Source organism: Callospermophilus lateralis, chromosome 3, assembly GCF_048772815.1.
Source record: "Callospermophilus lateralis isolate mCalLat2 chromosome 3, mCalLat2.hap1, whole genome shotgun sequence".
Taxonomy (NCBI): Eukaryota; Metazoa; Chordata; class Mammalia; order Rodentia; family Sciuridae; genus Callospermophilus; species Callospermophilus lateralis.
The window spans coordinates 172,177,682-172,247,998 of record NC_135307.1 but is presented as its reverse complement, the minus strand read 5'-3'; the positions used below and the strand labels follow the sequence as shown (position 1 = coordinate 172,247,998).

Here is a 70,317-nt window from a genome sequence, read left to right as displayed (position 1 = left end):
GGGCCGACTCAAAAGGACATAAAATGTTAACACCCCCAGAGCCCTTCCGCTTGCCTGTGGTCACGACCACGGCCTCCAGGGAACTGTTCCTCCAGCAGGGTTGTTAAGGAGTGCCCCTGGGGGGCTCTCTTCCTGCCCATTTGGCCACTAAATGGGTGAAATGGGAGGAGGAGGAATGAGAAGAAAGGAAACCTAAAATCTATAAAGGGGCAGGACACCCTTACTCCCTTGGGCACCGGCTGTGGACCCCCTTCTCTCTGGAGGAGTTTCTCTCTCTCTCTCTCTCTCTCTCTCTCTCTCTCTCAATGTTTTGCTCTTGCCTTGGTGTTTCTCGGGTGTTCAGTCTTCAACATGGTATGTGGGTGGGCGGGACCTGATCCTCATCTTCAAGGCGGGTTTCAGTATCTGACCCTGGGTCGGTTTGAATTCGCCTGAGTCCTGGGCTGCACGTGGGTTGGATCTTGTCCTACTTTTCTCTTGCTCCATATGAGGCCCTTCTCCTCTTCTCTCTTCCTCCACCTCCACTTGTTCTTTCCTTCTCGCTCTGTCTTCGGCCATCCCTTCATGGGAGACAGGGGCTCGGGTTTGCTGGAGAACGTCTTCTTTGGGGTGGTATTCAACGTGTTCCTCTGTCCACTGCGTTCCTCATAAACTGGTGGCTAGAAGAGCTCCGCCAGATCTGGCGTGATGATCTTAGGAACACTGCATCTGGGGGTGGTGTCATTACTGTGTCAGCCTCAGGGACCGTAGGGTCTGGTTGTTGCTGCCAGCATCAACCTCCCTCCAAAAGTTTCTGGAATTTTTGGTTTGTTTTTTGTTTGTGTAAGGTCAGGCAGCGGCGACCAAAAGGAGGCAGATTTTAAAAGGCTGCTGAAGGAGGCTGAATCGAGATTTCACTCCCGGGCGGGACCCTCAGACCCTCAGACCAACGGAGTGGGTCTAAGGAGATGTGTGCAGGGGCTGGACTGGCCTGGAATTTTTATTGGGCTTAGGGCAGGAAGGGAGGGCTTGGGACAGGAAAAGGGGTTTTTTTAGAGTCCCTTGTCTTCCTGGGGTTGGTGGGTGGCGGAGCTGGCTAAGATCCAGAATTGGCCAGGAGAGCCCACCGATTGACAAGCAGCTCCATCAGGGCCTGATGGGTGGTTCTTTTGCATGCGCTTGGGTTGCTTGGTGCTTTGTTACTTAGCCACCTCCATCGACCTAACAGTTTGTTTATTTTAAAGGCACATGCCTGTCAGGCACAGTGGTGCATGCTTGTAATCCCAGTGGCTTGGGAGGCTGAGGCAGGCGGATCGAGAGTTCAAGGCCAGCCTCAACAGCACAGTGAGGTCCTAAGCAACTTAGACCCTATCTCAAAATAAAACCTAAAAAGGGCTGAGGATGTGGCTCAGTGTTCAATCCCTGGAACCAACAAATAAATAAACAAATAGGTATATCCTTGTCACCACCCCAGACTGAGACAGAATTTCTGGGGGCAAGACTCACATACTTGAGTTTTGTACACCTGTCCCAGGCAGTTTTAAGGCACAGCTGGGGATAAGAGCCACTAGAGGTAGAGATTTAGGTATGGCTCAGTTTAAACGCATTCCCGCACTCACAGCAGCATGGCTGGAGAAGGCACGCCTGATTGGTGGTCTGCCATCTGGAAATGGGTTGGTGATTGCACATACTGCACAGAGGTTTCAGGAATTTCATGTTTGTCGAATCCGTATGAACCGCACTCAATGGGCACAATCACCTCGCCCCCCGAAGCTCAATGTTAGGCAGCGAGCATCGTGGCTTACGTGGGGTGATTGCCGAAGGTCACACAGAGCAGAAGTTTTATCCAGCCCCTCTGGCCTGGCCCTGCTAGAGCAGCGGATGCAGGGGTGGCCTGCTAGCTAGGGGCTGGGCCTTTGCCCTCTCTTCTCTAACTGACTCCCACGTCGCTTTGGCCTTCACCTCAGCAACTGAGCCATCTGAACCCGGGTATTTCTGAACACTTTTTAGCCACATTGATATTTTCTTAAGGAAAACTTATGCAAAAAGCCAGAATATAGAATACAAACTGATGAATTGAATTCTTATACAGAATGGCAGAGTGGGCCATGGGCCTGCAGAGGCCCTAAGGAATGAGCTCTTAAAAGCCTGATCCAGAGAGAGTGACCTCCATCTGTAGCCCCAGTCACTGTCCAGGGCTACCAGGGGGCCAGCCAGGCTGTGGGTGGAGGCGGTGACAGAATGTATGCCCAAGGAACTTTTAAAAGTGTCCAATGTTTTCAAGTCATTGTAAATCAGACCTTTTGGCTTTGGCCCTAAAAATAAACAGTATGAAGAACATAGGAGCTGTGGTGTTAAAAGTAAGAAAGCCCAGGCCACCAGCAAAGTCTGTGTCCTCTTAGAACACCGGAGACTCCTGGGCCAGCCTGTGTGCCATTTCATGGAGCTATTTGGAGCACTCTGAGCTAGGAAATGAGAATAACTATCTTTGTTTTTAAAAGTAACAAGAATGATAACAGCTATTATTTCTCTAGAACTTACTGTATCTGGAACCAGGCTAGAAACTAGCCCTCATTTCAACCTGTTTTATATATGAGAAAAGTGAGGTTCAGAGAGGTTAAGTCATTTGCCCAGGATCACACAGAAAATCAGGGGTGGAGTCAGCATTCAAACCCGAATCTGTTGGGGTTTAGAAGCTGTCTCATAATGCTGCTGTCCTGGCTCTCTGGATTTTGGGCAAAGCTAAGCAACCTCAGGCAAGCTTTCACTGTCTCTGTGCCTATGTCTCTTGCATAAAAAGGGAGTGGGACAGGAGTTTAGGTGTCCCTTCCTCTGTTCCCTACTCAGAGTCCATCAGGATCTTTTCGCCAAGTCTTTCTCACTGTTTGTCACCTGGGGAAAGAGGAAGAGCAGACACTTCCAGGAGGCAGGAGGGATGAGGAGGGATGAGGGGCACCTGAAAGGACAAACCGCTACAGGCAGGGCCGCTGCTCGGCCACAGAAGCAGAAGCGGACGTTCCGATTCAGTCCCTGCCTGGGGGGTTCCTTGGCACCTCTCCCCAGCACCCAGTGCCCGGCCCCTGAGTCCAGTGTCGCTGGGCAGGGAAGGGCGTCTCTCAGCTGCGCTCAGTTCCCGGTCACCTTTCCTGGGACCTCGCCCTGTGCACCTGTGAATGGGGTCCGTGTCCTCTGGTGCTACAGTGGGGGTCCCGCCACTGCCCGCTGGCTGCCTTGGCAAAATGCTTGCCACCCGCGTCTGGGCCGACCCAGCATGCCTCAGGGTTTGGGGTTCTCCTGCAGAGCCACCACCAGGGTCCGCAGGGCATAAGTGCTTGGGGGGTGCGGCAGGTCCCACCATTCCAGTCACCGCTGCCTGCAAGCTGCCCAGCGAGGGAGGTGCCCTTGGCCCCTTTCCCTGACCTTTCACCTCACCAGTTCAGAGTCAGGAGGGGGTGTGGGACACACAGAGGCAGAAGTGACAGCTCAGGCCCGATGGGGGTTGGGGTTAGGGAGGTGTGTGGGGGGGGTGTCCTGGGGACCTGCTGTGCCCTCAGCTTTCCTCTCTGTCTTCAGTGACCGTCTGGTGGTCTCAGCAGGTTTTGGTGATCTCCCTGATTACGTTGACGAGGCAGCCAGTAGGGCCAGGGTACCCAGGTCAACAGTCAGTCCTGATCCCAAACCCTCTGAACTACTCCTGTGGCCTGGAAGGGACTAATTAAATGGTTCTCTCCCTCAGCCCTTCTGTCCCCAACTGTCATGAGTTCACGGTCACATCTATCCGAGAGAGCCACACCCCACCACCCATAAGGATCCATCAGCAAATCCGGACATTGCCAGACCCCCGTCTGAGCCCCTGGGTGTCTTCTCCAGGGACAAACACGCTCCTCCTGGGTTCCCTCCTCCACCCCACACCCATGGCCCCTGCAGCAGCAGCAGGGCCCGTGACCCTCCTGGCCCGCATCCCAAATCCTCCCCAGGCCCTCCTGCCCTGCGGTGCCGCTGCCCTCACCTCCCGTGAAGCCCCCGGGTCTTTCTCCCCAGCAGGGCTGGCCTCCTTGCTGGTCTGACAACAGACCAGCTCTTCTCCCAGGGCCTTTCCCTGGGTGGGGGTCTCCCCCTGCCTCCTCAGGAAGCCTGACCACCTGTGTAACATGGTACCCCCTCCCAGCCTTCCCTGTCTCCTGCTTTGTTTGCTTTGCCACTCAGGTCACCATCACGGACGGACTCTGCAGGCTGCGGGTGCCCCTCCCCAAGGCCTGGGAATTTGGCCTCTTACTCATTACTATGTACACACAGTGCTGGGCCAATAATAAATGCTTGGGAGATATTTGGTGAATGGATGAATAAATAAATAGTGCACCTGGCTGCATACAGCAGGTGCTTAACAATTCGGCGAACTGGGCAGGGAGGAGGTGAGAAAAGAGAGTTGAGTTCCTGCTTCCAGGCGGGGGGTGGGGAGAAAGGTAGTCAAGGAAATCCCTTCTGCCATCCCTGATAAGGGCCCCAGAGACTGCTGGGAGGAGCCAGGTGGGTGCACCAGGTGGAGGGGAGACAGGACCCTGTTTCTGATCTCAGCTCCCAGACCAGGCACCTGGGGCCAGCCAAGACCAGAGCTTGGAGCAGCCCATCAGGCAACACATGGGGAATGTTGAGGAAGTTCTGTGTCCAGCCAGATCCCCCAACAAACCCTCTTTTTGGTACCAGGGATTGAACCTGGGGGTGCTTTACCACTGAGTCACATCCCTATCCCTTTTTATATTTTGTTTAGAGACAGGGTCTTGCTGAGTTGCTCAGGGCCTCACTAAGTTGCTGAGGCTGTCTTTGAACTCATGATCCTCCTGCCTCAGCCTCCCAAGTGGCTAGGATAATGGGCATGCACATTGTACCTGGCTTCCCCTGACCAACTCTTAACCACTCTGGTCTCAAATCTCTCCTTCCTCTCTTGCGTGGATGGACATGTGACTTCCCGGAAGTGCCACCCTGGCTATGTGTGCTCTGCTTGTCTTCTCTGGCCTGGTCATGCAGGACTGGGAGCCGCTTCCCTATGTTCCCTACTACCACCAGGGCTTCCCTCTGTCCCCCAGCCTGGGATCCCCTGGTTTATGAGAGAGTTTAATCCAGTCTCTGACCCTCTAGACGCCAGCTTTGCTCAGGTGAGGAGGACCTGCCAGAGGCCCTGCAGAGGGACTGGACACTTGAATCCAGAGACCTGCCATCAAACTGCTTCTCTGGATTATCAACTTGAGACCAGACCCAAAATCTAGCCAAGGAGAAGCCATGCTTGCTTCTGGCCTTCACTTCTCCTTTCCTTTGTGGCAAAGGAACCCCGACTCCCTAAGAGAGACATCTTCTAGCTCCATGCAAACATTCTTCACTCACCTTCCTGACAATCCAGGGGGAAGGCCTCCCTGTCCCACTGTGCAGGGGAGGAGACCCAGGCTCCCACAGGCCAAAGGCTGTGGTAGGCCACCCCTGGACAGCACAGGTTGTGTCCGCAACCTGCACAGCTGTTAATTTAGAAACCTGGTGAGGGGAAATGGGGGATTAGAAAAGACAAACAGACACGCATAGAGAGAAGAAGCTGGAACCAGAGGGCATTACACTCTGATAGAGATACAATGACCAGAGCTAGCTCAGCACGTTTATTGTATAGGTTTTAACATCAAAAGGATTTTTTTTGGATGAGAAAGTTTTTTTCAAAGCACACAGGATGAAGGACAAACTTCTGGGCGGCCCAATTACAATGATCAGCTTGTGCTCATAATTCTTTTTTACCCCCCAGCAGCTGGTGCCCAAATTCAGGGTCCAGATGATAGTCCCATGGCAAGCATGGAACCTCCTTTGAATAGGGTGTCACCATAGCCATTGGGCAGTCTCAACCCGTGCCTTTGCACACGGAGTTCCTGCGCTCCTGTCGCTGGACAATCCGAGACTGTAATTCCAATCACTGCTCCCAAAAAGCATGGAAGCATTCAGGGAACTGACAGCCTAGGTGGGGCCATCAGGAAACAAAGGTGGTCATGTACTTCAGGGAGATTGTGAACCAGGAGGCTGTGAGGGGCCTGGCTCAGCCCTGGGCTTCCAGGAGGAGGATGTTGCCCTGGAGGAGGAGGAGAAACCGGGCAGAGGAAGAGTGTTCAGGCCACGGGAGTGAGGTGGGAGCCCAGTCAAGTGGGAAATCCATATTTGATGGGGTGAGGAGGGTTAGGGGAGGAGGAGAGAGATGACAGGGGCAGAGGAGGAAGCCAGGACCTTGGGAGTCACAGCTGGGAAGTGGAGCTGTCTCCAGGCTCTCCAACAGGTGGGGCAGGCTGGGGTGTGAGTTTGGGAAGTCACCTCATTGGCTGGAGAGTGGAGTGGCTGGGAGCCAGGAGTCGGGGAGCCACCATGGAGGCTTCTGCCAGTACGGGTGTTGGGGGCTGGGGACGCGTCTCAGTGGTAGAATGCCTGCCCGGAGTGTGCAAGGCCCTGGGTTCAATACCCAGCACTTTCCCCCAAATAGAGCCCAGGAGGGGTGTTGGGCCTGGATCAAGGTGGGGGTCGGGGTGGGGAAATTGGTGGTTTAAAGGGCATTCCAGGGGGCTCCCCACCCTCGACCACATTGCAGCACCCCAAGTGGGAAACTCTAGCTCTGGCTTTGGCCTCTGTGAAAATGCTGGTGCCCTGACATTGGGTCCCATGGACGCAGTTTAGGGACAGTCTGAAAGTTCACGAGCAGCTAACTGCAGATTCCCTGGGGGCTCATCTGGCTTTTATCCAACTATGACCCAAGTGGACGTCCAGTGTCCTCAACAGGCTACGCTGTTTTCCTGCCTCCAAACCCCTACCCAGCTGTTCCATCTGGATCATTGCATTGCGAGGCCAGGGGTGAACACCTCTATAGAAGTGGCCCAGACTCCTGGACCAGCCCCTCACCCCCAGGGGAAGGGGCTCCCTGCCACTGTGGGCTCCTCCTGGCGCCTGGGCCACATCATTCCAGGGCTCGGCACATTGTACTTCAGTTCCACAGGGTCTTTCTGGTGCCAGAGCAGTGCTGGCTGCTGACCCTCAGTTTAGGTGAAGGGTTGAGACACTTTGGGGACACTTATCGGCCTAAGCACGTCCAGGGCAGAGGGCAGGACAGAATCTGACCTGGAGGATCCTGGCGCTGTTCGGGCGTTGGCACCTCACACTGTCTGGAACAGTAGCCGTGAAATCCCGCTTTACAGATGGGGAGACTGAGGCACAAGCGGTTCAGCAGCACATCCCAACCCAAATGCCGGGGGCTGACTTCAGAGTCTGCGTTAACTGCTGCCCCTTGAGCTCCTGCCTCTTGGGAAGGGAGGGAAGCCCTAGCGGCCTGACTGTATCAGAGGGCTGTGGAGTCTCCTTGGGTCCGATCTAAATCCCAGCTCTGCCACCGGCTGGCTCCGTGACCCCGGGCAGGTCATGGCTGTTTGAGAGCCAGCTTCTTCATCTGTAAAAGGGGATTAACTCACTATTTCTCAGGGCCATTATCAGGACGAAATGAGGTGATGCATGTGACATGCAAGCCGGGCCTGGCGTGTATCCAGTGCTCAATAAATGGCAGCTGGCCCTGCTATTGTTAGCTGCGAACCATCCGCCCATCCCCAGACTTGCGTACTAACAGGTGCATACATTTGTTGAATGAACATACGAATGACTAATAGAGTTTAGCTAACAGTAACTAATTGTTGAGTACCTACTATGTGCTGGGCCCTGGGGCCCTCTTGGGGCGTCGACTATTGTCCATCATGGCTCCCAGGGCCTCCCTTGGCCTCTCTTCCTGCAGCCCTTTATCTACTCCCTTGCTGAGAGTTCAGCTGCTCCAGACAGAGCAAGAGCCCTGCACTCAGATTCTTCCCTCTGGGTCTTTGTTGCCAAGAGTGTCCCTCCGTGGTGATGGCTTCCTGGGCCTCCACCAATGACCCTCTCACAGCTTTGGCTAAACATTGAATTTCATGAGGCCATAGATGGGTCAACCAGAAACAGACCCAACGACACCAGGGCTTCAAGGCGCTCTCTGCGCAGGAGTCTGAGCTGCTGTAGGAACCGTGGTCTGCAAGGTGGTGCTGCGCTCACTCCATTCCTAGGCTGTGACCCTGTTTGGTGTACATAGCTTCCAGTAAATCTGCATTCCAGCCAGAGGGTGGGACAGAAATGGAGCACAACCCGCACATCTTGTTGGCCAGACTTTGTCACTTGACTATTCCTATCTGTACGGCAACGCTGGGAAATATATTCTTTATTTGGGTTAAAAACTGGAGTTTTGGCAGGGCATGTTGGTGCATTCCTGTAATTCCAGGAACTTGGGAGGCTGAGGCAGGAGGATTGCAAGCTGGAGGCCAGCCTCAGCAACTTAGAGAGCCCTAAGCAACTTAGCAAGACCCTATCTCAAAATGAAAAATAAAAGGGCTGGGGATGTGGCTCAGTGGTTAATCACCCCTGGGTTCAATTTCCAAAATCAGAAACAAAAACTGGAGTTTCTGCCACAGTGAGAGAGGAAGGAGAACGGCATGGGGCATAACTGGGAGTTTCTCCACTGAAGCAGCCACTTGCTGGGAAATCTGAAGGCTTAGTCTGTGGTCATGCTCAGGGCCCCTGTGACTGTGCTGAGGCCATTATAAAGTTAGAGAGGCGCGTGGGACACCTGTGTCTGTGTGTACAAGTGTCCCATTTCTCATGGGGTACTCAGCTGAAGGAGGGGCCTGGACAGTATCACATCTACATCTGAAACCAGAGACCCAGGCAGGCCGGCCCGGGATTGTTTTGGTATCACCAACCAAAGATCTCGGGGTCCCTGGACGCTTCCACCTGTCACCCCAGCATGTTGGAGAGGTCTCCCTTCAAGCTTTCAGGATGCTGCAGTAACTCCCAGCATCCTCTCCTCATACAGGAAACAAGGGGAGGAGCTTTTTTTTTTTGGTGCAGGGGATTGAACACAGGGGCACTCTATCTTTATTTATTTATTTATTTGAGACAGGGTCTCACTAAGTTGCTGTGGCTGGCCTGCAACTGGTAATCCTCCTCCTCAGCCTCCCAAGTTGCTGGAATTTCACGTGTGCACTACCGTACCTGGGGGGCCGGGCTTTTAATTCTCACGCCTCTCTCTTATCAGGACTGACAATCTTTCCCTGAAGTCCACAGTTGACTTTCCCAATTTTACTCCTAGACTGGGCATGCAGGCACTCAAGCAAGGGCAAGATTTGCTACTAAGGCCAGCTAAAGTGATCTGTAGAACCAGTTGCTCCCAGCGAAAAGTACCCTTCATAGGAAGCCAACTGTGCGACAGGTGAGCCTATTCACATTGTTAATTAACTCTCATGGCCATCTATGTAGTATGGAAAACCAAGGCCTTGAACTTGGGACTTAAGATCTCTGAAAGGGATGTAAAACCTATCTTGGCTGGATCTTGAAAAAGATGGGAACCAGGCAGGCCAGCGGGACCCATATCTGTTCAAGGGTGCCCTCCATGTGCCCTTGTGTGCTTGGCACACACTTCATTCTCACCTCAGCTCTGACAGGCAGGTCGGTGTCCATCCCAGGATGTCCTCATCCTCCCTGGACCTGGTTATGTTACTTTATGTGACAAAAGGTTGTTTGACAGTTGACCATAGAACAAGGAGAGGGCGTTGGATTACCCAGGTGGGTCTAGTGTAATCCCCAGACTCGTTAAAAGCGGAAGAGGTTCACAGAAGAGGAGGAGAAGGTCAGAGTGGCTCCAGGTGAGACGGACTCGACCTGATAGGGCTGCTTTGACGATGCAGGAGGGAGGCCATGGGCCAAGGAGCATATGAGTTGGTAGAAAGGACAAGGAAATGGATATAACCCCCCAAATACAAAGAGAAACATGGCTCTGTGGGTGCCTTGACAGTAGCCCAGGTAGGGTTAGGGTTAGGGTTAGCTGTGTTGTTTTAAGCCACTACATTTATAATGAACAGCCTCAGAAAGCCCATGAAGTGGCCGGGCCAGCCTGGCAGGTGCCAGGCCATTTGCCTATAGAATAGTGCTCTCAGTCCTGGCTCGGCCATTACAACCCCTGGGAGCTTTTAAAAATCATTTTTAACTTATTGAATGGATTTGTATCCTTGTGATAAATTATTGAATCGAGAGCTACTGCCTTAGCATTCCTTACTATGTGATAAAATGCATCACAGAAAGTATACAATACACATATGTATATTTATATGTATTATACTGCATTGATATAATACAAGTATATTAATTATAATTAATGTCATATTAATAATTAATATTATGATAATATTGAGTATTTATATGTATACATACATATAGTCCTTAAACATCACACTGAATCGTGGTTGAAACAATTCTGATACTGTGATAATTAAAAATGTGGTTGGTGCTCATCAGTATTATGCGGTGAGTTTATATCTCCTGTCGGCTTAAAGCAGCTTTCCTGCTTCATGCAGACAGTAGTTACCACGGGCTTTCCCTGCCAGGGCACACGCTTCATTTCCATCGGTACCACTGGTTGATTGGAAGTGGTTTGCTGGGGGCTCAGGATGGCTGTTCTTGAGGTAGTATCTGAACTGCTGGGGATTGTGATGATTCACCGTCTTTGGAAAATATGCTCTCTTTTATCCTCACTTCCTGAGAATCACTAATGTAGAAGGCAGAAATATAGCCGAGGAACAAACAGACTATTTTCTTGGTAAGACAGCTTGTTCACTTTAGACTATTTCCCAATAGTGTGAGGACATCTATTGCTGGTGCAGTGGAGAGCTTGCCGTGAAAATATGACACTTAATTTGTTTACATCAGGTATGGTGGTGCATGCCAGTAATCCCAGCTACCCAGGAGGCTGAGGCAGGAGGATGACAAGTTTGAGGCCAGCCTGGGCAATTTAGTGAGGCTCTAAGCAATTAAAAAGTCTCAAAATAAAAAGTAAGAAGGGCTGGGAATGAGGCTCAATGATTAAGCACCCCTGTGTCCAAACCCTAATAGCCCCACAAAAGTTGTTCACAAAAAGTATTAAGCTATAATATCTTCTTTCAGAAGAAGGGAACTGTTAAGTGCGAATGCTTTATCTGGGGAAAGAAGCCAGTGAAATAAATGATACACTGTACAACTATCCCACAGCCTATTGATTGCTTATATTTATCCCTTGATCCAAGATCTTCCTTTTGAAGAAGTATGGACACATCTCATTCTCATCTGAATATTTGTAGTTGTTTATTCCATATTCATGTTGAAACACCCTTACTTATTGTGTATTTGTTTAAGAAATATATGATTGACTTCTCAAAAAAAGGTACCTGGGGCTGTTGTAGCTCAGTGGTAGAACGCTTGTCTAGCACATGTGAGGCCCTGGGTCTGCACCACATATATAAATAAACAAACAAACAAACAAATAAATAAATAAAGATATTGTGTCCATCTACAACTATACACACACACACATACACACACACACACACACGTTTATATGTGTGTGTGTGTATTTTTTCCTATACTTATATATGGCCATGGTAACCAAGCTTATGCCTTATGGGGTCGGTCTGAGGATTAAATGAGATAATGCATGGGAAGAATACAGCTGGTAACGAGGTACAGAAAAGAACTCCATAAATGGCGTCCTTTATTCATAGAAGAGCAATCTGTCCCTCACTTACCTGGCTAACAAATCTTCACAGTGCACTCTGCTGGTGAATCTTGGGAAAGACAGGCTCAAGCCCAGGGCAGGAGGGAGTTGGTGAGCCCTTTGACCTGGCTATTCCACATTTCGGAATTTTCTTTCTCCACAGTTTTGCACACAGAAGCTGCCCTTTCACATAACCATCTGTAAGAGCAAAACACTGGGGACACCCACATGTCTATCCCAACAAACTATCTCCAAAATCTACTGTTAAATGGAAAAAAGATGTGGACAGGTAGGCAGGCTGCCATTTGCCAGGGAATCATTACAGTAGATGCCAGGGGTGACAAAATCAGCATTAACTTCTGGGCCACTATAAAGAAAGACCACTGCTGATCAAACTGGCACAATGCTTAGCTCTTTATATTTGAGAGCTTGTCTACTTATATAGACATGAAATTATATCATATGTCACTTTTAGGCATAGGTATTTTCTTTTTTTTTAATTTTTAATATTTATTTTTTAGTTATTGGCAGACACAACATCTTTGTTTGTATGTGGTGCTGAGGATCGAACCCGGGCCGCACGCATGCCAGGCGAGCACGCTACCGCTTGAGCCACATCCCCAGCCCCAGGCATAGGTGAAAAGGAAACATACAGGCAAAATAAATGTTATGGTTTTCAGTGATATCGGCCTGCCTGGTCACATGATGTGTCTGATTTTAGAGGTGTTAAAATGTGGAAATGCTTTAGACTAGACATAGAGTATTGATTTATATTTAGGAACTCTAGAAGGACACCCAGGAAATTCATTGTGGGGAGGGAGGGTAGGGGACTTCTCATGCAGGAGAAGAGGCAAAGGGAGAATTTTGTGAATATTATTACATTGTGAATTTGAATCTTGTGAATATATTACCTGTCTTAAAATAATTTTTAATAAAAGCCATTCCCATGCTAGAGTCAAGATTTTGAACTTCAATTAGAGGCACAGTTTCTCCTGATCCATGAGGGCCAGGGTGGCAGGAATAGGAAAAAATAAAGGCAGGGGTAGGGAAGGACCTGCTGGCTTCCCTGTGGCCAGGACGGATGCTCCAAGCCCGCCTCTGGGAGCATTTGTGGGCTCTTCAGTTCTTGGTCCACTGTGGGGGATCTCCCCTGTACTTCCCTGGAGGAGGCCAAGTGCACATCTCTGACTACTTGCTTGCTTCTGTCTCAGTCCTGGAGTAAGACATCCATCCTCTACCCAGGTCCTTCTGTCCCTGCAGGGAGAGACTCAAGGCAGTCCGTCCAGCTGGCTCTGCAGACCCCCCTCCAGCCCACTGGAGATGCTGTGTGTCCCTGGGCCCTGTAGACTCTCGGGGTCTAGGCTCCCCAGTTCTTTTTGTTCCAGCAGCCTCTTCCATTTGAGATGGCTGGGCATGAGGCAGCGGTCTGGTACCTTTGTAACCCCTAAGGGAAGTAAATACTGCTCCCCCTTTTCTGTGGACTCAGTGCCCTTCAGCAGCTTCCTTCAAAGAAAACTCTTCTCTGACCTACAACCCCACCCTTTGCATTTTGTGTGAGGCAGGAGCCAGAGTCACACAGTTGCTTTTCGATGTCTTTGTAAGCCCTGTGTGGGCGGCGTCTCACCTTGGACTGTAGGGATGCTGGGCCTCCTCTTTTCTCAGGGCCTCAGTCAAACTGAGAAGGAAATAGTTCTATCTTAGTAAACTGTCACATGGGTGGTCAGGTTAGGAACTTTCCAGGGTCCCATAATCAGTACCCAGCAGTCTGCTGAGCCTGACCTTTACCCGCTGCATCAGGTTTGCACAGAACCTGGTTTAAAATAAGCTCGTAGCTGGGAATGGTGGCACATATCTGTAGTTCCAGCTACTGGGGAAGTTGAGGCAGGAGGATCACTTGAGCCCAGGGGTTGAGACCAGCCCTGGCAACATAGTGAGACCCTGTCTTCAAAAATAAATAATAAAATAAGCTCCTGGGTCAGAGAGTATGAGGATGGAGTTAAACAGCTCTTAGATGGAATTTCAGTTCTGTCATTTATTAGTGGCATGTTGTTGACAAACTTTCTCCTCTCTGATTCTCAGTTCATTTATCTGATGTATAGGGTGATTGCTATCTATAAGACATTTGGTTTCCTCTGTGAAATGTCAATAAAAATGGTCATTTATGGAGATACACATTGTGATCTCAGTGTCTTGGGAGTCTAAGGCAGGAGGATTGTAAGTTTGAGGTCAGCCTTGGCAAGTTAGCAAAATACTCTGTTTCAAAAAAATAAGAAAAGGGCTGGGGATGTAGCTCAGTGCGGAGTGCCCCAGGATCTATTTCCAGTACTGAAAGAAAAAGAGGCGGGTGGATAAAAGCAATTGCCACACAAGAGGGTCAAGACTTAATAAGATCATGCTTGATAAAGTGTTCCCAGTGCCTGGCAAGAGCTCATTCAATGGCAAGTATTATTTACACTTATAAAATTCCTGTTGTCCTGGGCACAGTGGAGCATGCCTGTAAGAGGCTCGGAAGGCTGAGGCAGGAGGATCATGAGTTCAAAGCCAGTCTCAGCAACTTAGTGAAGCTCTAAGCAACTTAGTGAGATCCTGTCTCAAAATAAAACATAAAAAGGGCTGGGGATGTAGCTCTGTGCTTAAGTACTCCTGGATTCAATACCTGATACCAAAAGGAGGAAAAAAAGAAAAAAGAAAAAAAAAAAAAAAAAGCACAAATTCCTGCCTGGGTGGCTTAGTTTCCAGAGGTGAGCCACAGGAAACACACGAATGGAAAATGTGCACTGTACCAGATGGGGAGGCTAACCAGGGAAATAAAACAAGACACAGGGAAAGTGGGTGGGGGGCAGGGACTGGGTCCTTAGGCTCTTTGAGTCTTAGAAGTTTCCAGGGAAAACAGGAAGCTCCTAAGGGCTGTAGAGAAAGGGGTGGGCATGAGGACTATGGAGGGCAGGGGCAGAGGCAGGGCAGGGGAGAGATGAGGAGGATACAGCAGGGTAGGAGTGAGACATAGAGGGTGGTCCAGGGGAGGAACTGGCTGGGTTTGGTACGGATTTGAAGCTGCCCCTAGAGGACTTGCCGATGAGATGTGGTGAGAGGTTTGAGGCCACTGAAACAGAGTGGCAAGATCCATGGTCCGAGGGCAGATTTTTTTTTACTCTGCTTCTCTGGCCTGGCCTGAGAAGAGTTTGGCCAGGAAGAGGGGACTGGGAGGCCACAGCGGCATACCAGACACGGGAACCAAGCACATTGGAAAACAGGAAGATCTCCTATTATCTGGGCCTGGGAGGGTGTCTGGAGGCAGCAGTTCCCTGGAGGTTGGTTTAGAGGGAGCAGCAGGGAAGCCACATGTCTTCACCAGCTGAATTTCTTGAATGAGCACCAGGTTACCTTGAAGGCCCTGGCAGGGAAGGATATGCTTTGTGCTGTTGGTGGGCAAACAGGGCTGCTGGCCCTCTGGAAGGCACTCTGACGATGTCGTCCAAAGCATGAAAACATGCCCATGCTCGCCCCACAGGCCACTTCCTCCCAGGCTCTCTCCTGAGGAGGCAACCTGATCTGTTGTGAGGGATGTTGGCATGGTTAACAAGACCAAACAGCATCCGTCCCAGGGGACTAGTTTAGACTGCACTTGTTAGAGAATCGGCATTACAATACTTAACTTGCCCTTTCACTGGTGGATTTGGGGTGTCTTTCCACCGGGACACATCCCAGGTGTTACAATGCATGCTAGGCTGGGCCCATTAACACCAGGTGGTTCCCTTACTCACTAGCCATGTTGGGATGACCCTAAATGCTCCAGTGGAGAACAACACCCTGAATTAAGAAGCCCTGGGACTAGCGGCTGAGGATCCCGTGAATCCCCTCTGGGTGAATGGACCTTTTCATCTCAGCCACCAGAACAGAAAACCGGGGGCTGGAAACTTCCTTCCTCAGCCTAGAATCAGATCAATGCACTCTCTCTGGCCTTGGGCCAGATGCTGGCCTGTCTGGACCCCATCAGCTATAGATAGGGTGGGCTGCACTCACGTCCCAGGGCTGGGAGCAAGTCCCAGAGCCCTCTGCAAACTACTATAGGTGAGGCAGGGTGTAATTGGGTGTTTCAGGATCTCTTCTGATGGGTGCTAATTAATGAAGCAGAAACTCTTCTGGAGGGCCTGAATGTAGGTAGGCAGGGCAGGGAGTGAGTCCTGAATGCCTGCACACAGGGCTGGGGTTAGAGCATGGGTTTTAGAGGCCGATGGTGGTACCTTCCCACTCATACCTAATCTGTGGTTTGGGCTTTAGGTTTGGCACCATAAGTGGGACCCTTGTCATATACCAAAGCACTCAGGATGGCTGCTGCTAATTCCCTCCAAGCAACCTGTTAGAAAGTATGAACTCCAATGTCCTCATTCTGGATTTTAATGGTCAAGGTGACAATAATTTTCATGTTTCCAGATTTGCAGTTACCTTCACCACTGGAGAGAACACCATGGTAGATGCTGCAGCCTGGGGAGGCCACTGTGTTTGGGAGATTTGGGATGGGAAGCACCAAATCAAGTTCCTTTTTCAGGACAGCCTTGGTTGAAACCATGAGCCCTCTGCAGCTCTGAGAATCTGGGTCTTTCCAGAAGCTCCTCTGCCTCCCTTCCTGTGGTTAATGCTGGTTCCTGGCGCAGGGAAGGGGCCAAGCAGGAAAGTGCCAGTGACTGATATTGACTGCTGCGGAGGGGGAGGGAGGCACACTATGACAAGGCTGGCAGATTCAGTCAGTGGAAAAAGTCCCACCCAAGACCAGGTGTCCCTCCTCCCCACACTGGTGAGGAAGCAAAGTGACGGGGTGGAGGACCTTCACCAGGCCACAACCATTGCCCAAGTTGCTGCAAGTTGGAGGTCAGCAGGGCAGATGATCACTGTGGGTGAGACCTGCAGCCGAAAGTCACGTGCTGATGTTACACTTGTCCTCAAAATTTGCTCACTGAAGACTCTTGCAAACCAACATGGGGGCTAGGGACGTTTAACACTTGCCTAGCATGTGTAAGACCCTGGGCTCCATCCTCAGCCTGGTCATAAAACTAAAAAGAACACCAACATGGCAAAGGGCGCTTGTAGCCCAGGACAACCACCTTTCAACCCTCGATTGGTCACAGAGTTAGTGAAAAGCTCAGTGCCATTCTGACTCTGCTTCTTAGGCCAACATACCCAGACTGCACTGTTGGCATGAATTGTATCCAAAGGAAAAATACACCCCCCACCCCATACAGATGTGTGCACATGGAGCACATAAAGCACGACACAACTGAGAGTCACCAGGGAGCAACCTGGGTGGCAGGGGCAGGAGCAGAAGCTTAGCTGATCAGGGCTGAGAGAAGGGCAGAGTGCAAAATTCTTTCTCCTGAAGGAGGGAGTGTCCACAGCCCAGGCCTCATCCCTCAGGGGCCTTTTGTGTAGCAGTTGTGACAAATGATATACTCTTGTGGAAGCAAGCAGCTGCAAAGCCCCTTCCTTCCCTGTAGAGGGGGAAATCCTCTGGTCACCTCTTGGGTGGCGGGAGAGCTGTGGATGTGTTGTATGCCACAGCAATTTTCATGGAGGATGGAAGGAAAGTCCCCCCACCACCAGGCCAAGATAAGATTTTATAACAATCAAAGTCTACTTCAGTGTGAGTTTCCATACAACATGCTGGTGATATTTCTTCAATTTTTTTGGTTATTTTTATTTTTTTTTCTTTAAAGTTCATTGATCGTCACAAAAACCCAGGAAATGCAACTAAGAAGAAAACAAATGTCCAACTGAGATCTAAGGACCCAGAGCAACGGAGGAGACGTGGCACTGGACCGCTGGGTGTGCACAGGGACAGGAGGGCTGATCCCCACGGGGCAGGGCTGCAGCGTGGAGACACAGGAGGGTATGAGGCAGCGGCCAGATGGTTATGTTAACCGCTGCACGATGACGGCGTTGAGCAGGTTGGCTTCCTTTAGGGTCTGGTTCTCGTCAGCCAGCTCTTTGTTTGGGAAGGTAGTCATGAGGACAAAGCTGGTGGCAGCCATGGCTGGCCGGGCGTCCACGATGAAGAGTCGGATGTCGCTGATCCTGGAGGAGTGGGGATGGGCAGAGGCGGTGAGCAGGACCCTCCCTGGTGCCTACCACCCCGACTCTCAGAGGACGAGTCATCCAGAGCCCCTTTCCACGCAGCAGCCAAGCTGTCACTTGGAAGTATAAGGCCAGTCCCCCCTCCCCCGCTGCTTCCTTCAGATGAACCCCAACATCCCCAGTGCGCTGCCACAGCTGCCTACGCCTGCCCTCCCCCTCATCCTCTTCTCCCTCTTTTGTTATCAGGCCACACTCCCCTACCACATTCAGTCTCCCCAGAAGCTCTCTGCCTTCCTGCTGGGAACCCTGACCACACTGTGGGCCTCAGCGGGATGCCTCTCCCAGGGCAGCCTCGCCTGCTCCTGGTTTCTACCCCACTTCCTGTCATAGCAATGATCACGTTTGTAAATAAACACTCTGGGATGCGCTGGAATCACTGTCCCTTCCTGAGAGGCACTCGAAGCTCTTTCAGCAACTCCTCAGGGCCAGGAATTCCTTCTCTACCTGTTGCTTGTGTCCTGAACCTGGTATGACAATGATGTCCCCAGGAACGGCCTCCTCCCTAGAGTGCTTCCACGAAGTTCCCTTCTCCTCCAACCCCTAGATTCTATGCATCTACACCAGCTCAAGGCCTGGGGGTGCATGATGCAGCCCGAGGCCCGGGAAGACCAGTCCTCACCAGTGCCTGACACAGGCTTCCACCTGGGTGAAAGTATCCTTCTGGGGCTTCTGAGTGGACTGAAACTGAGGCAATAACTCAGGTCAACAAAATGGGCCACTCCTCCTCCACACCTGGGCAAGCCTCCCGAGGTTCCAGCTCACACCTGGGCTTGTTACATGCCAAACCCTGGCCCCACATATGGGTCCAGGCTTGGTTGGCCCATGACTGATGAAATTTAAAGACATCCCTGCTCTCAAAAGAGGGGCTGTCACATATCTTTATTGGTGATAGCCCTTCAGCACCTCCCTTGCTGGTCTCTTCAGCTCTGGTTGCCTTACTTTTTCCATCTAACACAGAGAAGAGTTTGGCCTGACCCACCCCAGACAGCCTGAGACAGTGAGCAGGTATTCCCAGAATTCCCAAAGACCAGATCCAGAAAAATCTTAATAGCCTAGTGGTTTTCAGAGGCCCTGGGAGAGAGAGGTGGAAGAAGCCAGGTGGGTGAGGTGCAGGCCCTGAACCCTCCTCCTCCACCAACTACAGCAGTTCTAATTTGATCTCTTCTGTACCCAGGCTTTGGTATGATACTTCCTGTGAAGAAAGAATCTGGTGACTTAAAAATCCCAAGGATGAGGAACAAGACCCACAGGAAGGAGTGAGCTGCCCATGGCACACTAATGGAAGAGGAGGACAAAGACTTCAGACTCGCAGTGCCCCCCCTCCCTGCCTAGGGAAAGCCTGTTCATGCTCAGAACGGCTCCCTGCTTATTGCTAGCAAAGCCAGGCCAGGCCAGGCCAGGCAACACGCGGTACCTGTGGCTGTGGTTGAACTTCTGCACCAGCCTTCCGCCATCAGCAAGCCTGATCTGGATGTTTGTGGTCGGCTCTGACTCGTCGATCAGGATGGAGGAGCTGGCTTTGGCTTCATTTTCTGCCTGCTGGGCTGGGGAGCTCGTGTTCAACAACTGGGGGGCCGTGCTGAGGGGAGAGAGGCACATCAGCACAGAAACAGGGAGGGACTCGTCTCAGCATGCTGGTGGACATCAGATGTGATCCTGGCCTGTGTTTGGTGCTGCTGATCTAGAGACCAGACAGGAGGAATCCCGGCCCTGAGGGACTCGCGGGCCCAGGAGAATCCACCCTAGCACCAAGTCACTGCTGCCTCCCTCTCTCCTGGGGAGGCTTGGGCCAGTTACTCGTCCTCACCTGCCCAAGGCCTTGAAGGGAGGAAGCCTGAGGCAGAAGAGACAGGCTCAAGACTGGAGGTGCCAACAGCAGCTGAGGGGAACACTCCATGTCTGTGGCAGAGGCAGCCTTGGCACAGTCTGGCAAGTGACCAGCTGGGATAAAATGTTCAGGCCCGCGCCCTCAGTGCAACCTCATTCATATGTGTATCTCACATACATGTGCCCCCAAAGGCCCCATCTCACCCCCATCATTGGCACGAGTGCCAGGTCTGTTGGGATTCATTATACAGTGAACAGGATATGGTGTCTGCCAGTGTTGAGATCAAATCTTAGAAGTGGGTGGACCAGGGTGTGAATTCATCCACTAGCTCAGTGACCTTGGGCAAGTTAATCAAGCTCCCCTAATTTCAACAAATGTAACAGGACTTTTTTTTGATGTGTGGTAGTGGAGATTGAACCCAGGCCTCACACTTGCTAGGCAAGCATTCTACCGTTAGCTACATCCCTAGCCTTTTAAAAATTTTAACTTGAGACAGGGTCTAAGTTGCTAAGGTTGGCCTCTAACTTGTGGTCCTTCTGCCTTCTCTCCTGGGAGCTGGGATTATAGCATGTAACACTACACCCAGCAGGTAGCAAGGACTGGTAACCAGGGTTGAGGCTGCCTGTCTTGCTTAGTTGTTGTGAAAATTAAAGGAGAATTGCATGAAGTAGTCTGGGTGATGGATGAATGCACATACAACTCACTCCCAGTTCTCCATGAGCCTTCTTGCCACTAAACCACCCACCTGCCTTGTTCTTAGCCTTCCTCCTAGCAGATGAGCTGGGCCAGAACTTTGCAAAGAAAGGCCATTAGGTAAGAGTTTGATGGCTTCTCCTAAAAAGCACCTAATCAGATAAGTTCCTATACCTAACTCTTCCAATTTTTATGACCTAAAAAAAGCATACTTGCGGAACCAGACATAGTGGTACCTGTAATTCCAGCAACCTGGGGGACTGAGGCAGGAGGATTATAAGATCAAGGCCAGTTTCAGCAACTTAGAGAGACCCTGTCTCAAAATAAAAATGGAAGAAAGGACTGGGGGTGTAAGCTCAGTGATAGAGGGGCCCTGGCTTCAATCCTCAATACCAAAATAAATCAATAAAAAAGGGTATTTGTAGCAAATCCAACTGAAGGTGCTTTTCAAAGTGTGCTCCACAGGACACTTGTCCCTTCAGATACCTGCAGGAAGGTTCAGGAAACATCACATACTATTCCAGTGGCATCACAGGGCAATAGCATGTTCAGTGCCTTGAGAAAGGAGCAGTGACGGCATCTCATTGACTACCAGGCCCTTTTCAGGTGTTACACTTACTAACCTCCTGCAGCAGAAGTCAGGGAAACCAGTGTGTGAAACACTGCCCGGGAACAAAAAATAACAAAAAGTCAACATTCTTTTCTGTGAAAGTGAAATATAGGCTTAGAGAAGACAAACTTGAGCTCAGAGGCAAATGCTTGCCACATTTGTGCATAAGGAACTGCTCTTGCTCATCAGCCTCAGAGCACATGGGATTCAAATGTGGGCAGAACCTACAGGTAAATCACACCGTCCCAGGCCCGGGAGATGCCTGGAAATAGTGCAAGTGCCTGTAAATGCCTCCTCTCTTCTAAAGCTGTTTTGTTCACTAGTTTTAGGGGCATTAGGCCAACTCTCCAACTAGACTACAGGCAGCAGACCCCTCAAGTTAAGAACAAGTCCAAGTACACATGACAGGTATTCATGTCATGGTACAGCATGATGAACACGAGAGCTGCTTATGAAGTACCTCTACCAAGCCAATTCCTACACTGAACACTTTATACATATGAACTCACTTAGGCCTCAGCCCACAAGATGGGGGCTCATCACCTCCACTTTTCAGATAAGAAATGGAGGTGTAGTGGGGTCAGGCAATTTGCCCAAGATAACAGTGTTGGTTTGAGGTAGAGCCAGGATACAAGCCAAGCTGTCTGGCTCTGGTCCTGTGCTCTTTTAACACTGTCACATTCTTGTGCCAGATCCGGGAGTCAGAGAGATTAAGGCCTGGATTTCAAGTAACTGACCCCAAGACTCAGTTTCCTCATTAGTAAGAGTTCAGCATACTCTCCAAGGTTGAGAAAATAGCTAAAAATATGCACTGTTCCAGGCATATACAAAAATGTCTATGTGGCTGTGAAGAACATCTAGGATACCTTCAGCAGGACAGGCAAGAGCAGAGACTGGAGGGAACCCTGTGTGGCACTGACCAGCAATGTGGCCCTGGGCAAGGCCTGACTTCTCCAAGCCTCAAAATCCTTATCTGTAGATTGGGGATCAAAACAGGATTAAAGGGGATGATGCATGGAAATGACTCACAGTGCTCAGCTGACAGAGAAAACCCCTCAAATAGCTGCTTACTATCTTTTTTCAAGATTCTGCCCCATCATGTTTGCCATCACTTGGCAATAGCACTGTCTACCCATGGGCAGTAAGTGGAAGTCACCTACAAGGTACTCCCAGCCAATGCTGCTCTCAGGGTGGATGAGGTGGAGGAGAAACTCCATCACTGGGCCTCAGAGTGAGATGCTCAAGAGCATTAGTTCACCATGTAGGACAGATGCGCGCTTCTGTCGCTTCTGTCCAAAGGACCAACCTGTATCTAGTTTCCTGAGAACTGCTCCCATGTGGGCTACTGCAAAAGTGAGGGCATTTCACCCAGAGGCTGGAGAGGCTGAAGCAGACTTTAGAAAACAAGGCATTTCTAGTATTTCCCTGCAAACACTGTAAACATTCAAAGTCACAAGGAAACTGAGTCTCTCAGAGAAAGACCCTCAGCCACCTAACTGTTCATTGCCTTCATAGTGGAAAAAACTGGCATTAAGATACTTTCTTGTCATAATTTCAAATCCTGAGACTCAGCCAGGCCCGGTGGTGGACGCCTGTAATCCCAGTGACTCAGGGCTGAAGCAGGATTCAGTTTGAGGCCAGTTTCAGCAATTTAGCAAGACCCTGTCTCAAAATAAAAAAATGAAAAGAACTGGGGATATCAGTGGTAAAGCACCCTGGGTTCAACCCCCAGTATAAAACAAACAAACAAGAATAGAACTCTAGCTGGGTGCTGTGGTAAACATTTGTAATCCTAGCATTTTGGGAGGCAGATTAAAAAAACCAAAATCCCAAACCCCCCAAATAAACAAAAACCTCCAGAAACATTTATTTCAAAAGTTACCATAAGTGGTATATTTGTTGATTGATTTAAGTTTTTTACAGGTGCCCCACATCTAGAATGATGGGACTTCATGGGTTAATAACAAATGAAAAAAAAAAAAAAAAATCGGGTGCTCTCCAAAGCTCATCACAGCTACCATGGAAGTTCACCTGAGACCGGCACCCTCCAAGTGGCAGATGGATGAGGCCAGCAGGCCAGCTAATGTAACTATTTTGGTTCTGGTAAATCACAAACCACTGGTCTCTAGTGTCTTGAGCTCTGATCCTTGCTCCTTGGCAAGGATAGTCAACAGGGAGATAGGGAAACCAGGGGAGCACCAGCCAGAAGCTGAAAAGGGCCTCGCTGCTGGCACACCAGGCTCTGAGTCCTTCAGATGGCTGTGAGGAGAAAGGCAGAGAGGGTGTCCTGCTGTGCAGGAGCATGGCAACGAATGCCAGTTAGAAGGCTTCAATCCCAATCCCGGCTCTGCCACACACCAATCATATGTCCAAGGGCAAGCTAAGAGCCAAAGAACAGAGGCTTTCTGCGTGTAAAACCAGGACAGTACTGGCAAGAGAGGGTCACTTTGCTGAGTGCCTGTCAAATGCAACAGTTCCTTCAGAAAAACACGGACAAAGTGAACCCATGGCCACGGTCAAAGCTGAGTGGGACCCTGAGAGAAGGCAGCCTGCCTATAAGGGTTATTAATCCCAAAGCCCACACTCTCCATATTCTTCCTCCCATAAAAATAAAATCTGAATGCCTCTGAAAATGGTAAAAAGCTATCCACAGTGAGGACATAAGGTCTGCTGGGCCTGGCCAGTGTTCTTCCTTACCTGCCTAGTTTCTGGCCCTCACCAGTGAAGGCTTTGAAGGCTCCCTTGGGCTTCACGAAGTCCTCGTCCCGATGGTCCTCCATATCCAAGTTCACCTGCCCACCATGCGCTAACCTCCGCAGCTCAGCTGGCACCTCCCTGAGAAGGAAAAGGCAATGCTGGGGCTTGCAGAGGGCAGGATGGAGGGTAAGGAGAGTACCATTGGTAGGGACCTGCTGCTCCAGCGGCTTCCTGTCTACCTCTATCTTCTCTTGTCTCCTTGGTCACAGTGGACAGCTATTTCTTATTTTGCCATTTGGCTTTGCTCCAGATCCAAAGGGGAAAAATGGACACAATGTTTTTGGAGCAGATCTGTTCATCTGTATTTCAACTGTTCTAAACCTGCTTCAAAAAATTTATTTCTCAAATCATAAATGTTTTGCCTCGTCCTTTCCTATCGCCATCTCATTCACTTATTTGGAACTCAAAGGAGGGCTTTTCTCTTACCCTCTGCGGATAGACTCCAGAAACTGGGCATTGGCTGGGTCTTGGTAGCTTCTGAGTTCACCATTGTCCAGGCTGAATCCACTTTTCCAGAGCTTCAGCACTACATGAACCTGGGATGACAGGAGGTAAGCAGTTTTATTATTTTTGGTACTGGTAACTGAACCTGCGGTACTTTACACTGAGCTACATCCCCAACCTCTATAATTTTTTATTTTGAGACGGATTTTGCTAAGTTGTTGAGGCTATCCTTGACCCTGTGATCCTTCTGCCTCAGTCTCCTGAGATGCTGGGATTTCAGACATGTGCTACCAGTCCAGCAGGTGGTAGGCAATTAAAACATTGACAGGAACCTGGAAAGCACACAGACAAGCAAACATACATATAGACATGTGTGTAAAGGGAAACCAATCAACAACCAAGCAAATAAGCATTAACCTAAAGTAAGGAGGTAACCTGTCACAGGCTGGAGCATAGGCATTGTATTAAGGAAGCCTGGGGTTGTGTCCTGACTTTGCCACTCACTGGTGAGTTGGCTCTGAGCAGATGACAGATGACTCGATTGAAGCTGTGGCCTGCTCCTCTGTAGGACTGCCAGTGTGGTTGGTATGTAGTTAGTGTTTTAATAAAATACCCTGGCAAATCTACTCCTGGACTATTTTGCAATCATTAAAAAAATGACGTCTACAATTTCTGTCAACAACAACTCCCTATATGCATTCTCAGAAGAGTTTAGAAGGCTAAAAACAAATGCCTTAGTAACTGCTGCCACAAGAGGACAGGATTTTTACTTTCAATTCTGACTGACTTTTTTATTTTGGAACAAAACCCAAAATGATTTAAACATATATTATACAAAGTTATATTCAGGCTGGAGTTGTGGCTCAGTGGTAGAGCACTTGCCTAGCATGTGTGAGGCACTGGATTCAATTCTCAGCATAAAAATAAAGAAAGGTATGGTGTCTATTTACAACTAAAAATATATTTTAAAAAAGGAACTATTCACAAGGCTACATGAAAGTGTTTGTGGCATGATATTAATGTTTTAAAAAGATTAAAATTTATTCATATGGTATAATTGCAAATTATAGGGAGAAGGTCCCTATGCATATGGAAAAAAGTTCTGGACCAGTAATAAGGCAAAATAGAGAATCCCAGATACAATGTCCATATGCCTGAGATCCATGGAATGCCCAGAAAACTTCATTTGGCCATCCCCTCCCCCCATCCTTTCTCCCAGCCCCCAGACCAGCCAGATGAGAGCCTCCCCAGTAAGCCCCTCTATTTAGACCACACAAGGACACCATTTCTACAGACCCCCCTAAGAGGCTGCTGGTTCACATACTACACACAACTGATCCCTTTCAGAAAAAAAGGGCAAAATAGCCCCCAAACTTCCCAGAGGAAGGCGGGCACACTCACGTCTTGGCTGGAGTGCCGCCTCCTTTCCCCTGCCACGTAGGCAGACTCTTCTTCCGGTGCTGCCCCAAGGCGGTAGCCACCACCTGCAAATGGCTATAAAGGACAAGTTCATAAACACCTGGTGATAGAGCTTAGATTCAATGATGCATCTTAAATGAGTGAAAGAAAAGAGGCAGGGATTCTGATCACGCTTATTCACCACTAGATGCGCTTTCTCTGAGTAACTCAGTGCCCACAGGGCCAGACACTATGGCAGATGAATTAAGTAACCAGGATTAGGGTAAAAACAGGAAAGGGGAGGGGGAGCACAGTTAGATGAAATAGCTATTAAACTCTAGTTAATTATAGCCATGTAGGAATCCAGGAGCAGATAATTCCAAAGTCTTTTTCATTTCCCCAAAGGCAGAAATTCAGATTTTATATCAAGCTGGTGGCAATTAAAGTCAATTAGAACAAAAAAAACCCTGAGTTGGTCAAATTGGACAGGCCAAGACAACACACCTGCAGGACTGAATCTAGATTGTAGGTCAAAGGATTGAAAATTTTTTCCCCAATTGTGGTTGCATGTTAAAGGATGGGAGAAACTATATTAGTTTTCTGCATAGGAGACCAAGTAAGCAAACGGGGAGAGAAAACAAACCAGTCAAGACTGACTGAATGAACAAAGTCTCCTTTTCCAGGGGAACCCTGGATCTTATGGGCACAGACAGGGACCCTCATGCTCACTCTAGGTTTACTGGTCTCTCCCGGGCTCTTGGTCACTCGTTCCACAGCTACAGCTCCATGCTCCTTGGCACCTTTAAAGAGATCATCCACCAGCTCGTTGGGACTTCTCTTCCGGGGAGGGCCAACAATCTGCTGTCCACTTCTCTCTGAGCCCCCAGCATAAAACCTGTGTAGAAAATAAGCTTCTAACACTAAATGCACTCAGAAAACAAAAAGAAAACAAACACAGCATGCGCCAGGTTCTGGGCCCAGTCCTGGGCCCACTGGAGCAAAGGGCACAATGCCCGTCTTAAAGGAACTTACTGGCTAGTTGGGGACACATACAACAGAGGCAGGCAGGCACAATGCAATGTGAGCAGCCATGACATCAGTAAGGGGACTCAGGCACAATGAGAGGGGAGGACAGCCACAGCTTCCTACAAAGGCATCTTCCAGGCTGAGTCTTGAGGATGAGTTATCAGGTGAAGGAGTCAGGGAAGGGCATTCCAGGCATGCACAGCACCGTGCCAGCACAGGAGCATGCCAGCTGGGAACCGTCCGTCCCCCGCGCCTCTTCAATAGACAGCAACTACAGTCCTAGCCAGGTGAGGCTATCTCTAGTAGCTCTGGGTTAATGGTGGCAGTGGCAGGGTTAGTACAAGCAGCTAGGCTCCAGCACTGGCTCTGCCACTGTGACCTGGGTAAGCCAGTGCTCTATTCTGGACCCTTTCCTTGTCTTTGAAATGGAAGGGAGGAACCGCATGCCCTACCTACCTGCTCCTTAAGTCAGGGCGGTGAGGTTCAAATCAGCAGATGTATGCAAAAGAACAAGCAGAGTAATGCACACACGTGAGGTGGTGTGACAGCACCAAGAGCTCCCCCAAGACTCACCTCACCATTGTGGTGACACACACTGGAGAACCAGAGGAGATAGTACTTGAGAAGGCCAGGGAAGCCCAGATCTTAAATACAAGCCCCCACACAACCACACGGGGTTTGGTAATGGGTTAAGGGTGGCTTGAGATTAAATTAGTAGTTTTTTTTTTTTTTTTTAACTTGAGCCTGAAAACCAGTTGTCATGTAGCTGCCTTCTTATCACTCTTAGTCACAGGCAAGTCACAAAACCTAGAAAAATTAGTTCCAATCCTCTAATTCCTAGAATTCACCTGGGAATGTGAAGCAAAGTTTAGGTCCTGACAGGGCAGTGTCATTTCAGGTCTGAAATGCTGAGGGACCAAGGGAGCTATGGATGTGAAATAATGGAGGGTTGGAAAGGAAATGGTGGAGGCCATTTAGGAGCCTAGCATTCACATACTTAATGACAACACATTTCACTCAAAGAATATAAAATTAACATATGTTACTGAACTTTGTATTTAAATGAAGGTTCTGGGGAACACAATATAGGTGAAATAGGAGAACACATATAATTTCTCAGCCCTCTTGCCAAAGACTAACCAATTTGAGGAAGCTGCATTTCCACGATTACATACAATGTTTCTTAGGAATATCTGGTGGATCAAGGCAGACCCATGGAGAACCAAAACCCATAAAATGAGGCTGAAGCCAGTTTATTCCCATTCAGTCCAGTTAAAGATCTGCTCAACAGACTGTAAGGTTTTTACTAAAGGATCTCCAAGCCTTGGCTTAAGAACTGGGAGCCTAGGATCAAGAGCCTTAGGAATATGCATGCCCTTGACCTGGTATTTCCACACCAGGAATTATTGTAAGAAAATAACCTGAAATTGGGTCAAAGATTAATACACAAAGATGCTCACTGCACTGATATATAGTAGTAAAGAAACTGGAAACAGCTGAGGATGCATGTCAGTGATAGAGTACTTGCCTAATATGCTCAAGGCTCTGAATTCAATCTCCAGTACTGACAAAAACAAACGAAACCCCAAATACCCCCAAATAACAAACAAACAAACAAAAACTGGAAACAACCTAGTGGTTAGTCCACATGACAGATTATTATTTAGCCACTGAAGTTGCCATGTGTGATGGCACATGCCTGTAATCCCAGAGACCAGGGCAGCTGCTGAGGCAGGAGGTCATCATGTTCAAGGTCACCCTACACAAATTAATAAGACCCTGTCTCAAAAAATTAAAAGGACTTGGGATGTAGGTCAGTGGCAAAAAGAGAAAGAACACGCTCAAGAAGAATTTTAAGACCTAGCATTAATCCAACAAGAGAAACCAAAATCTGATCTTCACCTTGCAAAATACAACACAGAACAAAGACCCATTGGGAATATACCAAAATATTAACTGTAGTTATCAAAGGGTAAGTGAACGTTATATTTTATATTAGTTCATATTTTCCACAATGGACACTGATTTTAACTTTTAGGAATGTTCTAATAAAATCAATCTGTGTGTGTGTATTGGGGGAGCACACATTTAGAAGCCTATTACTCAATTTATTATGTGATGTACTGCTTTATCTGTAAAAAGAAAAAAGCTGAAAAGAAATACATCAGAAGTACTGACACCTGGTTATGTCTGTACTGATGTGAATGACTTTTTCCTTTTGATTTGTTCCTGTCCCATAATATTCATCAATAAATACAGTTTTAAAAACAATTTAACAAGACAAACCCATACAACCACAAAAGGGTGAGAGAAAAGTTACAGGGGACAGGGATCACTTCTAAGCTACAGGGAGTACGGTTAGAATGTACCCTTAACCCCAGCAGTAAGACTAACAGTGACCCACATGTGTTCCATGTCCTGCTCTAGGTGATCTAAGCACCACTGTGGGATATGCCCCATCAAAAACTTACCTCTGTCCTTCCTCCTCCTCCTCCTCCTCATCTTGGTCATGAATGAGGTCTCTGAAAGATGTCACCCTATTATCACTGGAGACACAGAAAGGAGCAAAATGATTTTGGGGAGTTTAAAGAAGGTAATCCCATTATCAGCTTCGGAATTCAGAACAATGGAATTAGAGATATGTGTGTGTGTGTGTGTGTGTGTGTGTGTGTGTGTGTGTGTGTATATATATATATATATATATATATTTTTTTTTTTTTTTTGTGGGATGAGAAGCTGTATGTAGATGAGGGTTAACCTCCCCTAAGCTTACTTGTAAAATAATGTGGCATTTATTTCTTCAAAGCCACACAGGACTGAGAATAAATTAAAAAGTGATACTATGAGGTAATATCATAATATTATGGGGAATCTAACATAAGTTGTCCTGGGAGGGGGGGCAATGAGGTCTTTACTTCTTTAAAAGCATACTACTGTATAACTGTTTTCATAATTTGAATTTTAAATACCGAGGGATGTCTGCATGTCAGGCACTGAATAGATGCTGGGTCTGTACAGATCATTCCATAATAGAAGAGTCGGGCCAGGCAAACATCCATTAAATTTTGTGCCAGAGGGGCCCAGAGACAGCTCATAAGGCCTCATAAATATGGAGCCTCTTAAGAGGGAATGGGAAGAACATTAAAAAATATCATTCCAGCCCCCCCCCCCCCCAATCTAGGGACATTTTACTACCGAGCTATATCCCTAGCCAATTTAAAAAAAGAAAAAAAATATTGTTTTAGTTGTCAATGGGCATTTATTTTATTTATTTATATGTGGTGCTGAGAATCGAACCCAGTGCCTCACACATGCTAGGCAAGCGCTCTACACTGAGCTCCAACCCCAGTCCCTCCAGTCAACTTTACTTTTTTATTTTGAGACAGGGTCTTGTTGGCCTCAAACTTGTAATCCTCCTCCCAAGTTGCTAGAATTACAGGCATGTGATACCACACCCAGCTAAAGCACCACATGTGGACTAGTGCCAAAGAACTGGTAGGCAGGCAACCAGGTGCATGAATGGTGGTAAGGCTGGTGGGCAAGGGGACTGTACAGCATTACAGGGAAGCTGCATATGCAAATGTACAGTCACACACTGCAGGAAGGATGAGGAGCCAGAAAAGTAGAAATGAAATGAACATGAGGGTGGGCAGCCTCGGGAGAAGAGAGGCCCTGCTTGCTTCTGCTGCAGGTCAGTTAAGAAAAGGTGTTTATTAATACTTAGGAAAAAAGCAGTGTTGTGCAGGTGAGGAGAGCACACTAACAGAGGCCTGAGGAGGGTGAACTCTCTCCTCCAACGCTGTCTTACACTACTACTTTCTTCTAGTTTAGACCTGTTCTCAAGAACAGGCTTAGTTTTTCAAGGACAATAAGACACAAATTTTATAGATGAAATAGTTCTGTATTTCTCCCAGGAAAAAATAGCTTTCCTAGAATATGGGGAGTAGAGGCTAACATAGGTTTCATGAGGCCAGACAGGAGGAGTTGTTTACAAAGATTAAAGTTTCAGCTTCATCTTGAAGATTTTTAAGGAGATAATGAGAATAAGAGAGGCTCTGAGCTTGCCTCAACAAGAAGTGAGAGAATCCCTGCTTGAGCTAGCTGAACAGCCTACCGGACATACCTTCGGCTAAATACACCACAGTTCACAAGGATCTGAGTGCTGACATCTCTATGGTGCCCAGACAGGCTACTTCTACTTGCTCACCTGCCCTGGAGGGAGTTCAGAGAGGATCAGCCCAAAGTCTCCTCCAGTGATATGGTTAGGATAAGTATCCATGGGAAAACCCCTCCCCTTGTTGCTAAACTCTTTCATACAGACACACGTATGTCTGCTTGAGCAAGTCACTTGCTCTGGTTTGGGTTGGAGGTTTTCTCCTCCCCCACCCAAATCCACACATCTAGATTTTGAAGGTATCTGACAGATTCTGGTGTCAACGTATGTGAATCCAATCCCAATTCTGCCTCCTACTGTAGGATCTTGGGCATGCTATTTAAATTCTCTTAAGTCTTCATTTTCTCACGTGTAACAGTAATAACCCCAGCATTAGCTTCCTGGGTTTTCTGTGTATGGTTGAGGAACTGATAGAGAAAGAGTCCTTTGCATACTGTGGCACATTTAAGTACTTCTCTTGAACAGCAATTCTGAAAGCATGGTCCTTGATCAGGAACATCAATATCATCCATAAACCTATGCAATGCAAACCTCCTGAATAAAAAACTCTGGGAAGGGTACCTGGCAATCCAGTTTTAAGAAACCCTGCAGACAATTTTGATGCACCCTCAAGTCTGAGACCACTGTTTTGGAGTAATGCTCTGAGAGTCACCTTATAGCATGGACATCCCGGGCATATTACCAACGTTAGATTCCTCTATCCTACGGTCTTCACAAAATGTCTCAGAAATTTCCATTTTTTTTTTTTGACCATCACACTATATTCCCCAGAACACTGAAAAACAAAATTCTATTCCTCAGACTACCTGGAATCCCAAAGAAGCACAAAATCCTTTATTAGATCATATTTTCAGTTTTTAATCTGGTCATCTTAGTTCTGTGTGGCAGCATCTTCCTGTGAAGATGGAAATGTTGTATCTGTGTGGCTACTGAACATCTGAAATGTGGAAAGTGCAAAGAAATAACTGAATGTTTTATTCAGTATTTTAAACTTAAATAACCACATTAGGCTAGTAGCTAACTTACCGGACAATTTAGTTCTGGAGAATCTGACAATGGCAGTCCCTGAAATCCTAATAAATTATACATCTTGTTAGATAAGAGAGGAAAAATACTGGTAGAAACTGTTACCTCTTGCCTGATCAGCATATAGGGGACAGGGGTGGGAGGTGCTGGGCAGTGAGACAGCATATGGCAGTATAAGCAACTGTGGTTTTAGACAGACTTCGTTTGAATCTGTGAGTTACTCAACCTAAGACTGAGCACCATGACACATGAAAGGAGAGCACACTGTCTATTCCCAACGCTGATGACATATATAAGAATACAAGTGGGAATACCTGGACGAGCTAGACAGATGGCAAGTGTTCCTGGAGTGCCAGCCCTCCTGCTTCCAATTTGCTTAGGGAGAAAAAATTAAGTTAAATATCAAGAAGAGTTCAAGACAACACAGGAGATGTCACCCAGTAGTAAGTGGGTATGGTCAACTGGAGTTCTGAAGAACAGGACTGTGGAGTACTGCTCAATAGAGGTGGGGGTGAAGATGAACTTGGAGGATGCAGAGGGCAAGAGTGTGGGCACTCACTCAGATGAGAGGCTTGAGCAAGGGCAAAACCAAAAATAAGGCAGCGCTGGGACACCAAAGAACTTGGTTTGGTTGGAACAAAGGTGAGAAATGAGGAAAAGGGGAAAGCTTTAGGAAGGTAGTTCAGAAAGGTGCTGAGTGACCACAGGAGAAGCAGTATGCTGCTAGGGATGAGAGCCGAGATGCTGGAGGCAGAACAGCCCTGACCTGAAACCCTTGTTTTACTGACTGTGCGATCTTAGAAGCCTAGCTCTAGTGTCCTCATCTATAAGATGGAAACTATAACAGTACTCAACTCAGGGTTGTTGTAAAGACTAAAAAGGTGTGTATGAAAAGGCTTACCTCAGAACCTGGCACCTACTAAGTGCTCAATAAATGTCAGCTGTTATCACTGAGGATTTTACACCTCCTTCCATAGCAAGTGCTAATCTTTTTAGGTCTACTCCTTTAAGAATGTAATAAAAGCTATGGACGCTTTTACCAAAAAAGGTATCTGCCAAAAATACATACAAACCTGTGCCTATAATTCCAGTTAATGTGTAGAGCAACTCATATCCATTCCACAGACTCCTCTTAGGAGGAGTTCACAGGCTCCACATCAAACATCCCTGTCCTAGAGTGATGGAGGAGCTCACTGATTGTGGTTACAGGGCAGTCGTGGCACCAAGAATGGAAGGTGAGAAGATGACAGCAGCAGGTTAAGTACTCTGCAACAGCCAGGTCAGCGGGAAGCAGGCACTCCTCAGATCCCTTCGGGTGCTAGCACAAGTATGGCTTATGGTGAGAATACAGTTGACACTTTCCTACTAGACAAGGACAATGACAGAACAAACAGTGCCTTCCCTCTTCCTCTTCCTAGGCTTCACCAAAGTCCATTACCAAAACCAAGGACAAGGTCTCTGAGGCCTAAATGCGTGCCTAGTCTTTCATTCCTTTCAGGCTTACTGTTAAACTCTATTTCCTTGATTATTTTACTTTCATGCTTATTTTTAAACATATGTATTTGCTGTGGAATGGGACAGGGTACAAAGAACCAAGAAGTTGAGAACGGACGCCCAAAATGATAAAAATAAAATGAGAACAGAGATAACATATACTGTGCTCTAAGTGCTATGTAAGTACTGATTCATTTAATTGTGCAGCAGGCACTAATATCATTTCCATTTAACAGGTGGGGAAAACTGAGGGATTGAGATAAGTAATCTGTCCAAGGTCACAAAGCTCTGAAGTAGCAGAGCTGGAATTTAAACTTGGCAGTTAGGTTCCTGAGCCCCTACTTTAATGAACACTGTCTTGAGGGGACTTTAGGACTAATACAGAGGAGAGGAGTGTACCTGTGACTGGCATTAGAAACTAAGTTTCTAATCCTCTCCCTTGGTATTTTTGACATGTCAACATCCCAACAGTGATCCACGATAGATATCAAAGACTTATGTTCCAGGAAATCAGCCACCTCTACCAGCAGCTGAAAGAATGACCCTTATCCTAACAACCAATCCCAGGCAGTAAAATCCCAATATGCCATTATTAACACCTCACAGCTTAACACCTGCAAATAACTCAAAGATCACTTTCCTATTAGCTCTTTTCTCTGGAGATGGAAGGCTGAGAAAGATGTGAAGGGAGCAATGAGATTTGGACTTTACGTTCCTTATTCAAAGGGAGTACATGGCCTTAAACTTCAGATGCACTCAGAAGACAGACAATTTACCACATCATGGCAAAGAAATATCCTTTTTGCATTTGGGGTTGAATTAAAATTCAAATAACCCAGCACTGTCCCATTCTGTAGATCACAAGAGTGATCTGCCATGGGAGGCAAGGGGCCAAAAAAGTGATGCAAATAGGATCCCAGAGGTTAACACTGTGTCACCTCCCTAAATCAACTTTGGAAGGGGTAGGTTACACAGGTTAATTTTCTACAAGACTTGTTTTTATCTTTCTTTCTTTTTGTGGCTGTCCAGGGACTTGTGCATGCTATGCCAGCACCTATCCACTGCATCCCAGCCCCTCTTTTCATTTTGAGCAAGGATCTTGCTAAGCTGCCTAGCTTGGCCTTGAACTTGTGATTCTCCTGCCTTAGCCTCTGGAAGAGCTGGAATTAAGGTGTGTGCCACTAGATAATAACATTATCGGCCATCCCAAAATATCGAAGCAGCATCCCAAAAGGCATCTGACCTAATCTCTTTACATCTACAGTGACACTGAAAGGAAGTCGTCTGGCTTCTGCTTAACAATATCAAGAGATGGAGTAGTCACTCCCTGTGTTTCATAAATAAAAGGCCCTCAAAAATCTTAAAAAATAGATTCTGTAATTTTTCCCAGAATTAGATTATAACAACACTTGGGTAAGAGTTACACATGCTTCTGCACAGGAAATGATGAGGCTTTCAGGGAGTTACTAGTCAACACTTGGTCTAATTTTCTCACTGGAACCCAGTGGCCCACAAATCCAGGTCTGAATCCTCTGTTAAGTCAGAAACTAGCTCCTCATCACTGCTGGAAATGCTCATGTAGCAGGAAGTGAAGTTGGCCCTTACCTGGGGGCTGTGCCTCTGGACACTGAACTGGGGGTTGCCTGCGAAATGGTCACAATGTCTTCATCCCCTCCGTCCTCGTAAAAGCTCGCTAGCGCGATCTGAAACAGAGAGGTAGTACCTTGGGACCCTTAAAACAGTCCTTCACCTAATACATATCTCATCTGAGCACAAAGAAACAAAAATATAGACACAGCCTACATTTACAAGATGGCTTGTGTCTGGGGCCATAGAAAATTAGACCAAAAGGTAGTGGATGAACTGTTAGACTTCATGTCTCCTGAAATTCCACCCACTAAGGGGTAAAAAAGGCAAGAAAAAAGATACTCTTCATTCATATTTTACAAAGTAAAAGCAGCATGTATTTACTGAACATTTATTTATGTGCCAAATTGTTTTGAGCACTTGACATGTGTCAATTCATTTATTCCTCACAGAAACTCATGCGATTAGTACTATTACTGTCTCATTTTATATTGATACAGAAGCACTCTTAAGTTAAGAAAATTGCCCAAGGTTATGGTCACTAAGGAGTAGAGCCAGGTTTGATCCCAGGCAATATGCTCAGATCCTCATTCTTAAGTGGAGTCCCTCCAAATTGCCACTTTTCCATTCTTTCTGAAGCCCAATTTCTATCTTCCTTCCCCCCGTTAGGTACTGCGGATTGAACCTAAGGGCTTTACCACTAAGTCACATCTCCAGTCCTTTTTGCTTTTAATTTCGAGACATGTCTCCCTAAGTTGCGATTCTCTTGCCTCAGCCTCCTAAATTGCTGAGATTACAGGTGTTGACATTGTGCCTGGCTCCTAGTGTCTTACTCTGGGAAATGGGGACACCTGTCCCATCAACCCTGCACATTGGATGAGATAATTAAGATTTAAGCACAATCACATCTTAGCTCTATGCATACAGAAGGACTATATAAGAGTCCTTTGGCCATTTGTGACTATATGTCTCTCACCAGCTCAATGACACAGATTTACTAATCATATACTCTGCACAAAGAAATAAGAAAGAGCACTGAGGTCTACAGAGATGATGAAGACACCACTCCTAATCTCAAGGAGACACTGAATGTATAGTCAGTGTACAGGAGGCACCAAGCCAACATGGGACATATCAGCCTGTTGGGAGGTTGTGCATTATCTTGGAACTTGAACTGAATTGACATTCAGAGAGCCTGCATTCAAGTCCTGGCCCTGCTGGGTAAGTCACAGCACATACATGAGCCACTTTCTCCACCTGGAGCGACACAATGAGATAGATGACCTGTTGACCATTACACTATGTGCTTTCAGGAAGAAGATTTTCTATTTTGCACTTCTGCCCAGCACAGGGCCTTTGGGCTTTGCCTGTACAGGTATGTGATGTTTTAACTCTTACATTTGGGAAGCAATTTAAGTGGTGCTGTCAGCAGATCCAGTTCAAATCCCAACTCCACTACTTACTGGCTGGGTGACCTTGGGCACATTCCTTGTCCTTTGGGATGTTAATTCCTCATCCATAAAACCAGGCGAGTCTTTACTTGTTTGGTTAGAATCAGATAGAACTGAGTTCCGATCCTATCTCCCACTTGGAAGCCAGTAAGGCCTCCCTTGAGCAAAGCCACTTAATCTCAAACCTCAGCTGCAAAACGTGAAGGTTAAATGACATAAAACATGTAAAGCAGTTAGTACAGTGCCTGGCTTGTGGTAAGTACTCAATAAATATTAGTCATTCATCATCATCTACCTAAGACGTAGGCTGGCCTAGAACATTTATGCAACTCCTTCTATAATTAATTATTGAGGGCTTCTTACATGCCAGGCATTGTTCTAGGCAGTGGGGGCTCATCAGTGTGCAAAAATCCCTGTTTCATGAAGCTTGTCTTTTTCATCAACAAGTATTTAGTGAACACTTAATACGTGCCAGTGAATTAAATAGTAAATTCCAAGAAACTCCCATTTTACAGTTAACTATGGGGAAGAGGCTCCAAGGCTGCGCCGCCTCCCCAGGGGTAGTTTCTCCCAGCATTAGGTAAGAGGGGGCGTGGGCCAACTCCATGGCCAGGTTCTTCCCTCCGCCGCCGCCACGTTGCGGCTACCGAATTGAAGGATCGTGTCGTCGGGAGCGTGGTTCCACCCAGGAGCCAGCGGCTCCGACTCTCCGGGCCTGCAACTAGCGTCCAGAGCGGCAGCCACGCCCCCAGGCGACCCCTCTCCACGGCGGCGGCTGCTGCAGTGCGCGAAGTCTAGCCAACGCCGCGAGCGGGTGAGGCAGAGGGGAAACAGATCCGGCAGGGCAGGCCGGGGCTGGCCCGCGTTCCCCGACTCCCAAGCGGGGCCGGTGACGCGTGGCCAGCGGCCCTAGCACCATGAGGCCTGGGTCGGGCCCCGACCGGGCAGGGATGACTATGCGCTTCGGCCGCCTCGGGCTTAAAGCGCCAAGCGCCCGCGCCCGGCAGTCCCCGGCCCACCCGATGAGGCCCGCCTCGCGGCGCTACCTGCAGGTCCCAGCCGGCGGACTCGAGGAAGAAGCGGGCCCGGTCCTCTTCGGTGCCCGTCACCGCCACGAACTCCCTCAGCGCGTCCTGTCGCTCCGCCGCCATCTTCGCCCCGTGCGCGTCTCAAACCGCTCCGGCTTCCGCCGCACAGCCCCAAACCTGCTGCCGCGTTCCGCTCAGCGGTCGACACAGCCCAGTCGCTGGGCGCCCGCCCGCCGGCCCCGCCCCACGCGGTGCCTCACGCAAAACCCTCCGTGCGGAAATCCCCGCCGCTTCGCGCCCTCTGGAGGCCGCAGTGCGGACAGCAGCTTAACGGCGGGAGTGGGCGGGGCGGAGGATGAGAGGTGGAGCAGGTCTTCCACTCCCTGTGGGAGGAAGGTCCCTTAGAGAAATAAGACTCATCATCTCATTCCCTCATTTCATTAACGTATTCACTCGTCCATTCATTGACTTGTTCAAACATTTCCTGAGGCCTGGCTATGGCCTCATGCGCTCCCAGGGTTATAGATTTGGCAGGGAACGAAGTTGCTGCCCTCTTATTGCTTACAGTCTTGCAGGGGTGTGGGGCTTGGGGGAGGAGGGCGGTGCCCAGACCTTAAATCTGTCAATCCTCTACTCACAACCTTTCCATGGTTCTTTGTGTCACCCGGCACAAAAGACAGTCTCATGGCATGCAAGACTCTTGTGAGATGAGCCAGCTCCTCCATCTCATTTTCCCCAGTTCCCACTATGCTCCCGGCTCTAGGCACCCTGCTCCTCTTGCTGTTCCTGAAAGGTGCCAGGCATGTTTTGGCCTCAGGACCTTTGCACTTACTGCTTTCTTGCGTTGCTTAGAGCACCATTTCCATGGAGCTCAGCAAAGTACTCTCCCACTGCTCCAAGAGCACGTCTTCAGACATAAGTCTATCATTTAGGTACTCAGCTTCTTTTGCCTCCTGCCACCCTGTCTGAGACTCTCTTCCCTTTGTCACCTCCTGCTGCTTCTTCAGGCCTCTGTTTAGGTGTCCTCTTCTTGAGGATCCTTGAGACACACCTCAGCCTCTGTCCAAACCCTTCTTAATAAAGTTGTTTTCTTGGAAACTTTGAAATATAGCTGGGCTCAGTGGTGCACACCTGAAATCCTGCCTACTATAGAGGCTGAGGCAGGAGGTTGGCACATTCAAGGCCAGCTTCAGCAACTTAGTGAGCCCCGTCTCAAAATTAAAAAGGCTGGGGATGTAGCCTTCAGTGGTAGAGTGCTTGTTTAGTATGAGTGAGGTCCTGAGTTTAAACTTGAGTACAAAAAAAAAAAAAAAAAAGGAGAAAATAAAGAAAATTTGATGCACATTAAAACTGTGCAAAAAAAGAAACTTGACATTTATCTGTCAAGTGTGTTAGGGTCCTGAAATACCAGTTACTTTGGAGGATCACAATTTTGAGGCAAGCCTGAGCAACTTAGACTCTGTCTCAAAGTTAAAATTTAAAAAGGAACTGGGGGCACAGCTCAGTGGTAGGGTGCTTCCCCAGCACGCACAAGGCTCTGGGTTTAACTCCCCGTACTGTGAAGACAAAACAAAACAATAACAACAAAAAAGTATTAGGGTCTAGATTCTGGTTATTATGAGCAGGTTTTCAGCTTTACTGGGTCCTGGCAGGAGTCATAGGAGGAGGGGCTGTTTTTGAGGTACGAGACTCATTTCCATTTCAAGACCACCTAGCCTCACCCCTGCTCCTCAGCCCCTACTCCCTTCATTGCTTTGCCAACTCCACACGCCCCACAACCTCATGGAAAGTCCAAGAGGTGGAGGCTCGCTCTGGACCATGCTCATGCATGACTGGAGGCTAACAACAATGAACCCAGCTTAAAGATCGGTGGTATCTGGGCATGGTGGTACACACCTGTAATCCCAGGTACTCAGGAGGATTGCAAAATCGAGGTGGTATAGTGCTTTAAGACCTCAGCAACTTTGCGAGATCTAAACTTAGCAAGATTCTGTCCCAAAATAAAAAATGAAAAGGGCTGGGGGGATGTGGCTCAGTGGTTAAGTGCCTCTGGTTTCGATCCTTGCTGCAAAAAAAGAAAGAAAGTAATGTGTGGTGATTGGCTCAACTGGTATTAGAGCCTGGACCTGGTCATCACCTCTTCTTCAGTTTGTTCCACTGAGGGGAGCCCTTTCTTAGGCCAGGGGACCCCTCGTGTCTCTCCCAGAGGCCTTGGACATCTTTCCCCATAATAGTACCTGGCAGTTATGTTTACTGAGCACTTACTATGCTCTGGACACTCTTTTTTTCCTAATCTTTATTTTGTTTATTTATTTTTATGTGGTGCTGAGGATCAAACTCAGGTCCTCACATGCGCAAGGCAAACGCTCTGCCACTGAGCCCCAGCCCCAGCCCCGCCCTAGATACTCTTAAAAGAGCTTCAGATTTACAACTCATTCATTCTTGTGGCACCTATGGAGTGAGTTCTGCTACTATCATTTTATCAGACCTCCAAGTGGGCTTGAATCCAGGTATCTCGTGCCTCCAAGTCCGTGTTCCTAACCACTGCACCACTCTGCCTCTCCTTGCCCCATGGGTCCCTGACCACCATTCCTTTGTCTGATTTCTGCCGGAAGCTCCTGACAATCTGACTAGAGGAATTTAGGAATTTGATCAGAAGAGGATGTGAGGGCATGAACTTGAAACTACAATTACGTAACACTTAGATCTAAGTGTCCGGAACAAAACTGGGTGTGTGCATGCTTGTAAAATGAGGGAAATACACAAGCGCAGGAAAACACATGAGACTGTGCAGGCCCACCCTGGATCCACCTCCAGTCCAGCTCCTGACACAGCCTTCTGTAAATATTGGGCCCTCAGCCCAAGTCCCGGATGCTTCTCACTCTTGAGACAACCCGTCTGCTTCCTTGAAGGTGTATGCACTTTCCTAGATCAACCTCTGTCTATGCCTTTGTGTGGCTTGTGCTGACATTCTTTTCTGTCATGGCCAAGAATCCTCTGGGTCCTGAGTTCAGTTCCCCCTCTCTTCTGGGACTCCCCAGACCCTTCAACAGAGACATCTTTTTTCCCATGACAAGATGACGCTGGACCCTCCAGAGGCTTCTGCAAAGAATGTTAATAATAATAATAATAATAGTAATAATAATAATAACAACAACAACAACAAACAACGACAGTTATTACTTTTTGCAGTACTGGGAATTGAAACCCATGGTTCTCTATCACTGAGCTGTATCCAGCCCTTCTGATTTTATTTTTATTTTGAGACAGGGCCTCACTAAATTGCTCAGGCTGGCCTTGAACTTGTGATCTTCCTGCCTCTGGCTGTTGAGTGGCTGGATCTATCTTCCTGATTCCCTACTATCAACACTTGTCTCTGGAATATTAGTGCTTGGAGGAGGTTTGTTATCACTGGGGTGTCCAGGTCCCTGGTGTCCCAGAGAATTGAGCAAGATCCTCACAAGTGACAGGCAAAGTACAGATTTGCGGAAGGTGAAGGTGGAAGGCTCTGCCGAGTGGACTCAGCAAGAGGCCCCGGTGTCTGGAGATCAGTGTCCTGTATGCTGATGTGCTGAGCTGTGGGCTGTTCTCTTCCATGTGCGGACCTGATTGAAGACCTTCCCCGTTGCTCCCTTTGGTTACCTTATGATACCTGACTAGAATAGTGTCCAGTCCCCCCCCATTGGTTAATCAATTAATTATTTTTTGGTACCAGGGATTGCACCCAGGGGCACTTAACCACTGACCCCGTCCCCAGCCCTTGCTATATTTTATGTTGAGCCGGGGTCTTGCTAAGTTGCTTAGGGCCTCGCTAAATTGCTGAGGCTGATCTCAAATTTACAATCCTCTTGCCTCAGCTTCCTGTGTAAGCAAAAATAACCCCAAATGGGGGCCCACCTGGGATCAGCAAGCTGTCTTTCCCAGGAGCAGTGGAGTGGCACATTTTCAGGGGTGAAAACGGTGACTGGTGACAAGAGGGGTCTGTTTTTATAAGTCTCAGTGTGAATCATAGCAGAATGTTTAGTGTGACTTAATCATTAGAGACTTGGGAAGTGCCGGCTGGGCAGGCGGGAAACTAGTCGTGCAGGTTAGAAAAGTAACTCAGGAAAACAGCTGGAGAAGCTCAAAGCCACTGGGGAAGGATGAGCGACCAGAGCCCAGAGCCTAGTGTTTACCTCCTTCCTCTCGGGGCTCATCGTCCCTGGGAAGGGCTGAAAGCCCAGGGCCAGGGCCTGATGTCTACTTCTCTCCCCTGGACCCGCTGTTCTCCTCCTCCCTGGGGCCGTCACTCCCCTTTTCTTGGGGGATGTTATTTCCCACACCCTTCACCCCGAGTCACTGGGATCACAGGTGTTTGCACCAGGCCTGGCTCCCACTGGTTCATGCAGAGAACCTAATCACAGTACTGTCCACTGAACCCCTGTTGGTCATTTAGAGTACCCAAACTGTGGAGGGAGTCGTTGTGTGACAGGGTCCTCTGGGCAGGAGTTGTCATGGCAACGGGACTTGTGGTGCCTCATCTCTCTGGCCCCCTGCCTCCGCCATCTTGGCGTCCTAAACTCCCACCTCCAATCTGATTCCAGTAGTAATGAGACCCAGTCCAGACCATATGGCAACTGTGAAATATTTTACAAGTCTGGCCACAGGAAACACTGGCAGGGCTGCCCGGCAAACAGAATTGTCCAAGTCTGACGGGGACGTGCGTTGGCTCAGAGGCACATCACTGATCATTTCCCAAATTTTGGGATTCTCCCTCCTCCTCCTCCTCCTCCTCCTCCTCCTCCTCTATCTCCTCACTTTTCTCTTTTTGTTGTACCCGGGATTGAACCCAGGGACAATCTACCAATAAACTACACCCCCAGCCTTTTAAAACAATTTTGTGTGGAGACAGGCTCTACCTAAGTTGCTTAGGGCCTCGCTAAGTTGCTGAGGCTGGCTTTGAACTTGTGATCCTCCTGCCTCAGCCTCCTGAGTCGCTGTGATGACAGGTGTGTGCCACCACACCTGGCTTTTTGGATTCCTTTTCTCTGGAGCAGGGTCAGTGGTGACATGGGGGACAACCACGTAGAGTGAGAAGCCTTCTCAATGGCCAGTGAAGGTGGGCGGGGGGACTAGGAGTTTGCTCTCAAAGCATGTCCCCTCTCTGAGGGAGCAAAAGGAGTAGGGTTATATAGCTGGTGGGGGTCACCCAGCAGGCAGGTGAATGGGCGGAATATTTTAGGATTTTCTGCTCCACCTCCATAAGTGACCACATTTGGCCCATTCTAGCAGTTGCCATAGAAATTGTAAACTGTCAGCTGGGAGTGGGTGGGAGTTTTGCCATGAAAATGTACAAACTCCTGTCAACATGGCATGGAAACCAGCTTAGACCGGCTTAATCCACTTCTAGACACTTGGTTGTACGCCTTGCTTTTCTCTAACGATGCTTCACATCTCTGACGTAGGTCATGCCTGTGCTGATCACGCAGGAGTGCTGGGGACAGCAAGAAGAGAAACAGGAAAGAATAATGGACCCCGAAGGGTCTCAGAGGGGCTCGGTAACCATTGGAACACAACTTGGCAAACCCAGCAGAGCTGATGACCTGCGAATTCTACTTGCCGCTGTGCACTGGGGAAACTTGCATGTGTGCACCAGAATGTAGAGAACCAGTCACTGTGATAGTGAGATGCCAGAACAACTGAGGTTTCCACCCATCAGTGGAATTCACAAGTACATGACTACAAAGGAATACTATACAACCGTGTACACAAATGAACTAGAGCATCAGGTAATCCACCTGGATAGACCTCAGCTGTGGAACCCAAAAATCAAGGCTGGGAATGGTCTCTGTAGCAAAGTGTGCATATACAGGGTCATTTATAGAGAGATCAAAGCATACTGCACTGTGCTTGGCTAGGCCTGGTCACCTTTGCTTCCTCAACCCAAGGGCATATAGCTGCACTTGAGCTGAGTGTCTTGAGGGGAGGATACAGTGGTCTTTGTTTTTAAAAGGATTATCACTAACACATATTAATTGTGCACATCGACGGGGTCTTTCTGTACACATTCACCTCATGCATTGAATGTGCCCAACCCCCTTCCACTCTCAGCCCTCCCTCTCCCTGGCATCTGTCCCAGGCTCTAACAGCCCCTCCTAATTCCTCCATCCCCTCTCCTGCTTCCCTTCTCCATCTCTAGCAACCGCTGTTCTCTTTCCATTTCTACAAGGTTGACTGACTTCTTGGTTTCCTTCAATGAGTGAAAACGCATGATATTTGTCTTCCCAGGTCTCCCTGGTTTCATTCAAAATAACCTTCTCCAGTGGCATTCATGTTGCTGCAAGTGACAGGATTTCATCTTTATGGCTGGACAGTATCCCATCGTGCGAATACCATGCTTGCTTTCTTCCTTTTTTTCCCCTTTTGTCCTGGGGATTGAGCTCAGGGGTGCTTAACCACTGAGCCACAGCCCAGCCCTTTTTACTTTTTGAAACAGGGTCCCACTAAATTGCTTAAGGCTATGCTAGGTTGCACACATGCACATACACACACACACACACACACTCTCCTACAACTCATTTTTTTTCCCCAGAATTGGGGTTGGAACCCATGGGTGCTCTATCACTAAGCAACATTCACAGCCCATTTTATTTTTTATTTTGAGACAGGATCTTGCTAAATTGCCCAGGCTTGTGGGAGGCTGACATAGTACGTGACCATGTCTGTCTCCCTTTCTGACCGGTGTGGCATTGTCTGGTCACTCTGTGATCTGGTTGCGTAGGTAACCCAGACTATAGCCCTGATCTTTAGGGTGCAAGCCACTGTGTCTTTGTGCATGGGCGTGTCTTCCTACATGTCCGTGGGTGGAGCTATGCTCACCTGTACCTTTGTAATATTAGTCTTTGCCATGTTTGGGATAGAATGTTCCATGGAAACACACTTTGTGTGTCCCCTTCTCTTACTGTGCCCTTGGGTGTGGCCTTCCTAGATGTCAGTCAACCTGCTGACAGCAGACATCATGAAGATAGACCCAGCCCCTTGAAACCTGACCTTTTGCCTCATTTGAATAGCTTCTCCTAAATAAAAGGGGTCAGCACTTGCAGGCACTCCCCCCCCCCCCCCCCGCCCCTTTCTGTGGACCCTTAAGGTCAGAAGAGTCATCACAGCATCCCCAAAGAAAAAAGTATTTCTGTCTCTTGTGTAATTATTTTGCACAGCCCAATTAGCCCAGTTCCCCTGGAGTGACCCCTGAGTATTTTAGTCGTGTGCAACCCTGCAAATGGTGTCCCTGGGTGGGTGAAAGGTCTGAGTGTTTAAGTCGAAGGGAACGAGACACAGGCTGGCCTTGAACTTGTGATCCTCCTGTCTTAGCCTCCTGAGTCACTGTGATGACAGGTGTGCTCCACTGTGCCTGGCTTTTATATTTTCCCAGGAAGCAGTAAGTGCTCTGAAGAAAACTCTAGTGGCTTTAGGGAAATGAGAGTGAAGGAGGTGCCGTCAGGTGGAGTGGCCTAGAGGCCTCCTGAAGGAAACAGTTGAGGAGACCCTGGATTTAGGGGGCTTGGTGTGGCCATGGTGCTGGTGGCTGCCGGAGAGGCCTCACTTTAAGATGAAGTCAGAGGAGGCAGGAGGAATGGCGCATTCAGGGCCCTGCAGGGTGAAGAAGCGCCAGGGGCAGGTCAGGTCTCCTCTGAAGTTATGCTGGAGGCCCAGCCCCTGCTTCCCACTGCCCTGGCCTCCAGGGGCTCCTCTAACAAATCATCACAAACACAGTATTTAAAACAGCATTTATTTTCTCATTGTTCTGGGCAGACGTCTGAAATCGAGGTGTCAGCGGGGCCTGGCTGCCTCCAGCCTCTGGGGCAGAATCCTTCCTGGCCTCTTCCAGCTGCTGGTGGCTGCCGACCTCCCTTACTCTGTGGTCCTATCACTGTCTGCTCTTCTCCATCAGGTCTCCCTCCCCGTTTCCCTCTTACAGGGACGCTTGCAACGGCATTGAGGGCCCAGCTGGAGGAGCCAGGATAATGGCCCCATCCCAGGATGGTTAAATCAATCACCCCTGCCAAGTCCCCTCCCCCCACCTTTTTTCCCTGGAAGGCCACCTTCAGGAGCTCCAGATTATGACGCGGCTGTCACTGGGAGGGGGCATCATTAACCTACCCATCTACCCTTTCCAAGGTCTGCAAATAGAATAATTTATTCAATTCTCAGACTCAACTAGTGTCCTCTTTGGCTTAGTTCAAGCTGTTTCTCTCTCTGCTGTAACGGAAACCATCCACACCAACCAGTCTCCTTCCGTGTAGGTGCTAATGAGTGTTGGCGTGGGAGGGGGAAAGGCAATGCGCCTGTGTCGAGGGTCCGCGATGCGCGCAGTCCGTCTCCGGCTCCCGGGAAACGTGAAATCGAACCCCTTCCGAACTTCCGAAAAGTCCACAGGGTTATTTTCAATGTTCCGCGAGGTGAAGTGACTAATTAGCCACTAAGCGCCCACAGTGAGGGTGGGGAGGCCAGGCGTGTCTGCATGGGGCTTCTGGCTGTCAGCACTGCGGACGTTCTGGGGCAGACAGGGCTTGGTGTCCCCCGCCGTGTATTAGAGGAGGCTTGGCAGCACGCTTGGCCTCTTCCCACTAGATGGCGCTAGCAACTCCTAAATTGTGGCCACCAAAACCCTCTCTGACCTTGCCAAAATCTACCACCGTGACAGGTGGTGGGGGCAATATCACGCTCTTCATCTTCCTCCTTCTCCTCCTCCCCCTCCCCTCTTCTTTCCCCTCTTCTTTCTCCTCCTCCTTCTTCTGGCACTGGGGATTGTTTATCTTTGAGTTACATCCAAAGTCCTTTTCCTTTTTTATTTTGGGACAGGGTCTCACTAAGTTGCTGAGGCTAGCCTCTGAGCTTGCTATCCTCCTGCCTCAGTCTCCCGAGTCACAAAACCACTCTTCTTGAGAACTGCTGCACTACATTATGCTCCCTGGTGGAGGTGATGGTGGAAAGAGGTGGTGGTGCAGATGGGAATTGAACTCAAGAGTCCGGGAGCCAGTAAGAGGCTGCCTTTGCACCATTGACCTGGACGTCACCGGTTACTCCATAATATCTACCCTCCAGTTCTCTAGTGAAAATTTTCAGTTGGGCACCTTTTTTTGCCAGAATAAAGGCTACAATTCCCAGCCTTCCTTGCAGCTGGGGGTGACTGTTATCATCAGTCTAGTTGGGGTCCAGGTCCTTGCAAAGAAATGGGCAAGACACACAGAAGTAACAGGCAAAGTACAGATGACTGAAGGTGAAGGGGGAAGTGGTGCTCCGCTCCCTTAGGTAGAGCAGGGTGACTCAGCAAGAGAGAGGGGCTCAAGGCCTGGTGTCTGGATATAAGCGTCTTATATGCTGGGCTGTGAGCTGTTCTCTTCCCTTTACGGATCTGACTGAAGACCTCCCCAGTTTGCATTGATTGCCTTTGATACCTAATTTGAATGCTGTCCTCTTTACCCCCTTGGTCATTTTAAAATACTGAACTTGTGGCAGGAGTTGCCATGGTAATGAGCTTTATTGTAAGTAGGGACCTGCCCTGTCTCCCTGTCTAGCCCTCCAGTGGCATCCTTCTTATACCCTGCTTCCGCCATCTTGGTATCCCTGAACACCTACCTAAGTGGCCATGTGACCACCTTCCAGCCAATGAGGTGCGCGGTGGGCAAATTCCTGACTGTGCCCTTACAGGAGAAGGTCATATTCCCCTTCCCTGACTTCTTTCCCAGTTTCACTGCCTGGAATGAGACCTGTTAGCAACAAGGCCAAGGTGTGTCCATACCAGGGAGCCTCTTTATTGCCTGCCCGGCTTGTGGTCAGATTTTCCTAGAGAAATCAATTTTCTTGATTAAGTCACTGTTATTTGAGAGCTGTTATTTACTTATTTACATTTATTTATTTTGCCAAACCTGCACTGAAATATCACACCCATCCAAGCCAGCCACACTGGGAAAGGAGGGAGGAGGAAGCCGGGAGAGGGGGATGTGAACAGAGAGGCACCATCTGTCAGACTGGGTGAGCTCAGATGCCCAGGGAACCTGGGAAGAAGATTCTGAATTGTGTCTTGAAGGACAAGAAAGATATGGGAGGGCACCGAAGGAGGGGACTCCCCAGAACGGGCTGCAGAAGGGGTGAGGTCTTGCAGGCTGAGAAGAGAGAGATGAGCCCAGCACCAAGGAGAGAATTTCACCAGGTGACTGCAACCAGGTGATGAGATATAGTTTGTCATTAGGCCTGGGGGTTTGTGGAGGCTGGGGTGGGAGGTTGAGGAGTGTTTGAAGAGTCTGGTTCTCCTACTCAGAGCATCTACTCTTGGGCTGACCTATCACTCATGAGCTTTCCCCACGCTAAGCTGTGTCCAGTTCTGCTGGGCCCAGAGTCCTGAAATCTTCTTTGCCGGTAGGCAGCCAGGGCCAGTAGGAGTGCAGCCAAGGTCACTGCCTTCAGCCCCAGGACCACAGGTGTGAGCACAGACAGGAGGCCTGGGGGCAGAGGGCAGAGCTCAGGCAGGATCCCAGCACCTGCACCCCAGTCTGTCCCTGCCCCGCTGCTGTTGAACCCCCAGGGCAGGTCCTTTCTACATTGGGAGAGGACATCAAAGACCATTTTTCCTTTTGTCCTAGGCCCAGAGAAGCCTGGTATCCTGACCCTGCTGTATCATTTCAACAGCATCCCTAACCTCAAATCAGAGCAAACTGCCCTCATTGATGGCCGGCCGCTCAGTCCCTCTGCTTCAGCCTCCAGCCTAATCTAACCCTGCAACGATTCCCACCATGCAGGGTGAGGGTCCAAGTTTTACAGATGAGGAGACAGACCCAGAGTGGGAACTGATTTGCTCAGGGCTGTGTGTGCCCATTGTATTCAGGGACTGAGTTATTACACGGTCCCCCAAGAAACGGGTGCAAAAAGAAAAAGAAGTGACGAGACCCAGGTGGTCTGGCTCCCAGGGATGGCAGGAACAGGGCCAAGAACCAGGGAGGCAATCTGGTCACCTCTGCCCCAAGCTGCCTTTGGTCATTGAGTGCCTCTGAGTTACCAGGTGATACGCCTGACACTTCTGGGCATTTGACACCTGTAATCTCACTGGGTCCACACACAACCCCAGGAGGTGGGCTGATTCATTCTTTTCCTTCCGTTCTCTTTCTTTTCTTCCTTCTCTTTTTCTTTTTTCCCCATGGTTCTATGGATTGAACCCAGGGATGCTCTACCACTGAGCTCTAGCCCCAGCTCCTTTTAAATTTTATTTTTAAGACAGGGTCTCACTAGGTTGCTGAGTGTGGCCTCAAACTTGCGATCCTCCTGCCTTAGCCTCCCAAGTGGCTGGGATCACAGGCAGGCATGACCATGCCCAGCAGCCTCTCTGATTCTTATTCCTCTTCCTGCTTTTGTTTGTGAAGTCAGCAGGGATTCATAGAGCAAGGCAACCCCCCCAACCCCCGCCCCCCCCCCTCCGGCGCGTGCTCACACAGCCGGAAAGGGGCTCCACCTCTTTGGAAAGGGGCTCCACCCAAGAGGCCCGGCCACAAAGTCATGTCCTGCAGCGCTGTTGTATGTGGCCTCACAGTGCAGCCTCACACTCTGAGTCACGGGGACTCACTGCCTCTCCAGCAAGACTGCCCGCCGACACTCAGTCCTGGACACTGGAAAGCCCTGTCTTTGGTGGATCTGCTATGATGTTGCTCTCTGGGTTCCCCACTCTGCAGCTGAGATGAACCCCAGGGGTTTTCTTGGAACCTGGGACTGCTCCCTTGCTGTGGCTAAGCCATCTGTGGCCCCCGCTGCCTATGGGGGGCTCATTAATTCCACTGGAGGGGGGTCTACTCACCTGTTGGAGATGCCTGAACTGCAGGTTCATTGGTCTCTGTGGGCGACGTGGATTTTGCTGTAAGGGAGAGAGGCAGAGCCCTTCTCTTAACCTTTTTCTACTTCCTGAGCCCCTGTGCTAAGAGCTGAGCTCACCAATATAAACCTGCCAATACCTGGGTTGGGGCTACAAGTCAAACCCTGCGACTACAAAGGACTAGTCAGACCTTCGCCTGAGCATCTTTGGTTTACAGCCAATGTCTGATTCATTGTGGCGTCTCCAGCACCAAGTACAGTGCAGAGCTCTCAACAGGCAGGTTACAGACACTTTTAAAATTCTTAAAGGTCTAGACAAAGTTTGATGGAGCCCAGAGCATGAGAAGTTAACTTTCTCTGAGAGAAGGGTGAAAAAGTTTCACAGAGGGGCTGGGGATATAGCTCAGTTGCTAGAGGGCTTGCCTGGTATGCACAAAGCCCTGGGTTCAATCTCCAGCACCATATTTTTTTTTTTTTTTTTCACAGAGGAGGGGCTGTTTGTACTGGGCTTTGAAGGATGAATAGGAGTTTCCTAGAGAGAAGGAGAAAGTGTTCCAGAGAGAGGGAAAAACTTTCACAGTGATATGGAGGCTGGATAGGAGCTGGCGTGTGTGGGATGTGGTGAAGAGTTCCTTTTGGACCACCTGTCCCAGGCAGGCTGCCTCACCTTTCACTCTCAGCTTGCTGCCCTGTCCGGACAGGTACTGTCTGTTGGATTTCCTCTGAAACTTTACACAGTAGTAGGTGCCTGCATCCTTGGTCGAGACGTCTGGCAGAAGAATGCTGAAGTCACTGTCAGAGGCCCGTACTGCTGTCACATTGGGTTGGGAGAGGCCTGCAAAGTTGTAAATGGCCTCTCGGCTCAGACCAGTCCCCCGGAACCACCTGATGGGGCCAGGGGGACCATCTCCCAGCACCGTGCAGTTCAGGAGGGCAGTGTCTCCGGTGGTCACCACCACCAAGTCCTGGGGCTGGATGATCCACAGGTCTGGCTTGGGGTCCTCGGCGCCTGAAGTCAGAGAGGGTCTTCGTTGGATTCCCTCTCTCCTTTCATGGTCCACTCATTTCCCCCTTCCAGGACTCCTGTCCTCAGCCTTCCCTCCCTTCCTTCATTCCGCCAGGAGATCCTAATTATCTCCCGGGGACCAATGTTGGGAAGACAGAGCCCTGCAGGCTGACTGCCCTTCCTGAAGTCATGTGGTGGTGCAGATGTTTAAGCAAAGTCCCCTGAGGCTCCACAACCCCAAGGAAGGTACCACTGAAGCTTGGAAGGAGCCAGGGAAACAGGGGTGGTTTCACAAGTGGGTTTTCTTCTGTTTCAACACCAGAAGGCACCGTGAAGTAGAAATTTTGTTGCCTATTTTACAAGGTAAGCACTTAAATATGTACAGCTGAAGAGGCTCATTTAAGAACACACTGCTGCCAGGTGTAGTGGCACATGCATTTGGGAGGCTGAGGCAGGAGGCTGCAAGTTCAAGGCCAGCCTCAGCAACTTAGTGAGACCCCGTTTCAAAAAAAAGGGCTGGGGAGGTGGCTCTGTGGTAGAGCTTTAGGGTTCAATCCCCAGTGCCAGTCAATAACAAACAAACAACAAAAACCAAACCCCAAATAAAGCACCCCGCCCAAGACAAACAAAAAACCCTCACAGCTATTGAACAACAGATGCGGGATTTGGGTGTCCAGGCCATCATGGCAGGAATTCCAGACACCAGGACTGATTGCCTGGGGATCAGGGCAAATGACATTGGCAGCCAGCCCCAGGTCTTGACTCCTGGCTTGTAGCCTGGCAGATCCACTCTTGCCCTGGACTCGGGTGGAAGAGCACACTTCCTTGTCCCTTGACTTGGAGGTGAGCCAGGTGACTTGCTTAGCCAATGGGCTGTCAGCAGACATAATGTCACAGAGGCTCTTGGGGGAAGTTGCCTCTGGGCCACTTGGATTTCTGACCCCCCGCCCCCGACAAGTTACTAGCTCTCTAGCTTGGGTCCTAGCAGGGGGCGTGAGGCAGAACTATCCCAGCTGCAAGCAAGGGTGTGGGGGAGGCAAGAATACCTCCACCACGTGCCACTGAGACTGTGGGAGAGCGGGAGGGCGCAGAGGGGGCAGGGAGGGGGACGGAGCGAGTGCGGGATCAGCGGGGCCTGCCACTCACCCTGCACGGTCACAGAGGTGCCCTCGCCCAGCTTCGTGTCTAGGTCCTCACTGGAGACGGCAAACCTCACACAGTGGTAGGTTCCAGAATGCTCCTTGGTGACCCTGTGGATGTAGATGGAATAATCGCAGTCGAGGCGCTCCCGTGTCCGCTGGACCGCGGACGTCACTCCAGGGAAGAAGCCACGCTTGAAGTTATAAATTTCCTGCTGGTCCTGAGAGCTCTCTTTGACCCATTTGATCGTATCATCAGCGCAGGAGCCGACCACTGTACACCTCAGTAGGAGGGTGTCACCTTCAGCCACCAGTAGGGGGCCCTCGGGCTGCAGCACCTGCCACTCACCCCAGCTGCTCTGCTCAGAGGTCCCTAAACAGAGGGGAAAAGGCCTGTCACTGGGTCAGAAGGCCTTGGAGCCCTGCCTGTCAAGCTCAAATGGATCCAGTCATGATCTAGCCAAGAGCCATTGCTCAGGACAGGAGACGGAGGAGTCAGGGGCGGAACAGCTGGCTGCAGGCAGGGAAGGCAGCTCCCTAGGAAGCTCTGCCAAGAACAGGGAACTTAAGTGCCACCACCTGCTGGGCACGGCATGACTATCTCACTTGTTCCGCACAATGCTCTTCTGCCATAGGAAGTGTCATCCCCATGTGATAGCAGAGACGGAGGGGCCCCGAAGGGTGGGTAGCTTGCCCAGGATCATTTGCTAGAAGTTGAATCGTGTCCCTCCCCAAATGCACGTGTTGAAGTGCTAACCTCGGGCACCTCAGAATGTGACTGTACTTAGGGTGTTGAGAGAGGGGATCAAGTTAAGTTGAGGTCGTTGGGAGGGGTCTCTAATTCAATCTAACTGGTGTCCTTTTAAAAAGGAGGAAATTTGGACAGATACTGTACAGAGGGACGATCCTATGAAGACAAAGGAGAAGGTGGCCGTCTACATGCCAAGGAGGGAGATGGAGAAGGTGCCCACCCTGCCAACCCCTGGGTCTTGGATTTCTAGACTTGAGAGTTGTGAGAAAATACATTTTAATTTTGTGGTACTTCGTGATGACAGACAAATACATCACCCAATAAGGATGTGTTCCTAGGGCCCCGGACCGTCCCCCTCAAATGTCACCGCTCAGGGATGCAGGCTGGTGTGGCGTTCCATTCATTGTAAAGCTCCTCCGGCCTCCTGGGAGTTCCACAAACTGCAGTTGCCATTTGTGTGTTGTGCAGTGGGTCTGCTTGGCCCCAGAGGGGGTACCAAGAGAGGGGGGCAGGAGCCTCCACGGAAGTTCTTCTACACCTGGGTTACCATGCCCGCTCCTCTCAGGGGCTCTGCTGTAGAAGCTGTTGTCATCTCCATTTTTATGATACTGAAGACTAAACCCAGGGCTTTACCACTGAGCTGTATCCCCTTTTTATTTTATATTGAGACAGATCTACCTAAATTACCCAGGCTGGCTTTGAATTTGATATTCTCCTGCCTCAGCCTCCTAGGTAGTGGGAATTATAGGTGTGCACCACCACACCCTGGCTATTCTCTCCACTTTTTTTTTAGATGCTCGGAGAGGTGAAGAAACATGAGGTGAAACTTGCGTTCAGCAGATGTCATGACAGGATTTGAACTCAGATCAGATGACTTTAAGGTTCTACACCACAAGGTCGCCAACTTTGTGCCCTGAGTTCCCCATTCATCTGTATTCTCATCAGGCCCTGTGAATAACTTGGTCCCACATAGGACATAATTTATGTATAACGTGGTGTATCTTATTCCTTTTGTGTTCCCTGTTTAGGGTAACCTTTGAAAGTCTGGTAGAAAATCAATATTTGCAAACAAATATTTGAGGTATTTCTGACTCTGGGTAGTTTAGATTTATGACTTCCTTGTCTAGAGCCTAAAACATAATAGTCAAAAGTATTTGTGTCCAGGCACGGTGGTGCACACCTGTACTCTCAGCAGCTTGGGAGGCTGAGGCAGGAGGACCGCAAGTTCAAAGCCAGCACCAGCAACTTACTGAAGCCCTAAGCAACTTAGTGAGACTCTGTCTAAAAATATACATATAAAAAAGGGCTGGGGATGTGGTTCAGTGCTTAAGCACTCCTGAGTTCAATCCCTGGTACCAAAAAATAATAATAATAAATAAAAAATAAAAATAAATAACTAACTAACTAAATAAATAAATAAATAAATAAAAAGTATTTGTGGAATGAGTGACCAGGAATTATGATTCCTGTTTTACAATGAAAGAAACTTACTTGTGTAAGTGATATGGTGCAGCAAGTCACATGACTCTTGAACCAGGGAGGATCTGGCCCCACATGTGCATCCCACTAGGACCTCTCCTGGGATTAACCAGTAGGACCTGGGGCCAGGGCCCAGATGGACAGGAGATGGAGGGAGGCTGCCTGGTGGGGAGGGAGGCTGCCTGCTGGAAAAGAAGGCAATGAACTCAGAGACTGAGCTGGTTCCAGGATCCCCAAGACTCAGGAGCTAAATAGGCCTGCCCCTGAAATAGGGGAGCTATGGGTGTAATGATAATTATAGCCACCTGTTATTAAATCCTTATGCTATGCCAGATGTCGACTTGTTGAGTCGTCCTAGGAAAGTCATGAAGGGCTTTTACTATTGGCCCTATTTTACCGATGGGAAAAAGTGAGGCTCAGAGAGAAGTCACTTAAACTAGTCAGTGGTGGGGTTTGTGTCTGTGTCTCAAACACGCCAAGGCTGGCACATGGTAGTGTGATGTGTGTTATCACACGGGGTCCCCGGCTTATGAAACTGGAGTTTGAGATGAAATTAGATTCTCTGCTTCACCAATTTCTTTATGGTTACTCTCTCACAAATTTGAAGAATAGATTCCACAGACAATAATGGAAGGCAAGAGTGAACAGAATAGGACTTGATTAAGTAAGAAGAAAAGAGAGAGACCCCCCCACCCAAGGCCAGAGGGGAGCTGATAGCAAGTTTTCCCACTTAAATGTACTAGTCTAGGGGCTTACATAGCTTCTGGGTAGGGGCACTGATCAAAATCCATGCTAACCAAGTATTGGAGGCTATCGGCTTGGTTCACGATCCTCCAATAGGCTGTGTTCTTTAAGCCCTTGAGTTTGACCTTTCTTGTAATTCCCATTCCATTCTTATTCGTGTAGACAGCTTGATTTAATGCCCTGCTGTTGTTTTAAAATTCCTCTTGTTTTCTCTTTGCAGTACTAGAGATTGAACCCAGGGCCTCTCACATACTAGGCAAATGCTCTGCCAACTGAGCTATGCTTAGCCCTTTTTATATTATTTCAAGACAAAGTCTCTCTAAATTGTTCAGGCTGGCCTTGAACTTGCCATCCTCCTGCCTCAGCCTCCAGAGCATCTTGGATTCGGCATGTACCACAGTGCCTGACTCTTATTGTCTCAAAATCCTTAATATTTTTTCAACAAGAGACCTGCATTTCCACTTTGCATTAGCCCCACAAATTATGTACCAGGTCCAGGTCTGAGCTTCACCACATCCATATCTAATATCCACAGGGCCCCTGGGGAAACAGAGGCTCACAGAGCCTCAGCATCAGACGTGGGCACACAAGTTCCAGAGAGAACCCAGTGGCTCAAGCCCAGAGCCTGGGGACTTAGTCACTTCCCCAAGTCTCTTGAGACCTTGGATCAGCTTTCTGCTGGGGCCAGGAGAGTTCTTGGTGTCCCCCTCCCTCCCCCCACCCACACTCTTGGGGTCAGACACCTCCTGGCATGCCAAAGCACTTGGTGCCTTTCTCTGGGACAAACCAGGGGTGGACCCCATTCAGCTCCAGATCCCACTCACCTGACAGGACAAGGAATAGTGCCACTTGCAGGAAACAGACAGGTGAGTGAGCCACAAGGGTGGGGGTGGTTGTTGTGAAGGGTGCCCGGCGTCTCCTGTGGTCCCCAAGACTGGCTGGCATTCTGCTCTCTGGTGAGTGTTGGCGTCTGAGCCGGGCCCATATGTGAGCCTGTTTCTGTTTCCTTCTGTCCCGGCTACTCGGGGGAAGTTCTCACTACAAGTCAAGGCTTGTGATGCAAGAGGAAGGAGCTGGGTCCCAGGGCTTCCGGCTTTCATGTTGGGGTTATGGTTCCTGTAAAGACTGTGTCAAAACCTTAATGTGTCCATGCCACTGGCCCTGTGTAGGAAACTTGGAGGACGATGAGCACCCCTGTCACAGGGTGTATCTGGCGTCAGCTGCACTTTGAATAAACCATTGGGTGTGTCTTCGTCTGGCCACGTGAGCTTTCAAAGTCACTTGCCCTCTCCGAGCCTCTGTCTCCTCTGCCAAAGGAGGTCAGCAGCAATCCCCTCCTCAGAGAGTCGTGGAGAGGATCACATGCGCAAGGCACCTAGGAGGGCTCAGGACGATGTGAACGCTAGATATGTTAGCCATTGTTGTCGTTGATGTGTGGCGTGGTTAGGGCTCTCCCAGGGCTGAGGTTAATAACTATGTGTGCATGCGCCCCCAAGACAAGACCCCGCGAGGCACATTCAGCGTGCAGGTGCAACTTTGCTGACCCTCAAATCGGTGGTGCCCAACAAGGTTGCAACGCTGTTACACTTGAATAGTGTCGAATACCCAATCAAAATGTCTGTTACCACACAGGGAAGACAGACAAGCTAGCATGGAACTGGGGGTACATAAGACAATGCCCCGCTGTGTGTGGGGCTCAGCCTCTGGATGCAAATCCGCGGGTCAGTGCCTGCCGGATACAAGGCTGGAGCTGCTGATCCCCAGTGCCCTGTCTCTCCGCGAGAATCCAGCAACAGTGGGAAGTGGAGGAGGTGAGACTTGCTTGAGAGGGATTGATTATGAAGCCAGCCTTCACGCAGGGGACAGACCTGATTCCTGATGGCACAGCTCTCTAAACCTCCATCTCCTGGGGGCCAAATGTAGCACATTCAGATTGTGCAAAATCGTGTAGATGTCGTCTCCTCGTTTTCTGTAACTGATATAAACTTCCTCGGAGCCCCTGTTTGGGCTGGCTCTCAGGAAGGCTGAAACATGATCGAAGGCAACCCCAGGCTCTTCTAATATGGCCACACTGTCTGGGTTCAAATCTTGGCTTTACCCAGCTCAGGCCGTGTGACTCTTGGACAATCATTTGAGTGCTTGTGCCTCTGTTTCCTAACCTGGGGCTGGGGAGGTGGCTCAGTGATGGGATGTTTGCCTGGCATGCCGGAGGCCCTGGGTTGTATTCCCAATACCACACACAAATTGTTTCCTGATCTGTAAACAGGAATAAAATATGGTTGCACGTCTGGGCCAAGAAAGTACTTGTCAATGTGATGGCCATTCTCTTTTAGTTTAACTGAGTTTTTTTTTCTTTTTTCAGACAAACAAACAAAACCCTCAGAATTTCAGTGTTTCCCTCCATTCTTCCTACTCCAGATTGTCCTGTGTACAGGGGAAACTTGTTTCTTCTTGGGACAGATTGGCAGGACTTAGGCCTGAACTATGGACCCTGGGTCCCTGTGGTGCAGATTCTGCCCCGAGGAGTCGTTCTGGCCTGGCCCCTGGGGTGTGCTGGCTCTGTCTGGACTTCTTCTCTGTGGTTCTGGGGATTGAATCCAAGGCCTTGCACCTGCTAGGTCGATGTTCTGTCATGGAGCTATACCCGGTGAGAAATAGAAAGGTCAGTGGTCCATTTTCAAAATGTAGTATTTAACCTTAATTGGGATGTAAGATCTAATGGTAGCCATTTTAACTGTAGCCCTTCTCTTTGCCCGCCCCCAATTTTAAAATTATTCAGTTGCATTAACTGTGACCCCAAGCTCCTCCTATCAGAGCAAGGGGGCAGTGCTGCCTTGGGGAGAAAAACAGGTGGCCGCCCCCCTAGGTGTGCTTGCTTGCTGGACTTTCTTTGGTAGCGCGCCCTTCTGCAGAAGTGAAGTTGGTCTTGCCAGCCTACTTCTGAGCACATGTCTGACTCTTTGTGGTACCCCGTATTTCTAACATACCCTCAACCTTTTCCCTTTTGAGACAAGATCTCTCTCAGTTGCTCAGGCTGGTCTTGCACTTGTGATCCTCCTGCTTCAGGCTCCACAGTAGCTGGGCTTACAGGCCTGCACCCCTGGGCCTGGCTCATCTGGACTTCGCGGCCTTGTGTTGGTTCCACCTTCTCACTCCATGGTGCCCTCTGCCTGTCCTATTGAGGAGGTCCACGTACCAGAGCCTCTTTGAAGTGATCTTACCCCATTTGCCCCCACTGGTTACCTTATGATGCCTGATAAGAACAGTGTCCGATTTCCCCCCATTGATTACTTTAGAAAACCCCTTTTCCCTCCTTGGTCGTTTTAAAATACCGAATGGGTGGTGATAGAGCCTCAGTGGTGGGAGTTGCCATGGTAATGGTACCTATTGTAAACAGGGACATGATGACCCCTCTCCCTGTCTTGCCCACCAGAGCACCCTTCCCATACCTTGCCTCCGCCATCTTGGTGTCCAGAACTCCCACCTGACACAGGGATTTCTAGACCCCACTCCCATCTGAGTGTGTCAGCCCAGGGTCGCAGGGGTGTTGGGACACTAGTATCTCACTTCCTGTCCTTTTTCTTGCCTCCCCCCCACCAAATCGCATGGGGAGGATTTCCCCTTCTTGGCTCTGGTTGGGACTTTCCTAACAGCCCTCTTCCTAACAGAGGGCTTCCTCTGTTCTAGCAGGAGCCCTCTGCTCTCTCCCCAAAGCAACAAGCCTCATTCTCCAGCTTTAAAATAGGAAAGAGTATATTTGACAAAGGGGCTAAAAGCATGCAATGGAGGAAGGATAGCATCTTCAACAAATGGTGCTGGGAAAACTGGAAATCCAAATGCAACAAAATGAAGCTGAACCCCTTTCTCTCGCCATGCACAAAAGTTAACTCAAAATGGATCAAGGAGCTTGATATCAAATCAGAGACTCTGCGCCTGATAGAAGAAAAAGTTGGCTCCGATCTACATACTGTGGGGTCGGGCTCCAAATTCCTTAATAGGACACCCATAGCACAAGAGTTAAAAACAAGAATCAACAAATGGGACTTACTCAAACTAAAAAGTTTTTTCTCAGCAAGAGAAACAATAAGAGAGGTAAATAGGGAGCCTACATCATGGGAACAAATTTTTACTCCTCACACTTCAGATAGAGCTCTAATATCCAGAGTATACAAAGAACTCAAAAAATTAAACAATAAGAAAACTAATAACCCAATCAACAAATGGGCCAAGGACCTGAACAGACACTTCTCAGAGGAGGACATACAATCAATCAACAAGTACATGAAAAAATGCTCACCATCTCTAGCAGTCAGAGAAATGCAAATCAAAACCACCCTAAGATACCATCTCACTCCAGTAAAATTGGCAGCCATTATGAAGTCAAACAACAACAAGTGCTGGCGAGGATGTGGGGGAAAGGGTACACTTGTACATTGCTGGTGGGACTGCAAATTGGTGCGGCCAATTTGGAAAGCAATATGGAGATACCTTGGAAAGCTGGGAATGGAACCACCATTTGACCCCGCTATTCCCCTTCTTGGTCTATTCGCTAAAGGCCTAAAAAGAGCATACTACAGGGATACTACTACATCGATGTTCATAGCAGCACAATTCACAATAGCTAGACTGTGGAACCAACCTAGATGCCCTTCAATAGATGAATGGATAAAAAAAAATGTGGCATTTATACACAATGGAGTATTACTCTGCACTAAAAAATGACAAAATCATGGAATTTGCAGGGAAATGGATGGCATTAGAGCAGATTATGCTAAGTGAAGCTAGCCAATCCTTAAAAAACAAATGCCAAATGTCTTCTCTGATATAAGGAGAACAACTAAGAACAGAGCAGGGAGGAAGAGCATGAGAAGAAGATTAACATTAAACAGGGACGAGAGGTGGGAGGGAAAGGGAGTGAGAAGGGAAATTGCATGGAAATGGAAGGAGATCCTCATTGTTATACAAAATTACATATAAGAGGAAGTGAGGGGAAAGGGAAAAAATACAAGGGGGAGAAATGAATTATAGTAGATGGGGTAGAGAGAGAAGATGGGAGGGGAGGGGAGGGGGGATAGTAGAGGATAGGAAAGGCAGCAGAACACAACAGACACTAGTATGGCAATATGTAAAAAAGTGGATGTGTAACCGATGTGATTCTGCAATCTGTATACGGGGTAAAAATGGGAGTTCATAACCCACTTGAATCAAATGTATGAAATATGATATGTCAAGAGCTTTGTAATGTTTTGAACAACCAATAATAAAAATAAAAAAATAAAAAAAAATAAAATAGGAAAGAGTTTCCAGGGAAAAATGTGAATACAACAAGGAGGGAAAAAGCACAAAAAATACTCTACTGCTATGTGTGGCCAGGTGTAGTGGTGCACATGCGTGATCCCAGCAACTTGGGAGGCTGAGGCAGGAGGATTGAAAATTGAAGACTGGCTATCTCAAATAAAAAAAATAAAGAAATAAAATAAAGGACTGGGGATGGAGCTCAGTGGTAGAGCACTCTTAGGTTCAGTCCCTAGCCAGTAACAAACAACAACAAGAACCCCAGCAACGCCAGTGTCTTTGCAGTTAGCATTTATCTCCACTTCTTCCTCTGCTCCCTTCATCAGAGGGCTGAAAGCCTGAGAGCTACATTTTCTGGTGCTCCTCACCAGTGCTGTTAGATTAGGTTGGTTCTACTAGGAGGGTGCTTGCATGAGATCTTGAAGGGGAAAGAGGACAGGCATGATTGCTCCTCCAGCAAGAGAGAGCGGCAGGTACTTGGGCAGCAGCAGATTTAATTTTTGCAAACGTGAAGTTTTGCAGTGCTTACCCTATTGTAAGTGACATCCTGGTGAGCTGGGATTCCTGGGGAGCTCTCAGGTTCCCGCTTCTTTCAGACCCAGCAGTGAACTTGGAGATCCACGAGGATTTCCAACGGCGAGAGCCCCCAATGCTAGGATTCCCACAGGAACAGAGCGGTGGTGTGTGGCTTTTTTTGCCTAACCCTGGGGTCATCTAGCATCATTTCTGCCACCCTTTTCATTCAGGAGAAAGATTTTGTTGTCTTACTACTGAAGCCTCTAAGGTCTTTGACCTCACTTTTTACTATTTGTAACTTGTCCCACTTTATGGTTCAATTGACCTTTCTTGCTTCCTTTTCCTGTTTTATGTCAAATCCTATGACAAACGCTTCGGTGCTGGTGTTTTAAATTTTCAGGGAGGGAGCACTTACATACAGGGAAGGGTGCAGATATTAAATGTGTGGCTCAGCGAATGTTTAGACTTCTTCTGTCTGTGTAATCACCACCCAAGATATAGAAGGTTCTTTCTTGTTCCTTTCCATTCAGTCTCTGGACCCAGAGGTAAATACAACTCTGATATCCTTTGTCTTTTCTTTCTCCCTTCTTCCTCCAGCTCTCCTCCCTCCCTCCACTGACCCTCCCTCCCTCCCTCCCTCCCTTCCTTCCTTTCTTCCACTAGGGTTTGAACCCAGGGGGGCTGTACCACTGAGCTATATCCCCAGCCCTTTTTATTTATTTATTTATTTATTTATTTATTTTTTGAGGCAGGGTCTTGCTAAGCTGCCCAGGGTAGCTTTGAACTTGAGACCCTCCTTCCTCGGCCCCCTGAGTCTCTAGGATTACAGACGTGCACCACTGCCCTGGGCTTTACTGCTCTGATTTCTATCATCATAAGTTATTTTGCTTGTTCTTCAATTGCATAGAAATAGTCAAACAGCAACTGGTGTCTGGCTTTTCTTTTTCTTCCTTTGTTTTTTGTGTGGGCTATTGTGGAGAAACACATAGCACTAAATTTACCATCTGAACCCTTTTCAAATGTAACAGGAGTGTTAAGTATACACTGTTGTGCTGAAGATCTCTAGAACGTTTTCATCTTGTCATTCCTAAACTCTGTGGAGTTGGCCCTCTGTATCTATAAATTCAACCAACTTCTGGGATTGAAAATATTTTTTAAAACTGCATCTGTACTGAACATGTCGAGGCTTTTGGGCCCTCATTCCCTAAGCAGTACAGTGAAGGAACTGTATATATAGCGTTTACATTGTCCTAGGCATGGTAAGTCATCTACAGATGATTCAAAGGGTATTGAGGATGTGTGTAGCTGAACTATGTAAAGGAGAAATACTATGTAAAGGAGAATCTGCCACTTTTGGTTTCTTTTGTGAAAGAAACACAATCTGTTTCTTTCTTTCTTTTAAAAAATACCTTTATTTTATTTATTTATTTTTATGTGGTACTGAGGATTGACCCAGGGCCTCACACGTGCTTGGCAAGCACTCTACAACTGAGCCACAACCCAGCTCCCCACTTTTGTTTTCTGATGGGGATCTTGAAACCAATCTCCTACAGATATCAAGGGATGATATCTATGTGCACTAACCGCTAATCACCCCTTCTTTCCCCAGTTCTGGACATGGCCTTCCTATATTCTGTCGCCAGAATTACGACCACTTTAGGTACTTCATATGAGTGGACTTATGCGGTATTTTTCCCGTGGTACCTAGCTTATTTCACTTAACACGATGTCCTGCAGGTTCCACCACATTGTACCATGTGACAGGATTTTCTTCTCTTTACTTGTTTACCCTGCTGAAGATCGAACCCAGAGCCTTGAGCATGCTAGGCAAATGCTCTACCACTGAGCTACTCCCCAGCCCTAGTTTCATTCTTTTGAAAGGATAAATAATATTCTATTCTATGTGCACACCAATTTTTAGAAATCCTTATCTGTGGACTTTTGGTTTGCTTCCATCTCTTGGATAGTAAGAATTGTGCCTGCTGGGCATGGCAGCACATGCCCCTAATCCCAGACGCTTGGAAGGCTGAGGCAGGAAAATTGTGTGTTCAAAGTCAAACTTAGCAAGGCCTAAGCAACTCAGTGAGACCCCCTCTCTCTAAATAATATATAAAACAATGGCTGGGGATATGACCCTGGTACTAAGTTGCCAAGGCTGGCCTTGAACTTGTGATACTTCTGCTTCAGCCTCCTAAATTGCTGGAATCACAGGTGTGTGCCACCATACCCAGCTTCCGTTCTTTTTGATAGTGGTCATCCTACTGGAGATGAGGTGATACTTCATTGCTGCCTTGATTTGCTTTTCTTGTCATATCTAATGAATCATTACCAAATCTGATATCTTGAAGTTTTCTCTATGTTTTCTAAAAGTAGTTTTTATACTTTGGGGTCTTTCTTTAATGCATTTTAAGGTAGTTTTTGCTGTGGTGTTGGGTAAGGGTCCAAAGTCATTCTTTACATTGTGGGTATCCAGTTTTCCCAACACCATTTATTGAAGAGATTGCCCTTTCCCCATTGTGTAGTCTTGGTGTCCCTGTCAAAAGTCATTTGACCACATAGGAATAGATTTATTTCTGAGCTTTCTATTCTACACCATTGGTCCTGTATCTATCTTTATGCCAGTATTATGTCTTGTCAATTACTGTTGCTTTATAGCATGTTTTGAAATCAAGAAATGGGTGGCCTCCAACTTTTTTCTTCTTTTTCAAGGTTGTTTGGCCTGCTCAGTGTCCCCTGAAATGCCATGTGAATTTTAGAAATTTTTTAACTTCAGAAAAAGTGCCATTAGGATTCTGATAGGAATTGCAGTGCATCTGTAGATCATTTTGGGCAGTAATGATATCTAATGATATTAAGTCTTTCAATCCATGACCATAGGATGTCGCTAGGATTTTAATATGTCCCCTACAAGTTCATCTGTTGGAAAATTAATTCCCAATGCAGCAGTGTTGGGAGGAGGGGCCTAATGGGAGGTGTTCAGGTCATGACAGCTCCACTCTCCTGAACGAAGTAAGCCTGTTCTCCTATGAGTGGATGAGTTCTTGGGCAGTCATTTTGTTGTAAAAGTGAACTTTGTTTGCAAGTGTTCACTTGCCCTCTTGACCTGGGATGTCCTCTGTATGATGCAGTAAGAAAGCTCTCACCAGACCCTGCCCCTATGCACTTGGACTTCCCAACCTCCAGCACTGTGAGCTAAGTAAACTAATTTTCTTTATACATTTAAAAATACCAGTCTGTGGTATTTTGTTATGGCAACAGAAAATGGACCAAGACAGTTGTCTTTCAATTGACTTGTGTCTTATTTAGTTCCTTTCATCCATGTTTTGTATGTTTTTCTCTGTACAACTCTTCTACCTCCTTTGTTGTTTATTTCCAAGCATTTTATTCTTTTAATGTTATAGTAAATTGGATCATTTTCTTAATTTTGTTTTTGGATTGTTTAATGTCAGTGTATAGAAATGCACCTGATTTTTGTTTTGTGTGCTTTTTGAGATTTGTGTATCCTGCAATTTTGCCGAAATCATGTGTATGTGTAATATTCAGGATTTTCTACATGTAAGATCATATCATCTAACAGAGATAATTTTACTTCTTTTTACAATTCAGATGCCTTTTATTTCTTTATCCTGCCTAGTTGCTCTGGCTCAGACATCTAGTGTTATGTCAACAGTAGTGACAAGAGTAGGCATCTTTGTCTTGTTCCTGATCTCAGAGGAAAAGCTTTTGGTCTCTACCATAAAGTATGCTGTAGGCCTTTCATTTATGGCTTTTTATTATGTTAATATAGTTTCCTTCTATTCCCAGTTTGTTGAGCTTTTAAAATTTTATCATGAAAGGGTGCTGAATTTTGTCAAATGCCTTCTCTGAATCAGCTGAGATGATCTCATGGTTTTTGTCCTTCAGTGTGTTAATGCGTATTATTTGGTTTTTGTTTGATGAACCAGGCATAATCTCTACTTGGTCAGGGTGTAAATTTTTGAATGTTTATCAAATCAATTTGCTCATATTTTGTTGGAGATTTTTGTATTAATATTCATCAGGATTTGGACCTGTAATTTTCTTCTTTCTTCTGTCTTTACTGGCCTCATAGAATAAGTTTTTTTTTTTTTTGGTAGGGAGAATGATTTTGGAAGTTTCTCTTCTATTCAGTTATTTGGAAGGGTTTGAGAAGGATTAAATTCCTTAAATGTTTAACAGAATTTTCGAGTTAAGTCATCTGGTCTGAGACTTTTCTTTTTGGGGAGGTAAGTAATTTTTTACTTGTGGAAGTCCTATTCAGTTTTTTAATTTCATCATGATTTAGTCTTGGTATGTTGTATTTTAAAAAAAATTTTTAGTTGTATATGGACACAATACTTTTATTTATTTTTACGTGGTGCTGAGGATCGAGCCCAGGGCCTCATACGTGTGGCAGGCGCTCTGCCGCTGAGCCACAATCCCAGCCCGGTATGTTGTATTTTAAAGAATTGATCCATCTCTTAAATGCTATCTGATTTGTTGGTATGTAAATGATCATAGTAGTCTCTTTGTATTTCTGTGATATTCATTGTAATGTGCCCCCTTCAATTTATAACTTTAATAATTTAAGTATTTTTTTCTTAGTCTAACCAAGGGTTTGTTGAATTTGTTGGTATTTCTAAAAACAAAACAAAACAACAACAAAAAACCCATCGATTTTTGATTTTGTTGCCTTTTTCCTCTTCTTGTAGGTGCTGGGTCCCTGCCTGCTAACCAAGCGCTCTCCCCCTGCGCTACATGCCAGCTCTGGCTTTGTTAATTCTGTTCTGGTTTCCCTGCTCTCTACATCTCTTTTCAAATCTTTATTATTGCTCTTCTTGTGGTACTTTTTGGTTCACTTTCTCCTTTGGCGGTTCTGTGAGGTGCCAAGCTGCTGAGCTCAAGTCATTGACCCCTATCAATGCCCTCAGGACTGCTTCCTGCCATCCCATGTTTTGACAAACTGTATTTTCGTTTTCTTCTGTTTCAAGGTGTTTTCTCATTTCCATTCTGATTTTATCTTTATAATCACACAGTGATTAACAGCGAGTTGTTTAATTTCCACATATTTTTAGATTTCCCCATTTTCCTTTTGCTATTGATTTCTACCTTCATTCCGTGATGGTTGGTGAAGATGATGTTATATGATCTCAGTTTTCTTACACTTTTTTGGGGGAGAGTGGTGGGGGTACTACTGGGGATTTAACCCAGTGGTGCTTAACCACTGAACCACGTGCCCAGCCCTTTTTTATTTTTTATTTTGAATCAGGGTCCTGCTAAATTGCTGAGGCTGGTTTTGAACTTGGGATCCTCCCACTCAGCCTCCTGACTCTCTGGGATTACAGGTGTGGGCTACCGTGCCCGGGGTCTTCTTATACTTTTTACGACTCCTTTTGTGGACTGATGTGTATCCTAACTTGGACGATGTCCATGCGCCCTTGTGTTCTGCTCTGTGTTCTGCTGCTGCTGGGTGGAGGGCTCTGTGCAGTCTGTGGGTCCAGTGGTCTGTAGCGTTGTTCCCATCTGTTTCCTGCTGATCTTCTGTCTGGTTGTTCTTCCTGTAATCAAAGTGGGATGTTCAGGGCTCCTGTGATTCTTGCGCTCTTATCTCTTTTCTTCCATTAGTTTTGTTGGCATTGGCAACATATATTTGGGAGTGCTGAGGTCAGATGCATTAATATTTATAATTGTTGTATATACCTGGTGAAACTGACCCTTACCACGACATCATAGCCTCCTTGATCTCTTACGATGGACTTTTTGGGGGGTCTTAAAAGTCTAGTTTCTCTGGTAGAAGTATGGCCAGCTCTGCGGTCTTCAGATTCTTGTTGGTGTGGTATTTATTTCCCCATCCTTTCATTTTCATTTTCTGTGTCCTTAGATTTGAAGTGAGTCTCTTACAGACTAGTTTGATCTTGGGTTTTTATCCATTTGATCAATCTATGTCTTTTATTTATTTTTTATTTTTTATTTTTAATATTTATTTTTCAGTTTTCGGCGGACACAACATCGTTGTTTGTATGTGGTGCTGAGGATCGAACCCGGGCCGCACGCATGCCAGGCGATTGCGCTACCGCTTGAGCCACATCCCCAGCCCTATCTATGTCTTTTAATTGGGGTGTTTGGTCCATTTATCTTTAAAGTACTTACTTACATGCAAAGCCTTCATATTATAGTTTTGTTATTTATTTATTTTTTTTTTTGTCTAACAGCTTCTTGGTCTATTCTTCCTCCCTTATTGCTTTCTTTTGTGTTTCACTGATTTTTTTTGACATGTTTTGATTTCCTTTTCATTTCCCTTTGAGTGTATTCTATAAATATTTTGTTTGTGGTGACCATTGCAACTATTCAAACATCTTAAAAAGTTAACTGTGTCCTTCAGGAGGTTGAGGCAGGAGGATTGCAGGTTCAAAGCAAGCCTCAGCAATTTAGCAAGGTCCTAAGCAACTTAGCAAGACCCTGTCCCAAAGTAAAATGTTAAAAGGGCTGGGGATGTGGCTCCGTGGTTAAGCACCCCTGGGTTCCATCCCTGGTGCAAAAAAAAAAAAAAAGTTAACTATGTTCATTGGATAATGACTTTGTTTCAATTACATATAAGTACTTCCTTACATCTCTCCTTTCACTTAACTGATGACACAAACCACCTCTTTTTATATCATTTGTCCATTAATTGATTTATAAAGACTTACATTTTAAAAAATTGTATGTCAAATTTATAAATCATTTACACACACACATCCCAATACCATGGGACTGTAGGTTTGTGTCTAAGTTATCTTAACCTGAGAGTTTATGTTTTCCTATGGTTTTGTTTCATTGTTTATCTACCTTCCCCTTCAACCTGAAGGACTCCTGTCAACATCCGTCATAGGGAAGGTCAAGTGGTACATTCCTTTGGTTTTGTTTATCTCAGAAAGTCTAATTCTCCTGAGTTTTTGAAAGCCAGTTTTTGCTATGTGAAATCATCTTTTTGTGGGCAGTTTTCTCTTTATCACTTTGAATAGAGCAACCCACTCCTTTTTAGTATATTAGGTTTCTTCTAAAAATTTTCAGATAATTTGGTAAGAGCTCTTTTGAATGTGACAAGTATCTTTTCTCTTACTGCTTTAAAGATTCTCTTTGTCACTTTGACATTTTGATTATAGATGTGTCTCGTGTAAATTTTTAAAAAATTCTGGTTAGACTTGAATTTGTATGTCATTTTCTCTCCTCATGTTGGAGAAGTTTTTAGCCATTATTTTTCAAATTGGTCCTCTGTCTCCTCTTTTTCTTTGGTTCTCCGTCTTTCAGCGTGCATATTTTGTTCTGTTTGATGGTTCCTCACAAATTCCTTATACTCTCTTCACTTTTCTTAATTCTCTTCTTTTTGCTCCTCTGCTTCCGTAATTTCAAAAGTTTTATCTTAATTTTTTTGGTCCTGGGGTTTGAATCCAGAGCCACATCCCTAGTCCTTTTTATGTTTTATTTGGAGACAGGGTATCAGGGGATCACTCAGCTGCTTAGGGCCTTGCTAAGTTGTTAAGGCTGGCCTCAAACATTCGATCCTCCTGCCTCAGCCTTTGGAGCTGTTGGGATGACAGGTGTGCACCACCATGCCCAGCTCAAAAGGTCTATTTTTGAATTCACTCATTTTTCTAACTGGTTAAGTCTGATGTTGAGTCCCTCTAATGAAATTTCCTGTATTACTCATTCTCAGAATTTCTGTTTTATTCTTTTTCATGGTTTCTATCTCTTGATAGTTTCATTTTGTTTACGCATATTGATGATTTCATTTAATTGTCAATCTATACTCTTTTTTAAATTCATTGAGTATCCTTAGGACACTTATTTTGGATTCTTGGTCTGGTAATTAATCTATCTATATTTCTTAGGGTTGGTGTCTAGCCATGTTATTTGTTCATTTGAATGGACCAAGTTTCCCTATTTCTTTATGTCTTATTATCATCTGTTGGGACTTTGGCATTTGAAAACTCAAGCTACTTCTCCCAGTGTTTGTGGTGTAGTTTTGTATAGGAAGACTTTCTCAAATCAGCCTGGCTAGAGAACTTGGAGATTTATTAAGTCTTTTCTGGGAACACAACCTTTTTGGACTTGTGCTATGTCGTCTTGTAATGGAACAGGTCTGTAGTTCCTCATCCGGGAGCTCCCATGCTGTGGCTCCTCTGGTACTGTAGTACACCATGGTTTAGAGCTCCTCCTAGTGTGTGTCTGTGATACTACAGACTCTGGTGCTCACCATACCCTGTTTTTAATTTTTTTTTTTCTGGGTACAGGGGAATGAATCCAGGGGCACTCAACCACTGAGCCACATCCCCAGGTTTTTCTTGTATTTTATTTTGAGACAAGGTCTCACTGAGTTGCTTGGGGCCTTGTTAAATTGCTGAGGCTGGCTTCAAACTCACGATCTTCCTGACTCAGCCTCAGCTGGGATTACAGGCGTGCAACCATCACTCCCAGTAATCTTTGTTTTTAAAAACTTATTATTAATCTTGTTTTTTTATTAGCTCTGAACCATCATTCCCCAGACATATTCTTAGCAGGAATCTTTTTCTGTGTTTAGCTTTGGGCAAGAAAGAGGCCAGCTGTCATGGGTTGGATGTTGAGTGTCCCACAAAAGTCCATATATAAAAGCTTGGTCCCCAGGTGGTGGTGGTATTGGGATGATCTGTGGACCTTTAAGAGGTGGGGCCCAGGGGGAGGTCCTTAGGTCATTGAGGGTGGGCCATCAGAGGAGATTGCAGAACCCCTGGTCTCTCTGACCTTCTCCTCCAGTTTGAGATGAAATGTTTGCTCCTACTTGTTCTCTTATGATGATGTGCCACCAGTCTCTATGCTCACCAGAAGTCGGCCAATGTAGGTACCATACGTTTGAAGCTTCAAAACTGTGAATTACATATGCCTCTCTCTTTACTTCAAAAGTAGCCCATCTCAGGTATTTTGTTATAGTAAAGGAAAACCGACTATAATACCATCCCCCTGGGTAGAACCCCCCCAAAGCCGGAACATTCCAATGAACATTCTGTGTTTGCTGTGACCAAAATACCTGACAAGAACATCTTAGGGAAGGGAAAGTTTATTTTGGCTCAGGGTTTCAGAGATTCAGTCCATAGTCAGCTGATCCTGTTGCTCTGTGACCAAGATGAGGCAAGAACATCTCGCCATAAGGGTGTGGTGGAATGAAGCTGCACTGCTCCTGGCAGCCAGGAAGTAGCGTGGGAGGACTGCAGGGAAGATGAACCCTTCCAGGGCACAGCCCAGTGACCCCCCTCCTCCAGTCATGCCCCACCTGCCTAGGGTTACCACCCAGCCCCTCCACTCACATTAGCATGATAGGTTACAGCTCTAAGGATCCCATCACACCGCCTCTGCACATTCCTGCATCAACACAAAGTTTTTTCTTTTTTTGGAGGGGGGCACCTCACATTCAAACTATGGTACACTCCTTCCCCTCTTCAGGTAGAAGCCAGGATTTGAGGTTTCCTTCCAATCATGCTCTGTCCTGGGGGCGAGGAGGTTTTGGTAAGTGCAGGGCATGAGTCTTCTTACAGAGTTTAAGTGTACTTAGCTCAGCGGGTGCAGGAACCTCCTGTTTCTGGATCCCTTTTACGGTGTTGGTCCCCATTTTGTTATGTTTCCTTGGGCAGAAGAGGGTCTGGGGTTTCCTATTTCTCCATTTACTGACATCACTCCTTTTACTTTTAAAGTCTTTTTGAAATTCTTGGATGCTGTTGAATATCACATTGAATTTCACTCCTCTTAAAAATAATGTATCCTTGGGGCCCTTCTGTGCCTTTCCATCAATGCCAGTGAGGAATACATTACCTCCTTCTTATCTGCGGACGCCCTGTGCATTTCACCGGTAGCTCCAATATCATCCGCTGACAGAAAGAATGCAGTTGCACTTAGTGCCACAGCTCTTCAGTTTCCTTCAAAATGGAACAATGCCTCATTCCTCCACTTCATGACCCTGACGCTTTTGGCTAGTTATTTTGTAGAATGTCCCTCATTTTGGATTTTTCTGACACTTCCTCATGATTAGAAACAGGTTTTTGTATCTTTGGCAGAAATGTCCAGAATGGATGTTATGTTCTTCTCACTGCACCCAACCAGGGGGCACCCACTTTGAATGGGTCCTATTACTGGCCATGTTCACTTTGATTACTTGGTGATATCTGCCAGGCATTTTGACTGTTTTCTTTTTTCTCTTTTGTCATTAATAAGTATGTCGCTTAAAATATCTTTCTAACTCCTATTGAATTCGGTTGAACACTTTCCACCTAGCAAGGATGGGAAGAAAGCAAATAGTAGCTATTTTTCATGCCC

The 70,317-nt window shown here is 47.6% G+C and overlaps 2 protein-coding genes across 2 annotated transcripts; both read right to left on the bottom strand.

Moving 5' to 3' along the window:
- Positions 1-16,204: 16,204 nt before the first annotated feature.
- Positions 16,205-37,411, bottom strand: Nsfl1c (NSFL1 cofactor). The gene is made up of 9 exons (XM_076851640.2): positions 37,248-37,411; positions 34,769-34,866; positions 28,941-29,015; positions 26,173-26,338; positions 25,447-25,539; positions 24,028-24,137; positions 23,542-23,679; positions 19,128-19,292; positions 16,205-17,653 (listed from the first exon to the last, which is right to left on the bottom strand). The coding sequence occupies exons 1-9, from the start codon at positions 37,350-37,352 to the stop codon at positions 17,491-17,493; spliced, it is 1,113 nt and encodes a 370-aa protein (XP_076707755.1). The 5' UTR covers positions 37,353-37,411; the 3' UTR covers positions 16,205-17,490.
- A 9,702-nt stretch (positions 37,412-47,113) lies between these two features.
- Sirpb2 (signal regulatory protein beta 2) lies at positions 47,114-55,171 on the bottom strand. Its single transcript, XM_076848998.2, has 5 exons — positions 55,011-55,171; positions 51,220-51,585; positions 49,735-50,076; positions 49,054-49,110; positions 47,114-47,710 (listed from the first exon to the last, which is right to left on the bottom strand). The coding sequence occupies exons 1-5, from the start codon at positions 55,129-55,131 to the stop codon at positions 47,535-47,537; spliced, it is 1,062 nt and encodes a 353-aa protein (XP_076705113.2). The 5' UTR covers positions 55,132-55,171; the 3' UTR covers positions 47,114-47,534.
- Between the last annotated feature and the right edge of the window lie 15,146 nt (positions 55,172-70,317).

Coding starts and splice junctions, on each gene's coding strand:
- Nsfl1c (XM_076851640.2), bottom strand. CDS start 37,352: ATGGCGGCGGAGCGACAGGACGCGCTGAGGGAGTTCGTGGCGGTGACG. Junction 26,339..28,940: donor GAGGAGGAGGAAGGACAGAG/GTAAGTTTTTGA, acceptor TTTTCTACACAG/GTTTTATGCTGGGGGCTCAG. Junction 23,680..24,027: donor CTGGAGTCTATCCGCAGAGG/GTAAGAGAAAAG, acceptor TTTCCTTCTCAG/GGAGGTGCCAGCTGAGCTGC.
- Sirpb2 (XM_076848998.2), bottom strand. CDS start 55,131: ATGCCAGCCAGTCTTGGGGACCACAGGAGACGCCGGGCACCCTTCACA. Junction 51,586..55,010: donor ACTATTCCTTGTCCTGTCAG/GTGAGTGGGATC, acceptor CCCTCTGTTTAG/GGACCTCTGAGCAGAGCAGC. Junction 50,077..51,219: donor CACCTCTGTGACCGTGCAGG/GTGAGTGGCAGG, acceptor CTCTGACTTCAG/GCGCCGAGGACCCCAAGCCA.